This window comes from Molothrus ater, chromosome 2 (genome assembly GCF_012460135.2).
Source record: "Molothrus ater isolate BHLD 08-10-18 breed brown headed cowbird chromosome 2, BPBGC_Mater_1.1, whole genome shotgun sequence".
NCBI classification, from domain to species: domain Eukaryota; kingdom Metazoa; phylum Chordata; class Aves; order Passeriformes; family Icteridae; genus Molothrus; species Molothrus ater.
Genome location: NC_050479.2, coordinates 72841003 through 72901073, shown reverse-complemented (window position 1 = coordinate 72901073; position 60071 = coordinate 72841003). Strand labels below are relative to the sequence as shown.

At 36.6% G+C, this 60071-nt stretch overlaps 1 protein-coding gene across 1 annotated transcript; it reads right to left on the bottom strand.

Moving 5' to 3' along the window:
* Positions 1–2986: 2986 nt before the first annotated feature.
* Positions 2987–43855, bottom strand: PSPC1 (paraspeckle component 1). Its single transcript, XM_036404052.2, is given in 10 exon segments — positions 2987–8671; positions 11808–11977; positions 16075–16132; positions 32605–32713; positions 33638–33722; positions 37668–37864; positions 38854–38949; positions 41443–41744; positions 43391–43651; positions 43653–43855. Coding segments are annotated over 10 exon segments (1584 nt in total). The 5' UTR covers positions 43773–43855; the 3' UTR covers positions 2987–8485.
* Between the last annotated feature and the right edge of the window lie 16216 nt (positions 43856–60071).

Here is a 60071-nt window from a genome sequence, read left to right as displayed (position 1 = left end):
CTGGATGAAATATGATGAATTATATTTCTTTTTAAATCTTTGTAACAAATGGGCTCAATGTAGAGAGTAAAAAAATGCATGCCCAGGAACACAACGCAACTGAAAACAAGAGTATGATTTCTCCACAAATCTGTGCTTCCTCCACCCCCACTGCACCCCCAGGGGACTGGCTAATTCAGTATTTTAAAATTATGAAACTCAAATTATTTTTCCTTATGTTTAATACAATTTCGGGAGTTAAGAGTACTTTTCAGAGCAAACATTGAGACATTTCTGTTTAATTTACTGTCTTGTAAACACAGTTAGGATTAAAACCAGACAGAAATTAAAAATTTTGTTTGCAACCTTGAATAATGATCCTTAAGTGTGCTGTAAGCAGGGAAAAGTCTAGAATAGTCATGCAGAAAGTATACCAAGTGATTTTATTCTCCTGAGTCAGCTGTCATTTTAGAAACAGTAAGAAGCATCAGAACTTCCATTTACTTTCCTAATAACCACTTTTTCATTACTTGTTGCTTTTTCCCCACATAAAGTAGAAAAAGTGTATTTTGCTCAGAACATCCAGAGTAAACACAAGACAGAAAACACGCTTATCAATGAAAAACACTCCTAAACAAGTTACATAATACTAAACAAATGCTTTGGTACCCCCCACCTACAGACAGTTGTATTAATCAGTGTGAATAATATATGAAACTATGCAAGTGTGATGCAAGAAAAATGTCAAACATGCATTAAGTGGTATTACAAAAACTACACAATGTATAACATGGCAATAATAAACTGACACATAGCCTAAAATCATGTTAGAAGTAAAGCCACCCCTGCTGTCAAGTTGACAATTTTCACCTTTAAACCAGCAATTCAATAGATGACAATTCTTCCATACATTTTCTTTCAAAACTCTTGAACATTCAGTTTTTGAACTGCAGTAATTGCACTGTTCACACCTAAGGCAAAAACTTTATTTGTATGATTTGGCACAGCTCTGGTTCCAAAAATGTCAGATGTGGAACTGGAACTGATAAAATGCTAAGTTCTAGAAACACAATATTCCACACTGAAACAAAACTGAAGATTAACTACTGTTTCATTATTACAGGTGTGTCTTCTGGGAAAAGCTTTTTATTTGAAGTTAATTAAAACTGCAGCTGTGGCTTACCTTGCACATGCTCTCTCCCTTAAAAGCAGAACATAATATATGGAACAACACAAGGCTATCATGTCAAAGAATGAAGAATGTTAGCATTTTAAAAGACTGTTTTTCCCATCTTTGTAATGGCAGTTTTTTATATTTTCTTCCAAGAAAATTACATGTGAATAGTCTTGCTTCTTTTTAAAGCAACTGTGTATATCATCTCTCCTGGAGAAATCACGAAGAACACTATTTTCCATTTTTTTACTGGCTTGCAAGTAACCTTCTTGGTAACTGCAGAAAGTGAACAGATAGATCAAGCTCACATAAAATTTGGCTCAACATTTTAGTGGAATTTTTTTTTTCACTGCTTGAAATACTTGCCCTCTTGGCCCAACTATCACTAAGAATGTAAACCATAACCAGGTTATTCAGACATCTAAAGCCCTCAACATACTTCTTATCCATTTGTTCTAGGCTATGTATTTCTTCCAAACACACTTAATGAGAACATTTATTGAACTATATTCTCTGTCTGCAGCACAAATTACCCTACGTATGCACAGGTAAGAAGAGTCTTGCTCTACTGCCCCTTCTTGCTCTTCTTTCCTTCCACACTGAAATAAGCAGAATCAATAGTTCTCACAGTCTCCCTTACCTGCCTTTACCTGTGTCTCCTGCCTGGGGACACAGAGGGAGCAGGACCAAGCAGCAAGGAGGGCAAAAGGCTATTCATATCTGCAGCAAGGCATGTATTGGATTATGTTTAATATGCACACAAATATTTCAAATTTCCATTAGCATACAAATATTTAAAACATTTGTAAGCAGCCTGGAAGACCAATTCAGCTAGCAGTTCAAAGACTGCATTCTACAGTACTGCAATAGCTGGTTTATGCAGTGTTTTTTCATGCAATTTTACACTATATAAAATATTGAAAACTTAGTAACAATAAATAAATTTAGTAGAATAAATCCTTTTATAACAAATAATGAACAGTAATGGAATTAATTTTTTTAAAAAAGTAACACTTTAAAATGACCAGAACATCAAGAGCTAACAGATGCAAAAAGAATTACAGTAAACCCTTTTGTTTTTTACATATTTTTAGATTTATTTTCTCTTCTACCTTGCTTAAGTATACATATTTATTTAAAGTGGGAAAACACATTTTGCTTGGGATTGGGTTGTACACTGAGGATTTTAGGGTTTGGGGATTCTTTGGGAGAGATATTTTGTTGGGGATTTTTTTCTTTCTTTCCTTCTTTAACTTATAATAAAATTAGTTTCCCTGTCACACACAAAAAAATTGATTACAGTGAATTAAGGCAAAAAATTAATGAAAATACCTTAATCTCATCCCATTACTACTAATAGATATGTACTATTTCATTTTCCTTTACCATGGTCTTCTGTTTGGTGCTTCTCTGTCTATGATGCACTCAGGTTTAAGACTGGATTCTCACTAGTTTGATGAGAGGCTAATAACCTTAAAATCAGCTGTTACATACTTACATGGCATATGTACGCTGTATACGGTTGCTGTATTCAGCCACAAAATGAAGTCCTACACATCAACTTCATAAAAGCAACACAAAGAGATATAACCAACTGCAGTGATCCCACCATATAACCCAAGAATTTCAAAATATTTTTAAAACATTAATTCTTTTCAGTTTTTCTTTGGCCATCTGCATAAAACTAAATTCAGTTCCAAAAACCCAAGACATGAATGTAACTGGTATTTCCACCTCTTCTATTAAAAATCAGTTGCATTGTGGTTTTCATGTAGAACAAGACTTAAAGTTATTTCTGTGAATCTGCTGTAGATATAAAATCAAACCACACTCTTCTCACTTTTGTTATGTTACTTTATTCCCTCTCTCCCATTTTTTTTTGTTCAATTTACATACAGGACCCTCCACACTTATTCCTGTTCAAGCATCTACGCAGTTTTTACTTAAAGTCAAGAACAGCATCTTTATTCTCACTGCAATTCTTTCAAGTCAAGCACTTAACGTCCCACATACAGTCAGCATGTAAATTCAATCAAATTATACAGCTATGCTTTACTCTACAGAAATTGAGACATAAAAGCACACTAGTAAATCTAGGAACAATGGAAGCTCTAGACAAATCACTTATGCAAACAAATGGAAAAACCTTATCCACATGTGTATGTAGTAACGCACTCCAGTTCCTTTTGAATCTCATACCTCTTATTATGAGCATTTTATTCTCCACCCACAGGACCACATACAAATCACTTGAGTTTTTACCCACATTTACAAAGTTGCTTTTTTTCTTTCAATGTGATCTGTGTGTACAATAATCTTTACATTAGAGCAGAGGGGTTTTTTAATAGTTTTACCTGTAAGTATGTTATGTTTATCTCTGAATGGTTTTCTGAATAGCTCCTTCAATTAGGAAAAAAGGGCTGCTGTTCCAAACAGAAGAAACTTCTCACACTGCTTTTAAGAGTCAGGCTGAGGTCATTAATAAGGATGCCTTCCAAATTTCAATTATATTAACTTTCAGAGTATCTTAAGGAAGTTCAAGATGGAAAAGACCTATTAAAATCTATCCCACTGAAAATTAACACAATGAGGATTTGCTTCCATGCATTTAAAATCATAAAAAAGTTTTCATGAAAATTTCATGTTCAGTTTATTTATTCTACAAGTAATATTTTAGACAATTTTATAACTAGCTTCAGTATTTCATGGATTACCGTGAAAACATACCTGAAATGCCTACAGCTACGATTTTTTAAAATACTTTATGGGAAAGCACATGAAACCATCAACAAAGCGCACTAAACTGGTGAGATGGCTAAAACTACTTTACAGTATATCTGGAAAGGTAACAAAAGGTAACATAAAAACAATCAAATGGGAAAAATTATATCTGACATTTGGTGTTCAAAGTTTTTAGTCAATCCTCTTATTGTTACTAAGTTCTTACATTTCAGTAAGTGAATTTTTAAGAAAGCAAATGCCTTCATGTTACTACAGTTCAACATTTGCCACCAAACTAGCACTGAATATCCAATAATCTAAAGTATTGGATTTGCATTTCTCATAGGTCACACTCACTCCCTCCTTACCACTGATGAGTCAGAAAAGTTTGGTCCAATATTCCCTCATGCTAGGAGTGAGCTAACAGCCCATGGAAAGCACCAAACTCCAAGATGAGCATCTTAATAACAGCACAGTGTCCATATTAATAATTTGAGGGCTCCTGAGAAGACAATTAGATTGCATTGGAAGTATGTGCTCTCTGGAGTCCCCCACTCCTGCCCACAAGCACAAGCTAAGAAAAGATGCTGCATGCAGACTCTAAAATGACCCATGGATATGCAACACTTCAAGTCTCAGGAATGGGATTTAGAACCCCATTCACATCTGTGGTCCAACATTAACTGACTCTAGTTGCTACCCTGCATTCTGTGCTAATTTAGTGGTTCAATTATACTGTAGTTTGACTTCAGAAGGCAAAAATCATGATCCAACTTCTTGTAAAAAATAGATAAATCAGGAAGTACCAAAAAATTTGTTTCTGCAACATACTAAAGTAAAATGAACTTCATGCCACCTGAGCACACCAGATAACTGCTGAACATCTCACCTCCAATCATATTTTCTCCCTTCAAAAAGGCCTACGGGGTTTTGGTTTTCATTTGAGAATCTGCCTTTAGATTGCTTATTTCAGCATTTTTGAGCCAAGTTATCTCAAGGGAGATTGAAACTGTTTAGCAAGACATAGTTCATAAATGTCACTGTGTTTGTAGTACCTTACAAAGTATTTGTAATGACAAATTATTCTATATCTGAAATCAAGAGGTGAAAAGAGGGAAATTAATTTGGTGAATGTGGTGACATACTTTATATCAGAATGCTCCTGAAAAAATGCATACTATAAAATCCTATTGGCTTATGTTTAAAATTTAATTATTTAGTTCATACTGTCTTCTTGCCATCTATTTCAAATTTTATTCTAGTAAGAATCTCCAGCTTATTATATCTTTATGTACAACTGCATAAAAAAACCATGGACAACAAATAAAAGAACTGCATGTCAGGAATTTTCTTTCCAGGTAATCCACAGTAGTTTGTGATTTTCTTAGGAAATTAATACAGTAAAGTGTATTAGCATCACCAGAAAGTTTCCCAAGATATCAACGTGCTTTATCTAATGAGCACATTGGTCAGAACAGTGTGTAACTTAAATGGAATAGCAAAGCTTTGTTATCTTTAAGTACCAAAATTGTATCTCACTGGAAAATTTGGTAGTTTAGGAAAATGAAACTTCAGGAATAATGTAAAAGCTCAGTAAGTACATTATAAAAGTAAGTGCACTGTAGTTGGCAGATTCACATATATTCCAAGCCTACTTGTTTTAGCATACCATATAGCAGAGTGTCAGGACTTCACTGTACGTTCCAGTCAAACAATGCAAATGTAGTTAAAAACTTGAGTACCTGTGTACACAGAAAAAATTATAAACTGCTCCACCAGACGAGAATCAAGAAAAATTAATCACTTTAGGAGAAGGGCAGAACCTTCACACAAAAATACTGGTTGGCCACATCTACACATTTTAAAGAAACAATTTGTGACCATTCATTTTTCAATAAAATTACGTGTTTATTTTATAGCTAGGATCAGTTTCTACCACATTTGGCAAAATGAGAAGCACTGCCTTTAGAGTTAAGCCAAGCAGCCCAACGAAAACTTTTAAGAGCTTAACATAGCAGCATGTCATCAGCTACAAAAGGCATTCTTCATTAACTCCTTAAAATCTGCCCAAAAATATATTTCAATATTGATTTGTTAGGACTTGGTTCACAGACATTTAAAAATAGATTAAATTATTTTCTGCAGTAAGGACAGCTGACAAATCCACTGCTACCATGCAGCAGAGCCATCCAAGTCAGAGGTTTACAGGAGGGGCAGGTCACAACTGTGGAATGACAATCACTAATGTTAAATAAAATCTAAAATAACTTTCAAATACATGCATATCTCTACTTGCTACCAAAACCACAGTGCAACAAACATGCACTTAAAATAGCATGAAGCTGGCACAGAAAGTATTAACAACTTCTGAGGATTCAGTGTACTTAATGTTCTTCTGAAACATACTCAGATATTATAGGGAGGAGGGTTTACCTAGCTTATCAAATATACAGGAGCTAGCTAAAAGCCTGAATAACAGCCTTTTCCTTTGAGGAAGATGAAACAACCTTTTGAATGCAGTTTAATTTGTACTTAAAACATATTCCCTGTACAGCTTTACAGTTGAGAACTACCAATTCACCAATACTTCCTTAATCCCCTAAAAAAGGTCACGTACAAGGGCAGGAAATATTAGAAAAAAGTCATCTCATATTTAGACACCTTACTAGATACCAATGTAAACTGCATTTTCAAGTGCATAAAGGACACTAGAGCAGAGAGCTTAACTAGTTGCCATATGCAAGCATTAGTTTATAGCAGTGAAAAAACAGTAATTTTCCCAAATCTTGATGGTTAGGACCTTTTAGTGTGTAAAGGAAAACCATTTACAGTTTGGTTGAGGTTTACTTTAAGAATGAGTGCTATAATGTGATACATATACCAAGGAGAAAGAGTATTCCAGACTAAAAAAAAAGTCTTACATTTTGCATTACAAAGTGCAGCATGTGTTAAGTCAAGCAAAAAATGGCAACATTAAAGACAATATAAAGGAAAATGCTTTGCAGGTACAGATGTCATAAGTGAGGACCTACATACTTAGTTACACTAAGGTAACTCCTGAATTGTATGAAAACAGTATCTTAAGCCCTATACACGGGCAATTTAAGTAACAGTGTAATTTCAAAATGCCAGCAATATTGCAATTTTCTTTGCTCAAAATTCAATCCACCAAGCCAATCTCACATTAACAAGTAACACACAAGCCCTCTCTGCTGCCTGCATCCCTTACTGAGGTATGTATATACCATCTGGATGTTATTAGGGCACCAGGTTATTTCAAATCAGTTTTTAACCAATATAGCACCACAATTCATGCAGATAAAATTTAGTTATGTATACCTCTGAAAATGTACGTGAACTGATAAAAAAGATCACTACTATTTTACAACTATTTTGCCCAGGAAAAAGAGTAATAGTAACCAACCAATATCCCTACTTATTTGCCATTACAGGAATAGAACCAATAGGTCTTTTCCATCATCTTCCAAGACTGACAAAACAAAATCATAATAAGCTTCCTAATAGCTTTACTACCAGTTTTATCTTAATCAGCAAACCTACCCCAAGTTATGCTGTAAATGGGATTTTCCAAATTCCTTGTTCTGTAAAACCTTTCTGAAGAATACTCATGTGCAATCCTTCCAAATGCGTATTACTCAACTATAAGTGAACACTTATTTTCACTGGAAAACATGTATTTGCTTCCTAATTAAACAGTTACTCACTGATAACAGACATGTTTTTATTCAAACCAACCACTAGGGAAAATGTACACTTATTAATAATGATGTGCAAACACAGAGGAAAGCTTTTGACCACCGTGCAGAAATGTCTCCTTCCTTGCAATGGGAGATACTTTAACCATCAGCAGAACACACAGATGTCACAACCAATTTTCTCCTCTATAAATATGGTTTAGGTAAATTCACTCACACTGTTATGAATAAAGCATACATAGAGATTCCTTTCCAAAGTTGTTTTTTTCCCTCCCCAACTTAAATTTTCTAATAATTTGTCTGACAGATAACCTCTGTTGATAAGCCTACTGTGACTAAGTTTGCAATGGTGGATTGAGATGCAAGGACACACCATCTTTAAGAAGACTTTGTATAAAATTTTATGCTCTTTGAAAGTCAAGACAAAAGCAGGTGTATTTTAAGTTTTCCATAGGATGTACTGCACCATGCAGTTCACCTAAACACTATTAAGAATGGAACTTTCTTGACACATAGTAGAAACTACATAAAAATGAAAATGATGCCACTTATAATAAAGCATAAAATTATTCTTACTCAGTATTAGTAATAACATTCCCAAAATCCTTTCCAGTGATTTTTGTTTTATTGTAATCAGATAACCGCATGTTTTACAGCATAGTCACACATTGCATTTTGCTAGAGTCACAAACACATTGCCTTACATAATGATCCGCATCGTTTCTGCTCTATACTACAAAGCCTATGACTGAATACAAAAAAAGTTTTACAAAAGAAACTGTTTTAAAGACTACAATAACAATAGAACCGTTTCCAGATAACAGCTAAAATTATAAAGGCATATCACTGTATAATTTTACTGGAATTTCTAAAACAGTAAGGAATGAATTAAGGTTTAGTATCTGCGACGCTTGTTAGGTCCTTCAAAGTTGCCCCCTGGGTTTCCTCTACCAAAGCCACCAGGTCCACCACTCACGGCACCTACACCACTCATTGGCGGCTGAGGAGTTTCAGAGCCCGTTCTACTAACCAGAGGTGAACCCATCTGGGATGGGCCTCCTTGAGGGAATCTCTCATTATGCTAGCACAAGTCCATTTGGAACATGTCAAATGTGAGTTACAACAAAAATCACAAGTGATGTTGTCATGGAGTTCAGCAGATAGTCCAGCAGAATCAGGATCACACATAGAAGGAAGAAAGGAGCAATTCAATTAGTTATTATGGAAAAAGAGCTGGAAATTAAAGAGTGCTAATGTTATGCTCCAACTTTGTAAAGTAAATTTAAAATTAAAAAACAATATTTAAGACTGACTCTGGTGCTGAATGTAACTTCATCCTTACAGGCACATCTGAAGCAATACATATTCTCTATGTAACAGAAGAGACAGAGGAGACAGGAAACCGTTTTATATCTAAGCCCTACTGTGCCTTATACCAACTACAAAGCTTCTCCCTTAAATAAATTAGACAGAGAAACATTGTCAAACTAGGAGGGGAGGAAATCAGCTTTTGTATTTCTAGACACTGCATTTATTCTTTTAATAGCCTTAAGACCTCTATACCCACATACATATGGATATTTCAAGTCCATGCCACCTGGAGTTAGCCTTTTGTATGGCACTTAAGAGATCTTTAGTTAAGGCTTTTAAAATTCTGAAATTCTGTCCAAACAAAACTACATTAGTGGCAAAATGCATAATTTTTGACTATTCCTAGTTTATAAAAATTTATTTAACTAAGGTTCATTCTGAAATATCAGTGTGAGATAAAAATCCAACTAATATTCCATATTTACTTTCCTTGGCTCTATGATTAATATTAATAAGGGTATATACCCTTACACAGATTTATTTGCTTAATTTCCAAGTAAAAAAAAAAATCCATCTGAGCAATTACAGTTCAGTATATAAGTGTTTAAAAATAGAACCCCACATGGAGAAATTTAAACTCAACATAAACCGTTAAAAGCACAGATACATGGTACAATCAGATGTGGAAATAACTCATCATTTACCAGTTAAGGACAGTTATGCTTTCAGAATAAATTCCTTCTGTACAGACATTACATCAACTCCCCAGGTGTTCAGAGTTCAATGAGGACATTAAAACCAGCACTTTATTTATATGCCTGAATCAGAAAAGAATTCCTCTGAAAGCCTAACACCAGTGACAGTAGTAGAGCTCAGCAGCTCTGGAGTCTGCTAATTTATACATATATATGCATACATAACTAAAAGCCCAGCATTTTATCTATATAGATAAAAGTACATGCAACCCCGATCACAGTTGTATATATGTGCATTATTTCAAGTGTAACATTGTGTATGAGAATGGTTACTTCAAAGAGCTGCATCAAGACCTACTACTGAGCTAAAGCGCCTTTAAATCTGTAGCACTGGGTAAAAACTGTTTTAAAATTATCTTAATGCATGCCAGCTTGTTAGCAATAGATATGAAATTCAACAAGTAAGTTATTACCCCTGATCCCTTTTACCATTTGACTTTTGGACAAAAAGTCAAGTCCTCTTTCCAATAAGGACCCCTCTTCCCAGCCAACAAGAAAACTGCTGTAATTAACTACCTACATTAGTAAGTGGGGGAAGCTACTTTTAAAATGTTATGTTCCAAGACAATCCATGTTTCAAAAGACTGCAGTGAAACAAATGGAAGAATGCTACAACTTTCCCTTCAAGGCTTCACAAAAATATCCAATCAAAAACATTAAATCTGTAATTTATAAAGCATATTATTCGTTCCCCTCGGTGGCAAATAACTGTTACAGTGTTTTAGTAGATAGCCCTAAAAAGGTCTTTCTAACAACAGCAATAATACAATAGGGCTATGCCTTTCTGTAGGGGCCCGACCTCCCAAGTTAAAAACTTTCAACGACCAAAATGAAGAAAACACTAAAATCTAATTTATCCTTCAGAAGCATGCATAAGAAAATGAAAGGAAAAAGATTTTTTTTTAAACATGCATTTTGAAGTGTCAGTTTATTTCCTACATTTCCATACCTGGAATGACTTTTTGTAGAAAAACAACAGTTTAAGTTAGATACTGTGATTATAATACCACGTTCTTTTCCATACACCTCTTTTTCAGTGTCCATATAATCACAAGAGATGGTTCTCAAGGTGACCAGTAACACAGCGGTCTCCAGCAAAAGCATTTCCAAATTCAGTATTTTGTGAACAGCATGCTCTTCATTTTGTGAGTAATGGCACAACTGATAAAATGAGTTGGCTCATATGATGTGAAATAAGACCCTCTCCTTTTTATCTGATAAAGACCAAAGCCACAATGTATTTTGTGCAAAATCCAAATCTCATTTTCTTCTATGGAACAAAGGATTTTGTTCTAACTTCCTTATACAGATTGCTCAATCACAGACAGATACTGTTGAGAAGGTATATCTAAAAAAACACAGCTACAAAATGCTTCTGTGTTCCAACAAAATTATAACAGACTGTTAATATTATGTATTCCATTATATCACACCACCACCAATCTAGTATCAGAACAGTACTGAAAAATATGTAAAAGTCAGATTTCAAATTATATAGTTGTTTCTCTACATAAGACATTACAGCTAGGAAAAGTGACTGGCTATGAGAATAAAGTAAGAATGGCTAGTGCTTTAACTGCATCCAATGGCCTATCTGCTCTTGATAATAAATCCCAGACATATAAAAGACATTCCCTATTACCAGACGCAATTGGGCAATATTATTTTTCCTGTATTGACATAAGAGTTACCAACAGCTGTTGGCTACCGATTTTCTAAGTGGCACAATTACTGTCAATCTCATGCATTTAACAGTGTTAGAAAAGAAATACAAAGAACACTAAAGTCTCTTTAAAAAATTAAATAGTTTACACAAAGATATCTTCACACTTTGCACCTTCCAACATTTAACTGTTCATCAAAAACCCCAACAGGCTAATTCACAGAATTTAGTTTTACTAAAGAAAAGAACAGCAAAACTCTAAACTTAGAGATTTTTGCTCCCTAAGGGAAGCAGGATTTTCACAGTAATATAAAAAAAAAATTCTCTTTCTGGTTGTAAACTACTTGCATGAAAAGCTTTTATCAATTACTTTTAACAGATCCAAAACGTGTAACAAATTCTTACTCAGCGTGAAAATACCTTTGGTAAGAAAAATGGGCCATGAGACATGACAGCTATTCAAAGGAATTAAATTTGTGATACATTACCACTGTTCCATTATCTGGCATCATTGGTGTTCCCATATTTGCAGCTCCTTCTGGTCCCATGGAAGGACCAGGACCCATTGCAGGGCCAGGTAAAGTTCCTCTGTTGTTCATATTCATACCCATCATTGGAGGAGGGCCTTGGTTACCAGCAGGTGCTGGGCTAAACGCATCTATGCAAAACAATCTATACTTAGAGCTGTCCTATCTTAATTTTAAAAAAACAAACAAACAATTTACAATATTTAAAAAGCCAAATGTACAAGACTTCAAATACTTGGAAAAAAATACATTCTTTGAGACTGTACATTTATCTCAATCATCTGCTTTTAAACAGATTTTAAATAATCTCTATTATTCTGCATTACGTAATTTGCCTCATGTATTTGAAAATCCCAACCTTTACAGCTAAATATAGCTGTACAGTTTCTGTGCAGGAATCAAAATGTTCATATTGCATCTACATGGAGTATGCACACCACAAATCTGCAAAAATCTAAAGTGATTTTACAGATATTGGCAGCTATAAGGCAACTTGGCTCTTTAGGGATCTTAACAGATGAAATGTACATTTGCAAGAAGTCTTCCACCAGTAGTATGTTAATTGATATAGTGTACAGTAGATTAGACTAAAGGTCTAACAGCAATAACAGAGATGGCACTCAACTTCATAATAAATTTGCAATATAGAATAAATAACATCTTGCATTTAGTTGTAATTTCTTACAGTATAAGTACCAGAAAACTAAGTAGTTTTGTTAGAACTTGAAAAGACAGAACAATCTCCTCCCAAAGTCTGAATCAAAGAGGTAGAAGGAAATCTTGAAAACATATTCTGAGGAGATCATTTAGCTGTAATATTTCACTAAGAAGTATCACTCTGCCAGTACTCACTAACCTACTGTATGCCTTCATTGTATTTTCATGTGTCGCTATAAGAAAACTACCTACCTCACACTTTACTATTATGAAATATCAACTTCAAGGCTGGTGTTGATGCATTCCTCCCATTCCCCACAAAAATCCATCCTCTTCAGCCCAAAGTATGCGTCCAAAATTTGGTAATGGAAGAAAGCATACCTTCGGCATTTAGTACACACTTTAAGTATACATTTCATAATATAAAGAAATCTGACATGTTGCTAGACTAATAAGCCTGTTGTTTATATCTTAAAAATAAACCCTCTCACCACAGCTGCACTTTTTTAATAATGCATCTATAAATACCCATCATTCAAAGGAGGCCACTTCACACAGATACAGTACTGTGACCATCTGCAGGCATGCACAATTATATCTCAATTATTTGCCTTGAGAACATCATGTCACAGCAGCCAGTGAAACCATGGCATTCAAGATATTGCTGCTAAAATTGAAGACCTGGGTTTGATCATATATACGTTAGGCCAATCACAAACTCCTTAGCAAAAACAATGCATGCTACACAGCAGCACATGAGAAGTGCTAAACAAGTTTACTACAAGTGAAAGAAATCCCGTAATTTTGAAAAGCAGAAGCCTTTGAGCTTAGTAATGAAATAACTCGTAGACTCCTCCCTGTAACATTGAGTCAAAGCAAAGGTACACTCATGTTGGATGCTTCTTACCTATCCATACACATGGTCAGTTCATGTAGCAGGCAGAACACTGGGCTACAATTCAAGAAAATTACAGGGGCATATGCTGTAATGTAAATGTTTTTTTACTGTCACCCATAGAGTTAGATACAGAAGAAAAGAAATCTAGACTGCCAATATAAGGAGAAACCTTTATTCTCAGAGGCACTCTGCAGGACTATCATGATGGTAGCAGCACTCAGTGCATGCAGTAGTGCCATTAACTAAATTCTTAATTACTTGCTATTGGTTTGCTTATCAGCCTAATTAAACTGAGCCAGGTGGCCACTCACAGATACTGTCACTTATCTGTCAACTGTCACAAAGTTCTCATGCTCCATGTCATACAAATGTACCCAGGGTGGCAGATAGCAACTCATACTATCAAACCTCTAGAATTCTGATCCTGTTTCAGGCAGAGTCAGATGTGAAAGGAGCAAAACTACAGAGTATAATGCAAGGAGAGACTGGGGGCCTGCATACTTTCAGCAAGAGGCCACCACAATAGATCAGCTGTAACTCAAAGGTTCTCCAAAATCCTCCTATCTGCAAAGCAGACCCTAAGAGCTAACCACATAATTGTCCTTTCTTTTTGGTGGGACACTGATGTGAGGAATTCATTTACAGGACCGTGCTCAGCAACAGATGGAAAGCAGTTATTAGCATTCATGCCACAATGCAGACACTAAAAAAGAGTCATTTCTGCAAACTGAAGGGCTGAAAAAGTCCACTCTAAATGTCTGAAATGCACCCAACAAGAAAGTCCATCAATGCAGAGGTGGTTCCCCAAAAAAGTCCCTTTTTTACATATTTAAGTTTATAATCTGCACTTAGCACTACAGATCCAATTAAATGCTTTGATGAGGTATACATATTCTCTCAGAAACTGTCACAGAAAGTTGTAAAAATGAGCAGCTCTGCACAAATCAGCACTCATTAAATCTGTCATAGAGGTACTCTGCTTTCTCAGAAAATTATCATTCAGGTATTTCAGTTATTAGAGGTATTCCAGCTCACTCCGCCCCACATTATAAAAAGTCGCAAATGGCACAGGTAAAGGTAAGTTAAAAATAAAATTACAATTCCAATAGAAATATTAAGAAATGATGCTACTGTCAACAACTAAAGTTCTACTATTTAAAGGTCTACTGTAAGGTTTTGTGGTCAATTATTTTAGTTGTACTAATTGAGTTAATTGCTGGGAAAAAAAACAAAATCTCTATGATGAGTGAACTTAAAATCCAGCCTCTGCAGAAATAAATGCTACACTTATTTGCTATGGATATTTTAAAGTAGCAGTTCGGTGTTACTATAACTTTTTTTAGGATTATACAATTTATTTCTAAAAGTATTAAGTTTAAAATCAAGTTGTAACACAAAACTTAGAAAGCAAGACCAATAATCACACTTTAGAACTGCAGTAAATACACACTTTAAATCTGCACATAGAAAGTGCATCTTGTGGATCTGGACAACCAGCATAGTATCAATATTTTAGAAGTCTTCTAATTGAAGAAAATGAAATTTTCAAGTATGATGCAATCATATGCATAAGTACAACTATAAAAAAAAGAAATTAAGTCTCAATTTATGCTTCAGTTTAATATTTGTAGATAACTTCACTATGTCCTTCTTCAGAATTATTTGTAAATAATTTTCATCATCCCTGAAAGCACAAGCCTCTTTCTATATTTCAGCTATAAATGTGTCTCAATAAATGCAAGGAAATCATGAATAATGTGTCTCAAAATTTGAAGCAGATTTCTTACTCTAAAAATTCACATTACTCAAAATGTCAACTGAAATTATTGAGTTTTGTATGCACTTTCAATTTTAAAATATATGGGATTAGTAAAATACAGTTTTATTACTTTTCTTTTAATTACCACCTTAATTTATTTTAAACTACCATTAGGACACTTCCAATAGATTAACAGTTCACACAGTTTAGTTAGATTTGGTGGTTTTGAAGAAATATTTTAAGTTTCAGTCTTGTTTAAAAGCAGATATTCTGGGTAAGTAAGATTCCAAACTGTTTCAGTCTGCATACATGGAGCAAGCACTAATTATTATACTTTTCTATTACACAATACTAGCTTTTAGTAGTATATTACACAGTAATAGATTTTAGCAGTGACAGTATTTTAAGCTGCAAGAGCTAACAGAGAATATTTGCAAATAACAGACTCAGAGGAAATTGGTAGAACACCATGCACATTATTCATTTACCACACCAAGACAACATCAAGAGGAACTTGCAAATTTTAACCTCTACATCATTTCACTACATGCAATTACAGTCATAATTTCTTTGAATAGATAGTCCCTCCAAAATAATGCCAAATATTTTTTTAACATAAGATTCCTTTTTTGTATCAGATAACTCCCAGAGCATCACTTGTCCCTGATTTTTGTTTCTCCTAACTCGCACATCATTTTTTTGCCATGTATAGTCAAAGCAGTAAAAGAAAGATACACCAGGGGTGGGGGGGGAAAGCTGCTTGAAAGCAATATATATGTTGGGGTTTTGTTACTTCCTGATGTTGCTTACTCCTTTTTTACCAGTTGTCAATAATTAATAGTGCTTGAGTAATATGTACAGTCCCAAAGAAAAAAAAATTACATTACAGAAGCCTTTTTCCTTCAGATCCCTACCTCCCATGTTTATTGCTCCACGAGGACCCATATCACCCATTCTCATTTCCTGTTCTCTCTGAAAGTAAACATAGTTTTCATGGTCAACCTATCATTCTTAGAACTTAAAACATTCCCATTTACTCCATGAAAATAAAAATGTTAAAAGTTTAAAAGTTTCCATTGATCAAAAACAGTGCAAGGAAAGACAATAATTACAAAAACCATTACAATAATGGTTTTTATAACATCAAAGGGATAAATAAGTTCAAGGTAACAATGCTGTACATTTTTGCATAATAAAGATTAAACATCCCAAGTTTCACTTATCAAATGCAGCAGTCTAAAGCTCCCAAATAGTTATGTGATCAACCACAATGAATCCATCTTTATGGTGTGTTTTTAATTAATAAATATTTCTGTTTTACCTGTAAACAAACAGGTCTTATTACAATACTCGCCTAAAGGTTCAATAATACTCAAACTAATTTAATGACTCAAAAATACTTGTGTTGATTGAAAACCAAGTTCTGATGTATTATATTATGGTATATAAATTCAACCTACCAATTCATCATTGTTGAAATAGTTTTGACTTAACTTGCTGGTGGTGTATTTTTTAATGAATTATACTTTGCTATTGATGTTAGTTCAGATACTGACCATCCTTTTAAAACCAGCATAAAACTGTAGTGTCACCAGAAACTGTAACATGCATTTACACTAAACACACAAATAACACATCAAATTGATCAAGATTCAATTGATGGTCAGTCACCCAACAGCAAAAGTTTTCTGACATTACTAAACACGAACCCCAGCCTGCTGTGAAACAATACTCAAAGGATAGTACCCAGAGTGGCAAAAAAATCATCACCTATGGGAAAACAAAATAGTCTAGCAGAGACAATCCAAGGGATTTTAGAATTACTGTTTACATCAAAAAGAACAAATTCACAGTTCAAAACAAAACCAAATGAAATTTATAAAAAAAAATTCTCCTCAATTTTCTACAGGAATATTAACAAGTATTCTTCTCTTGAGTAAACAAACACACACATGCTGAGAATAAGAAAATTCAAAAAAATTTACCTCATTCTGAAAAACCATTCCACTTATGATGTAAGAGCCTAAGATCAGATACACTTTGAAAGGAAATCCGCATACTAGGCAACTAAATCTGTCTATAAGTGACTTTTACATGGAAATACTAATAAATCAAAATACATTCATTGTATTTGTACAGGTTCACAAAGTCTGGTTTGGTCAATCATATTTGGGATGCCAAACGTGAGTCTTCTATCTTCAGCCACTTGAAGCAGCAGACACCACTATTTGACAGAACAGAACCAACAGTTTTATAAAAATATCCTGCTATAGGAAAATGCCATGAGATATATGATGAAGAGCTCTCAAGTCAACAACTTTGTTTGTAGTAACTCATTTTAACCTAGAAAAAGTACTTAACATAAGAAGAGTATACAGTCTTTTCAAAAGAATATGGCTTAATGTGGAGTGGAAAAATAAGGTCTGGTAACTAAAAGACACAGGCAGGTTTTAAAGTCCAGCTAAAAAAGGCCATTGATGGAACACTGAGGAGGATGTCTTCTTCTGACCCTAGAACCCACATTAAAAATTTATCAGAGAACATGCAGCTAACTCTGACAGACCTTTGACAGTAACATCAATTGACATTTTAAGTCAAATCAGCAGCCCCATCGGGATAAATATATCCATAAACTGACATGAGTTAGTTACAAATCAGCATACAACCACGTTGATTATTAGTCTGCTTGTCCACCTCTGTCTTGACATCATGAAGCAGAAGGGAAAGTGGTGTATCATCCCTGGCCCAAAAGGATAGGGAAACACCATGGCTATCAGTTACACTAGTCAGACTGTGTGCACACGTGTATGCCTATATGCTTGTGTGAAAAGCTGACACACCATGAACAGTTGTGACAAACTTCACTGCAAAGCAAAGCACCAGACTTTACAGTAGGCACAAGCCTTCCTTAATTCATCTCAGGTTAAACTGCAAGTTGGTTGGCTTGTTTTTTTAATGTGACAAGTGCCATAATGCAAGGCTAAGTACATTACTGTCTAGATAAGGATGTTAAGTACAGATATGTAAAGCTGCACTAGTTACTAGAACTTGTTTTCTCTGTAAAGGACAGAAGCATGTGCAAGCTCTGATGTACACTTTCTTTAAAAAATACACTAGTCTTCCTCCTAGCAATTCACCATTTTTTTCCCTGTCTTGAAATGCTACCAGTCTTTGGTTAACTGAAGTACAGCAAAGATGGGTAGAACCTACTTTTGTTTAGTCTAGTTTAACATTTGTAAGAAAAACCATGAAGTAATTATTTGCCATTTTTCAAGCTTTAACTTCAGTGTTGAATTATTACAGTATAAACAACATTGCAGGTATAGAATCAAGACCCTGATAATAAATAAATGTGCCTTAAGGTCTCTGCTGCCTATTACTTTATCAACACGTCTTCAAGATTAAGATGCTGCTGCTGCTGCTTATAATTATTCCTACTGTTGCACGTACAAAACATACTATGTTCCCTTGACTTTTCAGCATGGGAAAAATTCTTCCATACTTGTAACACAGAATTGGCAACTTTACACTTCCTGTCAGAGAAAATACTCAATTTCAAACGTTAGCAAGCAGTATATATCATTTATACCATGAGATGCTTGATGTATTTAAAAATTCTATCTGGAGGAGTCCTGGATGGTAACAAAAATTCAGTCCTGTCACACACAAATCAGGTCCTAGACAGCTCTTTACAATGTGAGCATAAACATGTTACTACAGGTAGGTTAAGTCAACTAGTCCATGGGTTTTGCCCAAAATATAACAGAAAGGAAGGAGTTTGACACAAGAGCTGAACCACTGCTGGTTGGTAATTCGAGCCCATCTGAGAGGTTCATTTTCAGATACTCAAGCCTTTTGAAGAGCTTAACAATGATAGTGTTACATTCTCAAAGCTTCTTTTCCTCACTAAATGATTTCCCATTCTTCTGCTCAGTAGCAGCCTGCTTCAGACCCTTCCCCAAAGCCACCGACAACTGGGAGTTAAAACTGAGCAGCACGAGAATAGGGCTAAACCCTTAAGAGAGAAATATGTGGGGTGATTAAGAACCTCTGAAGTCACCCATACTTGGGAAATCGATCTTAACAGGAAGAGAATAAAAAAATGGATGACATGCTGTTACAGGGAGAAAAGAAAGCCATAAGACAAAGAATGTGCAGGAAAGCAAAAGTTCAACTTTGTGAAAATCAGAAAAAGCCATTATCAAAAAGACTAAGTCAGCAAACAAAAAATGTCCTATTGTGAAGCACTGTTTACACAACCCAAACTTTTCCAAATTATTTGTTGCCAGGATATTTTTAAAATACTTCAGAACTCACTAATGCAGAAAACCCTCAAAAAGGTCCAATTCATCTGATTAATCTTTTAGAAAAATTGCTATGATGGCAACTATAGGACTATACTTACTAATTACTTTAGACAGAAGCATTAAAAATTGTATTTCTCACAATGCCAACTAATGTTAACATCAAATGTAAAAAGTAGATCTACACCAAAATATTGAATACACTCAGTTTTCAAAATATGTATTTAACATTTAATATAGTATGGATTCTCCCCTTTTTACCAAATACTTGAAACCAGTTTTCCAAAGTATTTGAGGTGTATCATGTGCTATGTTCTTACACCTCTTACCACACTGATAACAGCAGTCTAAATATATAAAGAACAGCCAAGATGATTCTTCTGAGTTTGTTAAATATATTACACTATTTTTAAATGCTCTACAAAACCATGAAACTAAATCTTTTGAAAAACACCTAAGAATTGATACAGGTCACACTGCAAGTAAAAATACTAACAGTCATAAACCTGACTTTTTTAACTGACAAACCAGTGCTACTTTTTTTCCTTAAAAATAGGCCTTGCAATTGCAGCAACCCAGCAAAAATTAATCTTGTCTCCAAGTGATGCATTATTCATGGTAACAAAACTGTCAAAAATTATGGTATGAACAAAATATGGCATGGAAAATTTTAGAACAGCAAAAAAGCACAACATCTCAGAAATGTTATGATGGCAGACCATACAGTTTTCAATGGTTTGTGACCAGAAGAACGTGCAACTATTTACTTACCTTTCATAGTACAGTACCCACAATAATGCTAAGACATGGCATCCATAAAATGCTTTAGTAAGAAAAGAACACTTTTCCCATAAGCTTGAAAATTATTAGTTTAATTAGTACTTTATCTAGGCTGTGCATGTAGAACAAAATGTAATTAACAGTGCTGCTTATTCTTACTTTTTTCATTAACATGAAAACTGAATTTTATTCTCCAGCAGACTAAATATTTGTCAAAACAGGTATGACATTTCTGTGCCTCTTACTAGAATTCATTACTCCCTTCTAGTCTGGTTTATTTCATTAAGTTCACTCTGGAAAAGAAAAATTATTTTCAAAGACCTCTTAATGAGGCATAAACCTTACTTAAATTGTAACTTACTGAAAGACACCTATATTTTAATGGCATAAATCATACAAGTTATTAAAGCTGCTAGTTAGCAATTAAAACTAGAATCTGGGGTATACTTTTGATTTTGCATTATTTGTCTTTTCCTCAGAATAGTCCACTATTTCACTCCAATGACAAGTGCACTGAAGTTAAGTGGCAGTAGGAAGTTAAAGTAATAAAAGGTTTCTCTTCCATCTTCTTGTCATCCTTCCCTCTTCAGTTTCCCTCAATTAAGATCTCTATGTAAGATCCAAAAGTTACAATATCCCCACAGAGTTCATATACAATATCAGTAAGTAATTTTACATGAAAAATATTGATCTTTCAAAATCCAAGATTTGTATGTGTTCTTGAGCACTGAAATCTAAATTTAGAGCTGATCCCTACTCTGAGCTGGGCATCATACCAGATGATTCCAAAAGTGCCTTCCAGCCTAAACTACTCCAACTTCTAGGAACTGAGTGATAGTGCTCACCCAACAGTCTAAAAAAATATAAACTCTCTTACTTCACACAAATCTACACAAATACATCAAACAAGATAACAACTACAGTAAATGTAGCTATAAAACATACAGCATGCAGTGAACTATAGAGTCCTGTTTTTAAATAGGAATCCTAATGAAAAGAATTTTCATTAGGTTTAATACCTGTCACCAGGACTCAATCTTTGAAAAAACATACTAAGAAGGCTAGAGGAGATAAAGGCAATTTACTGCTTTCTGACTCGAGTCATGAATAAAGCTGATGGAGATGACTCATTAAATTCCAACACTAAAAACCCTCAACTTAAAGATGCTTAAAGAAGCATCACACAGGTAAAATCAGGAATACACATTGCATGAAATACAATCACACAGACATATTCCAGTAAATGCTACAAATTGGAAAAACACTCCTAATGGTATTAAATCTACAATTACAAAAGAAATTATTACTAGTTTAGCATATTTCTTAAGTATTCCTGTCCTTTCAGTAAGATTGGAAAGGAAGTATCAATTTTATTTGAAGACGGGAATTTCTTTCAAAACTAGCAGCAAAAGTATAGGGATGTATTTGTGAAAAACCTCTATGCACTACATCTTTGTTCTCTTCTTTTAGTTCTGAGAACAAAAAGTCTTCAACTCCTATGGGATCTCATTTTCCTTCTGCATCAGCTGCTAAGGATAGTCCTCGACAGCTAAAGCCCACAGAGAAAAAACACCCAATTAAACAAATGCAATTAAAACTCCTCAAAAGTATTCAGCATTGTAAATTAAAGTTATTATTTAAAAATACTTTTACTGTAAACTGTTAAGCAGCTGTGAACTTCCCAGAATGTTTTGATTTCGCCGTTCTCTTACAGCTGGGTGCAAAACCCAATATGAACTACAGTTAGCTTCCTTTCAATTCTCACACGATGTTTAAGTCAAGTCTAAACTGACAGTACTGGAAAAGAAAGCAGTTTAATTACACTAACATGACTCTCAATACAAAGACCTTTAGGGGATACATCACTAACCAGCAACATTTAATAGTCCTAAAGATTAAAGCTTAATTCTTAGTCCTAAAGAAAAGGTTAATTCTAAAGGTTAAAGACAATACTGTTTAATGCACAGCAAAGTAACAGCTTTGTTTAACACAAGAATTCATACTTTCAGAATGTATTACAGCTCAAAATTCAAATTACAGTCTAACTTGTTAACAAGAAAGAAAATAGTCTAAAAGAAGCCAAGATATACCACAGAACCTATTCTGTTGATTATAGAGCTTGGTTCCATATTGCAATTTATATCTTTTCTGCTTCATTATTTTGTCTTGTAGTTACTTGCTCCTTCACTGAATTTTAATATTGCATCTAAGCCATTGCTTTAATGTAATTTGTGAGCTTTTCTCCCACCTCTCTTATTTCCATTTGTTAAAATACAGCACAACATTGTATATACAAGATCTACGAAACTGACAAAAAACTTACTTCATTTTCTCATAACTTGAGATCAAAGTTATTCATCATCTAAAAAAAAAAGGTACACAGAGGGCAAAATCAGGCCCTAAACAAACTGCATATATATACAGTAGCTAGGACCAAAATCAAAATATCTTAATTCCATGCCTCAAATCATTATTACATCATCTGTTCACGTAAAGAAAAATCCTACCTTATCCCTTCACTGTATATGAAGCACCCTCTGAGGACGTAAGTGCAAAGAAGGATACTTTTTCCAAATGCCTTTGCTGTTGATGATTTGAGAGAAAACAAGCACAGAGGTATTCTGGCAAATTTCCCCTTGATTTAACAACTAAGACTCACAAGAGTGGTAAAAATCTGCTTCTCAAATATTTTAAGCTAAAATTCAGAAATCATTTTCACAAGACAAAGGTGCTTAGAGAAGGTAACCACCTTTAACAGATTTGGAAATCCTTTGAAAAATGAGATCACATTTTATCAATTCCCTTAATAGCAACTTTTTCAATTCTGCCACTTAATCTGGTTCTGCTGGAGTTTGGAGCCACCTTAGATTCATGGAACCAAAATATTAAAAAATTTCTCCCATTTCTGTTAGCTTCTTTTTTTCAGTAACAGTAGAAAAATTCAAAATATAAAATAAATACAGATCAACATAATACAAATATTTTTCCAAGGCACTTTACTGTTTACTTACCCACAAAAGTACTTTCTAGGAGAAATATACAGCATATCACCAAGTTCATGACTGAGATATGTAATGATTACACTATATTCACAATATATTCACATCCTCAGAGGCATATTAGAGAATTTAATCTTAGAATTATTCTGGTTTTATATGAGCTGAAGAAATGTCAAAAGAGTGGATAAGTATCAAAACAGACAACCTGGCAGGCTGCAAATGATTTAAGATACACACCACTATTTACCATGGTAGGGGTGGACTTGAAAGACTGCTTAACTGGTAACAAAGACTGGGCTAACTCTACCCTCATGCAGAAATGCACTAAAATACTAAACTGAAAATCAGGTGTTAAAGAACAATGCTGCATTATAGATTTCCCAAATTGTTACATTTTCTTTGCACAAATCCCAAATCTATACAAATATTTTAAAGAGTGAACACTGGATGGAGTCAAGAAAAGAGTTTTCCCCAAATGCAAGATTCAATGGTAAGTAGTAGAATGTAGTGAAAGTCATCAATGTTTACTTAGAAGAGAAATTAATCAGCCAAGAATACCCTTTATCAGGGAATGTTTATGTGAAAATCTGCTTCTTAGTTGAAGTGCCAACTATAAGACTGCAAAATCAACTTAAGAGCACCACTAGTTATAGCCACAGTGCACTAAATATAGCTCTTTGCCAGACTTCTCTAATATCAATTTTTCCTCACCAAGTAGATATGATATATGCGAAATAAATTATAACATAAAAGCCAGTCCAATTGTAGTTGTTAACTCATAATTAATTTGAGTTACCAAGTAAATAGAATATGTAAGTATTTGTTAAAAGGAAGCTGAAAGCCAAAGTCTTTCAATCCTACAAAGAGGTCCTGTAGGAGAAACTTCTAGCACCCATAATGTCTTTTATAGATGCTATGCATGTTGCTTACAATCAGAATAGTTCAACGTTTAAGATTTCTCCAATTAACTTATGGCCTGTCCGCACATACAGCACACTAAAACATAAGAAAATAAAAACAGAGAAGCATCAGTGAAACTTTCTGCAGAAAGCCAACTCCACAGTTATTTTACACAACTTGTTGGCCATTTCCTGTAAAATTGGTGCAACATGAGGCAGACTTGAATGAGGAAGATGCTTGTCATGTGCACAAAGTTCTGTCTGATGAAAATAATACATTATACCAGGCAATTCTAGTATTTCCATCAAAAGTGTAAAACACTGGTCATCTGAATAAATCTAAACAGATTGAGAAACATTGCTTTCTAGCTAAGTACCCTAACCAAAGCTCACACACTCTTAAGCTACACTGTCTGGTTTCATCAAAAATATCCAGCAAAAACTACTATTTTATTTACATACAATAGACCCAAAGGTCAGAATTATGATAGGGACTCAGTGGGGACCACCCAATCAACAGGGACAACATGAATAGCTGGTTCTTACCTAAACTCAGGAGTTCCCCTATAGTTAAAACAAATGCTTAATGATTCAGAAATGGTGGGGAAAACAAACAGGAAGACTCCATAAGTAAATAACGTTTTAAAAGTATTATAAAACCCAGAAGCATGGAGGAAGATAAACAAAGCCTAATTTCAACATTATACTGTCTTATTCTTAGAACAGACAGCTACTAGCTATCCTGTCATAAGCAGATAACCCAAGCTGCATTTGAGACCTACAGTAAGGGCTTCATGTCATGTACAGAACAAAACTAATGTAAGCACTCTTTCATCCTACACAACTCTAGGCCTAAACTAATGAGCCATTAGCCACTGGAGGAAATCGTAACGGTGACAAATGTTTCAGTAGGGCCCGTTGTGACAGGACATGGGGTGATAACCTTAAACTAAGAGTGGGTATTCCAACTAGGTGAAAGGAACTTAAATTTTTTTTTTTACAATGAGAGCCAACAAATACTGGAACAAGTTGCCCAGACAGGTGGTGGACGCCCCATCCATGGAAACATTAAGTACTGGATGGGGCTCTGAGCAACCTAAAGTAGCTTAAGATGCTCCTGCTTATTGCAGAAGGAAATGAACTAGGGGCCTTTAATGACCCCTTCCAAACAAAACCATGCTGTGATTTTAAGATTATGTTCAGGCAGAAACATCTTTGAATAGCAAATCTCAAATATATTTAATTGACTCTTTAGGCTTCAGTTTCTACTGAACTCCCCATCTGAACAGTTACAAAATAGCTCTACTGAAACTCATCTTCTTACCAAAACCCACTATTTATTAAAAGTGCTAATTAATTGGAAAGTAATACCCAATCTTTGCACAATTAAAGTGTACTTGATGGAAGTCAGAAGTATCACATTTAAACTCCATTTTCCTCGTGGATAATTTAATAACCCAAAACAAGCACTACCTCCAGTAATAAGAAAAAATAATTTGACAAGGAGGCTTGTGAAATATTCATGAGAAAAATAATAACTATTTTAATTTTAAAAACAACATCCTGGTTTCAATACACAGGTAACAGCACTAAGTAAATTTATATTTATTTCTATCAGTTTACTGCATTACCACTATTAATATTTTCTGCTCTGTGAGAGCTACTGAAGTAAAATGCTAGAGGCTAATCAGAAGGTCACATTTAAGAAAAAAAACTATGTGGAAGGCATTGGCTTGAGAGACAGAAACCAGGTCGCTAAACAGGCTTCCTCCACACTATGCAACAGACCCATTACCAGGATTCCTTGCATGCAAAAATAGTATTTCTACAGAAATCTCACTTATTGCTTCTTGGGCATTTTATTCTTTCTTTAAACCCAGATCCCTTGAGCAAAGACAAACTGTTCTAAGCAGAGGAACATATTTTGATTGCAAGTCTCAGCGCCACCAAGCAAGATCTCAAGATTTAGAGAGGTGGATGAGTCCAAAATAGGTACCAAGCAGACAACTGAAACTGATAGTTTCTTCTTAGTCTGGGTAAATACGTGTACAAACTCCAAGTCAAACTTAACTCCAGTAGCTGAGGAAGAAAAAATGAAAATTATTAAGGCAAACATTAATTTCAGCTTCTTCAAATATATATGGCATTTATCAAACACATCAGTAATTTTTTTAAGTTATATATTTTCTAAGTACTCTTGCTTGGCCTAACATGAAAAACTGAAGAACTCTAACTTGAATAAGATGATTTCATTTATCATTTATTTATCATTCATTTCATTTATCATTTATTTCAAATTGTGAGCAGCAATAATTTTCAGAAATAATAGCAAAATATAGAATAGAGGCATATAAAATCTGCTCTTGATTAGATTTTTTCATTTTTATCCATCAAACAGAAAAAGTTAAGTACGCAAATGGAGTATTCTATAAACAAGTACAGATGCATTTGAGGTCTTTCCATCAATAATTGAATAAAAGTGGCATCTGCTACAGCTGAGGCCTCATGAAACACCGAGACTGATGACTAATGTCATTTTGCCATTACATAAGCAGCATCTGGACAGTGTTATTTTAGCATCCCAATCATCAGTCTTACTAAGAGAAATTAAGGTTATAAAGAAAACTAGATAATCTAAAGAATATGGACAGAAAATTCTCTATCAATTACCGTAGAAAAGAACAAATTTGGAAAAGCTTAAAAGCAGTAGCACAACACCTAAATTCATATTGGAGATTACTGCACATTTGACAGCAGAATAAACTATAAAAATTACTTGTGAATAGTCACTTGTTCTGTTTTTTGAGTTCATATAAAGTACATATTGGTATTTTCCAATTTAGAAGATGACTGCAACAGAGCAAAAGATTAGTCTCCTAAATATAATACAAAAATATCACACTGCCTAAAAACTGTTACTGAAAAATTACTTTAAGTAGCATCCTTGACATACATAAAAACATGGCCTAGAAAATCAATTATGAACCATCCTAAAATGGTCATGAAACACTTACAACCAAAAGAACTTATTCCACAAACACCTTCATTTAATACATATAAGCACATAATACATTACAAACAGATACCTGAAGATCTGCCTTGATTTCCATGCAATGTCTTTTCATACTAAAAGCAGATATGATACCTAAAGTTTTTTTTACCTGACAATGCAATTAAAGGCTCAAAATAATTTATTTAGTTGCTGAAAATAATACAAATTGAATATTTTAAGGCTTGTTAAGGAAGTATTATTCTTGCCCAAAGCAACTAACTTAGTATCTGAAACATCAAGGAACAGAAGAAATGCATGATTTAAGAATCTGTCTACTGAGGTACATCACTCATGAAAAAATAAATATAATTTAGTGCTACTGCCAAAACTAGGACTGCCCACAAAACCACAAACTATGTATTTATAGAATGCCTGCTTAAAGGCCTATCCTGTGTTGATTTATGCATAGGAAGAAACTTGATCACTGAAATAAAACCACTGCCAAGAAAAGCTGTATTTTGTCAGGCTGGTGTGTGGTTTTAGTTCTGCATTTAATGATTTGTCTTTTTCCAAGCTAGTTTTACCTTAAAAAGCCTTTAAGGTGTCACGCATGAACTATGTATGCTGGACTGCAGTAAGGATGCAATTCATCTCACCCAATCCCGCTCTACAGAAGAGCTTTTATAAAGCAGCAAGAAACTGAGATTTTATTCATATGAACTCACACAACTTCACCACCATTAGCTTCATTCAGTATACGAGGCTGTCAGGATAAAATAACCAACATTAATTGTTAGAAAACTTATCAAATTTGAAAAGATTCTTAGAAAGGTTTCATTATTTTATTATTGGGCATCTGCCTTAGTTTAGTTTTGAGTTAGGTAAGAAACAATTCACCATTGAGTGAAAATTCCAACTGCTTACATTATTGGAGCTTTTGAGCACAATGCTATGAGAAGATAGGATCAGAATACAGTTCTATGCTCCTAAACAGGCAAGAAGTGCAAAAATCTAGTCCTGAATTACAGAAGTTCAAGGAAATCTAACTGACAGTCTTGTTTAAAACATGCCTAATGCTTAACTCGCAAGTGAACCTAGAAGTGAGGGATAAGACATGCCTCCATAGGGCTCCAAACAGTAAGAAATGGAAAACTATATTTATAAACTGCTCCAAAGGACCAAACTCTTAGAACAAAAACTATGTTGCGATAGCATTCCTGAAGCTATAAACATCATTGTTGTTTTGCAATGTGCCTTTTTACTTTCTTGCTCTCATCTGTCTTACAGTTTTTGATCCAAGTCCACTACAATCCCTGCTGTTGAAGGATCTCCACTGCTTTAGCAGCTGACACTTTATGCTGATAATTACTCACCAAACTTGAGAGCAATGCTTCTGCAAGAAAAACTAAAGGAAAGCAAAACAACATCTAGTAACAATTCCTGAAAAGACTACGAGTTTCAAAAGAAAACTATTTAATATACGAAGTCTTACATGAAAAAACCAGCAAGAATTCAGAAATTGAAACTGAAGAAATCTCAGGAAACAGTCCCTTACACATTCAAAAAGGGGTTTTCCTTGGAGGACATCCTTTCCTTGGCAAGGATGTCCAAAAATCTCAATTCCCTCTTTAAACTACTAGTAAGAAGAGAGGTAAGTTTAAGGCTGGTATTACAGCTATTGCTTCACTAAGTACAATACCCACCCAACACTATTTCACAGTGTTACTACAGAAGTAAATCCATCCACATAAAACCAGGACTACAACTCCTACATACTTTTGGTCTCTGTTTTAGACACATAGAGACTATTTTAATACACTAAATCCAAAACACTAAGTTGGTGACACAAATAAAAGCAGGGCTTGGAACAGGAATTATTTTGTAGAACGCCTCTGATTGAGATTCAACAACGTAAATCAAAGCAAGCCATCCATAACTGGATAATAACCATTGCATATTTGAGTAATTAATGTATTACTGGCACTCAGAAGTATTTTCTATTTAAAAAATATTTGTGCTATTGCAAAATAAATCACCATCATCAAGTTCCCCTTTCAGCCAGAAGAATGTAGGCAAAATAAAAATTAGCAAAATACTACTGGAAAATTAGTTTCCCAATTAAGCTACTGTGAAATCAGAATGCATATTAATTGTTGAGCTTTATAACAGCACATTTCAACTAACTGACTTGTAGAAAGGAAGGGAAAAAACCTAACCAATATGAAAGTATTTATTCATAATTTATCTAGTAGAGATCACACAAATAGATTAATAAATTGTTTAGGCATCACCAGGCTGCCCATTATATTAACAATCAATGCAATCAAATTTCTAATGTTCATCATCACCAGCAACAAGAATGCTTCAGGAAAATAAATCCTCTCACAGATAATATTTTTATCATCTGTAATAAAATCAAATAACTGCTAGCTGCATTAAACTTGATTACAAGATGTTTCTCAAAAGTAGTTATAACTTTTAATAATCCAAGTTTAATGAGTTAGGGAAAAGACACAGATAGAAACTTTCAACAGGAAAGCCTAATACTGCAGCCTTACATGAGAGGGTCCAATTCTGGTTGCCATTGCACTTACCATTTATCTTCCTGTTTTAGACTGACCAGTAAAAAGTGATAGGATGTAAGTGAAGGAAGCTTACTTTTCAAAGCTTTTAAGAAACAAAAACAATGATTAGAAACAATTATTATTGTCCTGCTAAATACATTGTTGGCAGAAGACTTTAATATGTTTTAAGTATAATGCCAGAAGAGTTTATCAAGACTTGATATGGTAAAAAACTATCCAACAGTATCAAAAAATGCAATTCTCACCAACAGTCAACTTTTAATCTCTGAAAATAGAGAATAACTTTCTCAGTACATGTACAGTAGTAATCTGAGAGTAGAAGTAAGTGCAAGATGGAATCTGTTCACAGTAAACGAGTATTAGTAAGAACAAATAAAAACTAATTAGTTGTATAAGAAATTCTAAGTTGAAATCAGATTTCATGTGTCATTTTGCAATCTCCAGAAAAGGCTTACAGTTTTTCTCTGCTGCAAAATGCAAAGGCTTTTTCAATTCCCATTCACACTATATAACTAGTTATCTAAGTACATCTTAAAACAAGCGTCTAAAAAATGCTTAGTCACACTGCTGCCCTGATTAGAAACTGTTGCTAAAGAAAGTAAACACATCACTCGCTATTTTGTTTCAATTTTTCATGTTTAAAGAGCATTAGAAGTAAAACCTAGACATAACCAGAACACTAAAGACTAATCTTAAAAATACATTTTTTCATGTATCATTGTACATGCCACTTCAATTTCATATGATGATTAAAAAACAACACGTGTATTCTGTAGTCCTTTATATCTAACTTGAAAAGCTTTTGGTAGGGCTGTTACTGCAAAACTACATGTATATATTCTTGCAGTGTATTAATTAGGTCCAGATGAGCACACCATTTCAGTAAGGCATGAGAGTGGGAAAGCTACACTCTTCCAAAGCACTCTTCTACCTTTCACCTCAAAAAAAATTTGATGTATAAAGCCATAAAAATTATGCATAGCGACTGAAATGATTTCCATTTGAACCACTCTTCTTCCCTTTTTATCCTATATTTTTGCCAAGTCCAGCACAACGACTTTAACAGTTTCTATTCATGTAGGATTTGGAATTTAAAAATTTAGATAAGCAACAAGGATGGACAAACTGTGGTAAGCAATTTAAGCACAGAGACTAAATACTCCTATCTCCAGAGAGATGTAAGAATAAACCAGTAAAGGCTGTGGTGGCCAACATTATCTAGCTTTCCCTGCTCCAAGCTGCAGAACACAGGCCACAGCTTCCTAACAGCAATGGAATCTGAGGGAGCTACTGCCATCCCAGGGCAGTGGGTTGGCTCTCCAGCTTGCTATTACTCCAGCTCTCTGCAGCAAGAATCACGGGTCTCACAGAGGAGCCAGGAGGTTTTGACGAGTAGCTTACAGGGTCAGAAAGTCAGGCAACCCCAAAAGATGCTACATTAGGATATTAGAGTGATGTGAAATTTCACATTTGGCACTACAGAAGCCATCAGTAAGTGCTATTTCTAAATTACATGAGACAATTGTAACATGCTATTTCCCCAATTATGTTTGATAATATTTGGAAAACACTAAAGGACAGTATGAGTTCTGAATCCTTGGTCTTCATTTCCTTGAAGAAAAGATGTGCTGAAAGCAGTTTTCTTTTACAGTGAGAACATATGTAAATAAATTACCATCTACTTTGGATGTGAGTCCCTCAAAACACAGTGAGCAAAAACAAATCACACCTGTTAATAAAATCAAAGGAACTATTTTGCTTCCTCCCCATCTTTACTAAAAAACTAAGGGACAGACAAGGGGAAAAATGTCCTGCTGAAAAGAGGAAATAATTTATTTTCTAACATCTCTCAGGATGTCTCAGAACATACATAACAAATTCTTCACAACCCTACAGAAAATTTCATGGTATAGAATGTAAACCACGCTTTTCTTTCACAGGAAGCAGCTGAGAAACCAGCTCATTTCTCATTGATGTATGAAGTTGCACCTGTGAAGGGGAGCAAAATCCCCTCCTGCAAATTACAGTTGTTTTAATAATGTAAAAGAGCATTGTGTGAATTGCTTATTCATTATTTCCTCACTAGGAATAGCTGTTATAGTAAAAGGCATCCTACTCAAGAGAAATTAAAGCATTTGCAACACAGTTTGCATTCACTGAACTGATGTGGCTGGTAGAAAAAAAGTCATACCCTTTAACCAAAAAAATTTAGAATCTGACTCCTCTGATAGCACTATTTTGTTAGTCCTGCAAGATGAGTCTTCAGAGGCAGAGCATACCTAAATTACGAATATAAATAACGTACAGATTATAGCGAGGACAAATTTTCCCTCACCATTATAATCTTTCAGTCTCCTTTAGTAATGATTTGGATGTTCTCCTCATCTAGTTTTACACAGCGTCAAAAGGGAGAGTGATTTTAGGCTCCATATGAAATGAATATTGCCCTTTTTGTTTCTGAAAACTTTCTTAGTAAGTTAAGCATAAACCAAAACCAGTAATTCAAACAAGCTTAGCAGCATTAACTGGTTTAAAATTTAAACCTTCAGGCAGAGTAGGGCACATCAGATGGGTGATTCCTATCACCTCCCACTTAGAAAAACTATTTTACTGAAGCATTTCAATTCCCAAGTAAAAAAATTAGTATCTGAGCACCTTCACTTGATGGAAGTGTTATACCACTAGCTTGTTGGAAAAATAAGAGTGATGTCATCATACAAAAGAGTAATTACACAACTGAATATGTAGCAATTTGCTCAGGGGAACAGTGAAATACTGAATTGAAAACAGCCAACAAGAAGATGGCAGTTCAATAACTAGTATAAAAATAATGTAATGAAAAAATCCTTTTGCAATTTGGACTTTCACCATAGAACTGTACTTACATTGTCCATGAAATTTGGCTTAAATCCTCCCTCCTGCTGTCGTCGTAATTCCTCCTGTTCCCTCTGGCGTAGCATCTCCTCTTCCCGACGTCTGTGCTCTTCTTCATGTCTAGGGTATTTTTCAAAATTAAGTCAGCTTAGTCTCTTGACCTGTTTAGGTTTGCACTCAGCCTCAGAGGTAAGATCAAGCATATAAACAAAACTGGCCACTATTTATTTTTTTGCACAGTGCAAGGCACTATCTACTCAACTTGATGAGTTTGAGTACTTTTGAAGTTTTGGTTTGGTTTTCTTTTTTTTTTTTTTTTTTTTTTTTTTACTGGAATACAAGTAATTTCAACACCAATACATTCTATACCTACTCTTGCAGCTATGTATCAGTAAACATGTTAAAATTTTTCAGATTTTAAAGAAGCTACTATGGATTAAAACATTTCAACAGTGCCAAAAGACACAATTTTTAATTCTGAGATGTGTTTGCGCTGTTCTTTTTATCCTATTGACATTTATTGTTATATTTAACAAAAAGTATAAATCAATATGAAGAGACTATGTCTATTTTCTTAAACTTTAGAAGAGGCATTAAAACAATTATTTGCATGAGTCAAATCCTAAAAGAAAAATTGTTTTCAACATACTAGAATATCAAGTGAAAAAACTTCCAAAATCCCATATCAGACTATAAGATTGCAATGCTATGATTCTACATGCAGATCAGCTGCCCATAAAATTTAGAAGCGTGTTCCTATCTATCACAGCAATGCTTTGGTCATGTTAAAATAAATATGAAACAAAAAAATAGGCTGACATTTCTATGCCATTTAGACATCTCAGAAATTTACAACAAAATTAGCAGAGCTGAAATAAGTGAAAAGAATCAAGCAACACTCGAAAACAATCTTTTATATTGCATTACATTATCAGAAACATCACATATTATGCTTTTGGGAAGCCAGTTTAGCTAACATATCTAAATTCATGCAGGCCTACAGTGGCTGCATGCCACACTTGTGCACAGTAGAAGACAAAATACCTCAGCTGTATCTGCTTGCGTTTTTGAAGTTCTTGGTTTCGAAGCTCTTCCAAGCGCCTCAATTCTTCCTGACGACGCATGAGATCTAACAGGATTAAAAGTGCATTTAAATATAAAAGCTGTCAATCAATCATGTGGCAACACAAAATTTATTACTGTCAGATTACAGTTCTAACATTCATGGTTTTAAACCAAATTTTCAATGCATTTAACTCATCTCTTTCCATAAAGCTAAGTCTAGTACTTGAAAAAAACACTGGATCTGTGGCTTACAAACATAGAAAAGTACAAAATGGGCAAAGCCCCCAGAGAAGGTTACAGAAACAAAAGTTCTAAGTTTGCAAAGAAAAGCAAAAAAAACCTCTCTTAATCCCTTAAATCACATCCTGGTTTTACATCTAGGACAGGGCGTCAATTTTCTCACAATGTTTTATACTGCTAAAGTCACACTACCAAGAAAACCACTACAATATTTATGGACTTTTATGCTCTCCACTACCTACTGCAGACCCCTGCATGGCACACATCAGAGCAAGAGAAGTCATATGAATTTCAGGTGCATGAGGGAAGTCTGAACCTCCATGAAGCTCTATCATGGCTCTGCTTACTGCAACTTAAAAATGACTAGTAGTTTAACCCCACAAAAAAGGCACAGCCATAGCCTCCTATGAAGCACTTAAAATGGCCTTAAAAAGCAGGGCATAACTCACAGTAATTACTTTTGCTGACCAGTCACATTATTGCTTTCTACCTGGAAATCTATGCTTTCTTCAATGAATAATAATTTTAACATTTGTTAGAAAGCAGTTCTTTTTATTTTTTGACTACATAGGATATTGGCCACATGATACTATTTACAGAAACCACAAGTAACATTTTCCTGTACTGTCTATTACATGGCTTTCATGCTTTAGTTCGACCGGTCTGCACTCTTTCTCTACGCATTTCTTCACTATACTAAGTAAAATATCTTCTTAGTTATGCAAATCAGTTTCCTCAAACTTGTACACAACACTGTCAACTATGGGAAAATATGTTTCCTTTTTAGTTCTTTGTTCTTCCAAATTTACACAGCATTCCCTATTTCTTGTGCACACAGGACCAAGACTTCCTACTTTCTCTCTACCATGATCATTTACTGTCCTTTGTTCTTAAGGTGCAGCACTCTACTTTTCTCATTGTTCTCCTAATTTTTCTCCACAGCATAGTTTATTGCCTTTAATGAAATTGTTAGTATGTTAAAAGTTCAACACAGCAAATTAAGATTCAGTATCATTTGACAACTGCTGAATCGTAGCAGAAAGCCTTACTAAGCCGGATGAAAACACAGATATAGAGGTTCCAATTCTGCACAAGAGCCATTCATATTAAAGGACCTGTAATGATGGTAATTCTTGACTGACAGGCCCTTTCTCTGAGCAGAAAAAAATCTGCACTAAAGCAGCTGTGGGAAAAAAAGAAAACAAACAGAGAGCATTATTATTAGCCTCTGCATTTTCTTGTGCTTATAAAAGGACAAGGGCTTCGTTTTACCTTCAAGTTTCTAACATAGCAGACAGCAGAAGGTTAAGGTGTTCCCTCACCTCAGAAGTTAATCCTACAAGCTGGAATATCAACTCCACAGAGACTTTTAGCAATTTTAACTGCTGATTTTTCTAAAGATGGAAAATAAATGCCAAGCTTCCATATAATTGATATAAAAATTAAGCTTCTGGTTAAATTCAGTCACGTTTTCCAGTATTTTCATAATCTATTTAATCACCATTACTAGAGAATATTTACAAATATTTGATGCATACCACCAGTACATAGATCAGAAATACTGTGCAATTTACTTACACATGGAAACACGTATTCTGCTTTACAAATTACTTCTGACTCAATCTGTCAAAATATGACACTACAAAGTGAAAAATTACACTTATCAGAAGAATTAATCTACCTTCAGAATTAATACCACACCGCAAAAACCTGAGTACTCAAACCAACACGTTCTAAAGCTCCAGTCCTACTAGCTCTCGTGGAGCAGTTTGAACACAACCTCCACCTTCTAGAGTATATGGACCAGTAAGCTCATCCTTCCTGTCTTCTTTTTAACTCCTACACAACTAAAACATGACATTTTCTATTTTATTTCATATTTCATATTGACTTCAATACATCTTTAAATTTGACTTCATGCACCAGGGATACAAAATTATTAATTCTAGGTTCTGGTGCCTTAAAAACTTCATTGCATCTTTCTACACAATCCTGTGATGTGTGGATGCCATGGGACAGAGAGAGAGAAACGGCAAACGTTTCTCACAGCAGCTTGCGAGAACTTTCAGGGAGTTGTAAGGATGTGATCACTTGTTAAGTATAAACAATCTGCAGGTGGTGTTTTTCTGCTTCATCTTTCTGTTCTTCTCAAGGACGGAGTATGAGAAAGGTGTTATTGTTAACTAGCCAACCAAACAGAATGCATCGTATCACTCTATAAAAGCCCGCGCGGTTCTCTTGAATAAAGCTTTCTTTTGCTCTTTCCACAATACTGCCTCCCACCTGGTCCTGTGTCATTCTCAGTGCAAGAGTGACAGCGATGCAATCACAGGACTGCAATCCTGTCATGCAATTAATATAAGCAGTATTCTTGGCATGGCATGAACTTAGACCCATTGTTCAGAGCAACAAGAAGAAGTTATCTCTGAAAATAAATACAAGTGAAAAAAACCACCTTATTTTCATGCATACTGAAGCTGAAGAATTGAGAAGATTAAAACAGAGGGAATTCTTACTGATCTCTAGAGCTCTGAAAATTAAGTGTTGGCAGATAACCAAGAAGAAACCCAACTATCTAACAAAATTCTGAGTTATGTGGTACCAAAGAGGTACACTGCTAACCAAACTGTGAGGGGGAAAGGCCCTCCTCCTACACTAAAAGAAACATTTTCTCACTGGAATAGTAGCACCATATGCTTTCATGCTTTAGTGGCTCTCCAATGGAAGGAATAATTCTCTCTTTTTTATATAAAACTGGCATTTCACAAATATTTAAAAAGCAGAATACCTTTTCCTTCATGTTGTCCTTAAAAGAAACCCTAATATCCAAAAACACAAAGATGTTTTCCCATGTTTTACCATTTCTTCTATCTTAATGAACAGACCACCGTAATCTTGTTTCAGCTTACACATAATTAAGACATGAATTTAAGACAAAGTAATCTCTAATCTTGCCCTCAAATCCAAGCACCAGGTGAATAAATTCAAAGGAAATTAAAGAGCATGAGTTCTGGAACTGGACTATTAGCATTGTTAAATATTAACAATTAGATAAGTCAACAGTAGATTTATCCAGCCTGTAATTTAAGCACTGAACCATCTTTAAAAATGTCAGTCACGCATACACACAAAATTACAATGTGTGTCCAGCTGCCCAGGAGGACTGCACTGTGTATTGTCAGCAGCAATCTTGGATCATATTAACATGCACATTCCTCGCCTCTAATATATACACCTGTGCTTACAAGGAAACGCAATGCTTTAACAGTTTTTCTTGGAAAATGAACCAAGAAACAGTTGCCATTTCAGGTACTGCAGCAACTATCTGGCATTTCGAAACAGTTTTCCATGTTGTTACACTCTGTATAAGACCTTATGCTTTTCGTGTTATTATATAGGTAAGCTTTTATGTTATTATCTCCTGCATAAGACCTTCTGCTCTGTACAAGACCTTATAAAAACAGCATGGCTCCACACTGGGAGCACATGTGCCCGTTCAGGAAAAACAGGCTAAGTAAACTTTTTACTAAAGATAAATTTAGGAAGTGGGGAAAAGAGACAATCACAATCTCTTTATAAGATTCTTAATTAATTTCTGCAAATCATCAAGGAATATGTGCACAGAGAATTATTCCTTCCTTTTTCTCAGTTAAATGCATTTAATTAAATGGTGACCAGCAAAAGGTCTAAGTATACAGCTCAATATGCTACACAAAAAAAACCATCTGCGACAAAACAAATTCAATACTGGTAGATGATCTGGTTTTACCTTGCCTCATCAGCATTAGCTGATGCTCATGTCTAGCTGCTTCCATTTCTGCCTCAAGTTTCTCTTTGGCTTCTCTAATGTTCCTGTCAACCTGTTCCCGCTGCTGCTTTTCCATCTCATCAAGAGCCTTCCACCGCGAAGCATACTCAAACTCAAATGTTCCAGGCTGAGCAAAGCGTGGAGGCTGTTCTCTTTCCCTAATAAAAAATTTGCAGTAAAAATGTACAGAAGGACACATTTAGATCAACAGCTGTAACAGCCACAGAATGTATACACAACCACTTCAAGTGTAGATCTCACTTTTTATCAACCTGTCAGACGACTACATTCTAAACCAGACAAAGCTTAAATCAGACATTAAGATAAGTAAAAAGACACTTTTCCAAAAATTGCCCAAATAAAGATTCAATTTATTTAAGATAAAAATTTGTATTGCCATCAATACAAAATACTAAGCTGCAACACTAGATTAACAGTGCTCAGCCTTCTAAATCAAGCAGTCAATCCACTAAACCAGTTATTTAGATAAATATCAATGCTTACTAGACAGCCCAGAATATTAGCTGGAATCTGCAGCCTTTAAAATGAGCCCACTAATATCGTACCTAACAGTGACAAATTTTTAAGAAGTGGTATTCTACAGTCTCAAAATCAACATTTTAGATTCAAGCAACATGAATGGCAAATTACAATATTAAAAATTAGTATTTTCAGATTAGGGGACTTTTATCTCATGATTGAGATTCACTTTCTCATGTCATGCTCAAAGTTTTACCTCAACTGTGGAGGCTGCAAAGATTACATGCAGGAGGCTGCAACAGTTCAGGGGCTATTCAGAGAACATAAAGATCTGTGGGTATCCAAAATCTCTGTAGGATTAGACCACACCTCTAGTCCATAAAAGACTATAGTTTGCTGGCAACAAGCTCCTACTGACTGCAGTGTAGGCCAAGAATCTCTCTACTACATTAAATGCACAGCATGTTAAACTAACAAGTCAAGTCTGAATTTTACCATGATTAGGAAATTTGGGAAGGTCCTGTTTAATCCTTTGACCCAAAACAGCACAACATACAAAAGCACTACTTCCTGCTACACAAACTCAAAAGTAAAAATCAGCGTATATTTACAAAGGTAACTAAGTGTATAAATAATGTTTTATAAAAAAAGGCTAACCACAACTTACTTGTGGTACTGTTGTGTTTTTTGCATTAGCTTCTCAGGGAGTCCATCCTCATCATCAAATTGCTCCATTGGTTCTACAACAACAGGTCGAGGTGTTCTGGAAAACATTTTCAACTTATTAACTGAATCATTAAAGAAGCAGTTATAAGTTATTTTAGCATTTTGAAGAAACACTCCAGAAAGCCAACATGTAATTCCTGTGTCTTGTCTTAAATCTCAGAATTCCAATGAATCCCAATCTTAACAATTACCTTCAGAAAATAATTGTTTTTATGCCCAAATCCAGCTATTCTGCCTAGAAACCACAACTTACTTGACACAGTCCTGTTTGCTTTTTTAAAATACCAAAACCATCTACCAATAATTACAAAATATTTAGGAAGGAACTACCTTTCCGTTTTTATCAGTGAGGCACCACAGAGGCCATGATTGTACTGGGAAAGCAACAAAACCAAAACAGAACAGCACAACCTATTCATATTTCTACTGACTTCTACAACTTAGTTCTGCAAGTTACTCTAGAACTGAAAACAGCTTGATAATTTAGTATTAATATTACAACGATAATTAGAAAAACATTTCCACTTAAGTTATTTAAAATCCATTCTTTGAACAACCACACACTCACAAATTAGAATCCTGACTGAAAAGCTGAAAACAGCTTCCTTGATATTTTGGCAAGTATGAGCCAAAGAGAGCAGTGGAAAAACTCTGAATTGTGTAAAAAGCTCTTTGCATCAGTCTTGGGAGCAGAGCTTACAAATCACAGAGCACTAGAGACATGATTTTCAAAATATCAGCACTCGTTTTATTGTGTTCCATGTCTTTATTTCACTTTGCAGATCTTCCCCTACTGCCCCAGTCCCTAACCACGAAAAAAAAAAAAAACCAAAAAAAACCCAACAAACAAAACCAATGACTCCCAATATATTTAACGCTGTGCATCAAGTTCACATTAAAAAGATGAAGCCCAGAATCAAAGACCACAACTGATGCCATCTGCATGGCAATTGCTGGCAGCTCTGCTATTTAAATGCAACTGAACTGCCGTGCTAACATGTTATGATGTAAAACAATAATGTTAAGACACTAATGTTTTGAATGTCTAGTTTTGATACATTTAAACAGGAACTGAAACATGTTCTGATTAGGCAAAGAGTTTTAAGTTTAAAAAGGAAAATTTTAGACTCTGAAGCAAAACATCAAAGTACATTAGCAGCATTTTAGATTCACGCTAATTATCTTTCAACTGTGCATTAGGGAACACGTCAACTAAGCAAGAAAATGATCAAGTGCTTTTTATTCACTCAGGACACGGTTAGATGGTCATTTCAATCCAACTGATCTATCCAGCTGGCAAAACAAGAATACCCTCCCCTCATATCCCAGCTTCTTTTTCCCTGCCACATCTCTCACGCCAAGAATAGCACTAATGTGAACTACATTACTTCCCTTGTTTAGCTCACCACACTTCCATTCAGTCACTACTGCCAAGAAGACCCAGGGAACAAGCACAAATTGCTGTCTCCTCTCGGTAACAGTAAAGATGTATTCAGATTAAATTTACTATGTAACCATCAAGTCAGTTCAGTAGCACACAAGATTTGGGAGTCCCAGACCCCTTATTCACCTGCCAACTCCTCCTGGCAACATTTTCTCCTGCCTAATTCTCTGCTGGACCTGACATCAGCAAGCACTTTCCTGTGCTTGAGCAGACTGCAACGGACCCCCATACAAATGAATGCTTTTCTGTTGTTTTAGCAAGCACAAGTGGCTTATGGAAGTGTCACGAAGTTCAAGAATAGCACAGCCAGGGCAGGAAAAGAACTCCAAACCCAATTAATGGCAGCAAGTTTTCATGCTGTGAAACCACAGCCTTATTTTCCCAATGAGAATCACAGAAATAAAAAGAAATCATAAATATGTATCATTTCACACCGTTTTTAAGAAAGCATTTGAAAATGTCACTTGTGACTGTGTAAAGTGCAGCAATTAACAGCTCTCTTTGGCAAGTATAGAAATAGGAGATGCAGGAGAAGTGCTGCTATTTGCAAGCTTGCTTGTCCTTGAAATAGATTGTTTTCCAAGTATCACTAGTACATATATCAACCCTTCAGAATCTCAGTCTTCATTTTAAAACAGCGAGAAAATCCTGGCCTTACAAGCCACAGATAATTTTTGGGGTATAAACACTTTCTTTAGTCTACAGAAATGAAGATATCAGCAATGTCGTGCACTGATTTGTTAAGAAACAAAGGAATATTATTTTGTCACTGTTACTGGGATCAGGAAGACTGCAACCAATGAAAAGAAAGTCTCAACAGAAAATGCCTTATTATATAGAGAAGGAAAAGAAAAAATACGAGAATTTTGCTCTCAGACTCTAATATGGTAACAAGAAATCTTATAAACAGGAAGCAGAGAAAGATGGTTTTCTTTAAAAAAAAAAACAAGAGTATTTGTGGTGTTCATGCAAAACACTTTTCTAACCTCATGGCTTTGAGAGAATTTGAAAACAAAGTAAGAATGCAATTTTTGCTCACATCGGGAAGATATACTCACAACTTTAAACAAAAACCTGTGAACTTACGTTGTAAGCAAGAATGCCCCATCACTGCATCTTTCTAGAGCTTTCCGTGCCGGAGGTTTTGCTGCAAACTCTACAAAACCTTTCCCTGTAGCTCTGCCGCGATCATCTACTACAACAACCGCTCTTTCCACTGGCCCGAATTGCGAGAATGCTTGTTCCAGCAGCTCATTGGAAACCACAGGCGACAGATTCTTCACAGTTAAGGCAGCTCCATGGGTAGCAAATCGAATTCGAAGTGGTCTGCTCTTCAAAATAGTACCATCAAGTTCTGCCTTTGCTATTTCAGCCAAGGTTCTAGATTCCTTTATAGAGATAGAAAATATTTTATATCTTTTCTTTTCAAAGACAGCAAGTATCACTTATGTGTGCCCCCCCCCCCCCCGAAAGGCGATGTTTTCCTTCACTTGAGCATATTGGCAACAGGACCATTCAACTTGTTTCCTCCAATCAAAACATCAAGCCAACAACAAAAAACCCAACAAACAAATCAACAAAGTCTCTGTCCTCTGACTGAAAAAAATGCATTCATTACCCCTTATTTATTTTTACATATAAAATAGATATAAATATAATATTTATTTATATTATTATTTAGAATAAACCCCTGGTTTATTCTAAAAACAACACAGACGCAAATTTTTTCTTGCCTATTAGAGGATTTAATAGATTCTCATTATGATGCTACTGCTCTAAAGAGTTGGAAAGTTGGTACTTCTCACGTTTACCTACTCAAATGTTTATATTCTGCATCTCTGGCTCCCCACAGCAGGAAACGGTATCAAACATTACAGGATCTAAGGTATTTTGGGTTGGGTTTTTGTTTTGTTTTTAAATAAGTGAAAATATCGCACTTGCCCTCAATGGATGTCCAATTCAAATTTCATCAACAAATGGTGAAATTACCTTCTTTGCTCTTCTATTCATTCGTCTCACATTAATGGGCTTTCTGCACCCACATCCGTGAGACTGTGTAAATCAACTACCTTTTTCTCACTTCAAAAATCTTCACCAGGTTGGATACCTGCAATCCCTGACATTTATAAATTCTTTATATATTTCTTCACAGTTCAACAGGCTAGGCAAGTTGTTAAAATATATATATATATTCCCTAAACGTAATGGAAAATTGAAGTTCACATAAAAACTCTATCTAATTTGTATTACGCACAAAAATGAGTAACGAGATGTAAGTATATCCCACTTCCTCCATAAAATTGCTATTTCAGGCCGGGGAATTCTCAGGGTAAAAGATGCGTGGCAGAATGCCACAAGTATTTTAAGATGACAACCAAAAAGTAAAAAAACTCTAACCAGTAAAATATATGGAAAAATCATGACTAGACACCTAAAGCACTCTAAAGCTATTCCCAGAATGATACAAATCTGTGCATTTTAAACAGAGCAATCGTGAAAACTAATCTCGCATACTAAATTACCATTTAAATACAATATCATAAACTTTTCGAATGATTCGGTTTTTTGCATGCTTAACTCGAGCATGTTTAATCAAATACTGTATTATCCCTATAAATCTTGTCTTATCCGGGCACAAGTAATTCAAACAACCCGCGGTCCGCAACCTTTTCAATTCCGTGATTTTATGTTCCGTGCTCACGATGTGCGAGCACGGATGTTGTGTATTTCCAAACAATCCTGTCCGTTCTTTAAAATTAACCGTAGTAAGTGCCATGGCGTGAGGCGGGGACCGAAACGCCAGGGGCTGGGAAGACTCCTCTAAATGCAAGGGTCTGGCTTGGATGTGTAGAGGCGAACGGGGAGGGGAAAGAAGGAAGAAGAGGCGGGGGGACCTGCGCTAGCAGTGAGGAGGAAGAGAGGCAGATGCTGCCTTTTTTTACACCCGCCGAAATGGAGGGGAAGGGGGCGGGGGGCAAGGGACCGAAGCCTCTCGCTTTCAGAGACAGCCCCAGGGGCCCGCTCGGATCCTCACCAGGCGGATGAAGCCGAAGCCACGGTCCCGATTGATGAAGACCTCGCTGGGCTCCCCGTAGCGCTCGAAAAGGCGCTTGAAATCCTCCTCGGTGATATCAGTAGGCAGATTCCCCACGAACAGCCGGCAACGCTGCGTGTAGCTCTTCTCGCCAGGTTTGAGAAAGCTCTTGATATCGATGGTGAACCCAACCTCCTGCTCCTCATCTCCGCCGCCTTCTTTGCTCGGCACCAGAGCCATGGCCGCCGCCGCCTCACTCTCCGGCTTCTAGGCCGCGCAATCCTTTCAGGTTGCCGCCGCCGCCGCCCCCCACCATGCCCAGCGGCACCGCCGGGGAGCTGTTTTCGATCCGCACTTGCTTCAAGTTCCTATTCGCGGCCATATCCGCTCCTTCCTCGCGGGTTCTCCCTCGGGGAACGCGGAACCCTGCTCGGCAGCCGCCGCCTCCGACCCTCAGCCAATTCAAAATGGCGCCGCCGCCAGCCCCGGCGAGTTGTGCCGTCCCCGCGGGAAGCCCCGCCCCGGCCCCGCTCCCCCTCACGGCCGCGCCGCCGCCGCCGCTCCCGCTCCGCTCCCGCTCACGGCAGAACCTGCCCCGGGCCCGCGGAGAGCCGTCTGTCCGCCTCTAGAGACAGATGTGATTCCGCGGCTGCGCTGCCGTGTTGTGTTAGAGCAGCGGTCTCCTCAGCCAGTCCCCAGGCAGAGGAGCCCCTCGCTGGGGTCTCTCCCAAGGGAAAGGCAGCCGGGCGTGATGCCCTGAGGTGTTTGGTCCCTGCGGGAGAGGGAGGCAGGCGTGACACAAGAGACGCTGAGGCGGCGGCGGCGGGAACAGCTGAGGGAATCACAAAAACCACAGAATCAGTCAGGTTGGAAAACACCTCTTGAGGTCATCGAATCCAGCCTGCGGCTGAATGTGGCCATGTCAACAAGACCACGGCACTGAGTGCCACGTCCAGTCTTTCCTTAAACACCTCCAGGGAAAGTAATTCCACCGCCACGCTGGGCAGCCCATTCCAATGTCTAATCACCCTTTCTGTGAAGAGATGATGTCCAACCTAAACCTGCCCTGAGGCAGCTCGAGGCTATGTCCTCCCGTCCTATGACCTGTTGCCTGGGAGAAGAGGCCAATCCCAACCTGGCTGTACCCTCCTGTCAGGCAGTTGCAGAGAGTGATGAGGTCTCCCACGAGATTCCTTTTCTCCAGGTTAAACACCCCCAGCTCCCTCAGCCACACCTCACAGGACTTGTTCTGCAAACCTTTCTCCAGCTCCATTGCCCTTCTCTGGACTAGTTCCAGCTTCTCAGTGTCATTCCTGAATTAAGAGGCCCAAAACTTGACACAGCCCTTGAGGTGTGGCCTCACCAGTGCTGAGCACAGGGGGACGGTCACTGCCCTGCTCCTGCCGGCCACACCCTGGCTGACCCAGGCCAGGAAGGGCTGTCCGGGCACTGCTGTGTCGCATGGGAGGACCTGCAGACTGACAGGGCAAAAAAAGCATTCACCGAAGCAGATGTGTGAGACAAATCTGAGTGAAGAAAGGCCTTGTCACACTCCTTCCAGGACAACTTCTTACAGAGCGACAGCTTTCATTATAAAGGGGGCAACTTTCTTCTGAGAATGTGAAGTCAAACGTTTCCTCCCTCGGGCATGCCTTCTTCTAGCAAAGACTGCGGATGTCCCCCATCTGCAGCACCAGACTGTGGTTTGCTCTCCTGCCAGATTTGTAGCTGCTTGGCTTGGTTCATGTGTTTCAACCAGTAGTACAACTAGTGCATGGTTTCTCAGAATTGTTTCACTAATAGAACTCTAGCACTGAAAAAGTCCAGACCATTTTATGAGGTCAGTAGTTACTTCAGCTACTGTGTGGCATACACTGTTGTTTGGAACAAGCAATATCAAGCATGATATTCAAGAACAAATTAACTCTACAACAGGCATGAATGTGGTGCTTGGGGGTTACTTTGTCTATTGTGGAATATTTGAAGTTCCTCTGTCTTGTTGTACCATTTGAGGTACAACAAAGATCTGTCCCTTTCTTCCTATCTCTCTGTAGGGCATCAAGCTAAATGCAGATTTTAACCTCTGAAATTCAGAAAATACATGATAGGAGAAGGATATCTACTCATAGAAAAGGCAGGAAGTCAGGCAGTGTAGGAACATGATGGAGGCATTAGAGTAGCAGTATGGGAGCCTTAAAGCCTAATCATCTTGACTGTCCAAAGAACAATGCTTTGAAGTATATTTAGGATTCAATAACAAGTGTTAAGACACAAGTGTTTAAAAAAGGAACCAACTTACACCAAACCAATAACTTTGTAAATAAAGCATGAAAAGGGGTAAAATACATGTTAGAAATTATGTGACTATACACTGTAGATGGAAAAAAGGAGATGCCAGGTAGTCTGGCTGTTTTTACCAATGTGGTATAATAAAACTGTCATGGTTTTCAAACAGAGATTTCCAAATCAGGTTAGTAGTAAAAGCTGCAACCATTTAAATTGCAACCACGATTTCCTGTGTACTATAAAAATGTCAATAGGAAGAGAAAGGAGTGTTACAAATTCCATATTATTCTTACTTTCCCTTAACTATAGCAATGCCTCAATAAAAAAAAAAATATAGTTCAGTAAAATAGAGCAATAAAATTCCACCTTCCAGAAACAAGGAAATATATCTGAAAAAATATATACTTAATGTGCTCATGGATCCATACACTATCTTAATTAGTCAGATTCACAGTATAACCATAATGCTTGCACTTTTTTGAGAAGGAGCTATTTGCACATGCCCTATGGTCAAGCATTTAAAGTTAACACACAGAAAGAATCTTATATCTGCTGTGTTCAGTCACTTCCTCACTGTCATTAACACATCATTTCACAATAATTTACTCATTCATCAGAAGAGCCCCAGACAGCTAATCTCCCCAAGTGCCCAGAGTCTTGGTGGCTTGGTGACATGTACACCTTGGCACTGACACCAGTTAACCAAAAATTATTTTCAAAGGAGAAAAAAGGGTCCCTCAAAGTTCTTGTCCCAATGTTTTCCTTTAGCTATAAACATCCACTGAAATCTTTATGGCTTACTAAATCAAATTCATATCATTGAAAGCGATATCCTAGGCTATTTCAGCCACTCTCCATTAGTCTGGTATTGTTATATTTAATGTTTTTAATGTAGCTGAACTACATGAAAGTGATTTCAGAAGAATGGGGGAGAAACGTTTATAATCACATGATAATTTACATTCATTGTCATTCTTGAGGGGTTTTATGGAAGCCTGAATTTACTCAACTTGGCATTCAAAAGGCCACAACAGACAGCCCTGATTTTGCCTGACAAAATTTAGTTTGACTTGGAATTTATTTTAAGACCTTAAAACAGTCATGACTTCTTCACTTCATGGAAGGAAATGCAATCTTGAGATTTCAATGAAAATAATTTCACCAAGTTTCAGCCCATTTCATTGCTCTTCCTTTCTTTCCATTCCATTTAATTGTTTGCACCTAATTTCAGATTTTTTTTTCCAATTTAATTTCATGTCATTATATTTCCTTTCCTGTCTTTTCATTTCCCTTCATTCCTTGATATCTCATTTAATTTCTTTTCATGAAATGAAAATCCTTCTTTTCATGAAAGGAAATAAAATCTCAAGATTTCAATGACAAACCTTTCTGTGAAGTTTCAGCTCATTCCTGTAATTCCAATTCCATTTAATTGTTTTCACTTCATTTAGGAATTTTGGGGTTTTGCAATTTCATTTAATTTCATTTCTGTCTTTACATGTACTGCCAGACTCTCTTTTCTTACTCATGTATTGTTTTGGATTATCATCTCACAGATGGTTTTGTATTTAAATTTACTAGCATATATACATTATTCTGCATATGCATGAGTATCTATAGTACAATCACTATTGCCCTATTGAGAAGAACATTCATTAGCAAAAAAAAAAAAAAGAAAAAAAGAAAAAAAAGAAAGGGGGTGAAAATCAGCAGTACTTTTCATTTTGTCTGCTACAGAGACAGGTTATGTCATATTGTCATATTAGACTGTCAGAAGGAACTGTCCTAGCCTTTAATTTTCTGTATCATAGCATTACTTTCCTACCAAATATCAGCATCCTGCTGAATACAAGGAATGCATCAGACCTCTGAAAGGAAGCTCAAGAGCTTTTTATGCTGTGAACTTGAAAATGCTTGATCTGCACATGAAGATCTGACACACCTTGATCTGCAAATGAAGATCTGACGCTACATGTAGTTACCTTTGCACAACTTCAATGTGATTGCTCAGGTGCCAGCACTCCAGTGATGACAGCTGTGATAGGGCTGAAACTGACTTCTCAATAGGCAACTGTAGCTTAGTGCTCAATACATCTCTGGACTTCCAGGTTTATTTCCTTTTACTTCCTAAAATCTGTGTAGAGTCACAGGATCAGTACTTGTAATTCAAGCTGCAGTGGCAGGCCATGACAGAATGTGTCAGAGAGCACTAGAACTGAGTGCTCTCAAATTGGAACAGGATGCTCTGTTTGAGAGGAGAAAGGAAACAAGGGAAAACACAACATTCTGCACTGAAAAAGCAGGGAATGAGATAGGCAGATAGGCTGACAGCCTGAGGCTGGGATCCTGCTCAGAATTGCAAGGCCATGGAACTGAAGCAAACTTCTGTGCATGACCTGACACAGGTGAGACCTTCATCTCTTGCCATTAGAGACAGCATTTGCCTTCAGTATTGCTCATGGCAATATCTGGGCTAATTAACTTTAGGCAGGTTTTGGTCTCCACTGTCAAGCTTTTCTTACCAAGTCCAGTTGGCTAGGAATATTAAAAACTGTCATAGCTGTGCCAGCAGGCCTGATGGGGTAAACATAAGGGAGTGGAGGAGGAGAGGCTTAATGCAATCCGAAAGAGCATTCTTTGTGATGGCGGGGGATGACCTCATGGCGCCACTAATGGAGTATGAGGAGAGGTTACGGGATCACGTCCTTGCAGTGCCATCTGGTGACAAATACTGGAATTATCGCTCTAATGGAATAATTCAAGTGGAAATAAACATGACAAACCTACAGTAATACCATCTCTCTGGTCCCAGATGGACAGCACGAGCTGGATTTTCTATTTTTAAACTTGGTGGGAAGGCTGCCTTTCTCTATTTTCTTTTCTTAACACTAGCAGAATTCAGCAACGTTCTTTCATTGTTTTTACATGGATTGAAATGTATATGAATTGCATTTATAAAATCTGTACAACCTAACCTAATATGGTTAGTAGTCACCTAAATTCATGCCATATCAATAGCTATTTTAATGTGAATGAAGACCTGTATTTTAGAATTATCCGTGTTTGAATAGTCAGTATGATTCTTTGAAACAGCATTGGTCTCAAGGACTGAAAATACATTAAAATATAGGTGTCTGTGAAGACACTTGTCAGATGGACATATAGGCCCAACAAACGTTACCTGAGTTTTCCAAAGTTACTTTCTCCACTAATATAATCAATGCATACAATGCACTCCTTTTTGAATATTTTTCAGCATATTGTCTTTACCTTTTTTGTAGATGAGTGACAGTAAAGTACTAAGGCAAGCAGGAACTTGGAGATTTAAGGAAACATTTCCCAAATACATTCAGCTCTTGATTTATATCTAAACAATCATTTGGTATCCTGTCAGCACATCAGGCAGTAGAGCTTCACTTGGGGATCCAGTAGAATATGGTAGATGGCCAGTGGTTGGGGGTTTTGTTCTCTTTTACTCCAAATCATCTCTTTTACAATCTGTAGCAAAATGCATCTCTTGCATTTGATTATTTGTATCCTCTGCAATTAAGCTAATGTATTGCATAAATTTTCTTACATGATTCTTATTGGTTCACTATTTTTTTCTTTTGGTTTTCCTTTCAAATTGGGGCATAAGACTATTCCTCTGTGAATTTACTTTTTCCACAGGGCCACCGGGACTGAAAATCTTCTGTAATCTGAACAGTGACTGTGATCTGAAAAGGTATAAGACATTTCTCTGTGGTCTTTACTTTTGCTCTCCAGTTCCAGGATTTAATTTTGTATTTGTCAAGGGAAGAAATTTAAACTGAATTATGAATTTGTGAATTCAATTTTCAGGAGTTTATCTAATACTTTTACCTAAACCTTATTGATTTCACTCATATCTGTCAATCACTCATATCTAGAGAAGAAATAGTATTTATAATCTTTGAGCATGTTTTACAGGTCAAAATATTTTACTATCCTGAAAACTCAAAAACTTGAAAAATTTACCTAACAAAAAATTAGGAAATAATGAAAAAATAAATCGGAATATTGTTTTGACACTTTTTTGAGTAGTTAACTTTGCTTTTTTTTTAAGGTGGAATGTGGTTTGTCTGTAGTGTAGCGCACATAAATTCAGGAACTGCCATATTAGAGAAACCTCAAGGCCTGTCTTATTAATCATACTATTTTTGACAGGTAGTCAATGCCAAATGTTTAAGAGAAAACTGTTGATCTGTCTAGGACGTAAATGTAGGAAGCATGTTTAAAAAAATCAACAAAAAATAATGCAAGATCTATAATCTCTAAACTGGTAAATTAAAATTGATACCAGAAAATTAAGTCTAATTTCATGTTATGTAACAATGCATTTAGCTGCTTTTAACTTGCTAATTGTTGCTATTCAGTATTTGTAAGTTCAGGTGCATGTGTAAAATTATACCACACATAGATCAGATTTTAAACATTTTTACTTTTTTTTTCTTTCCCCCCACAAAACTCTGGGAATCTAATTTTTGTGAGTGTGGCAATGCCCAGCAGCACTACTTAACTGCTCTTTAGAGTCTCTGCTCCATTCTTTCACCTGACATTTCTGATTGTCCCTGTCTTGTTTCTTACTGCAGGGGTTTTTTTTGACACATTACTCTGATGCTTATACAGCCACATGTAAATGGGATGGGGGAACTAATCCAGCTGAAAGAATAAAGGGAGAGGGAGAAGAGGAGCAAGTGAAAAGTTGTTTAAGCAAGCATTGGTGGTTAATAAATGTGGTATTACCATTCCAGCCTCATCTCAAACAGCACCTGATAGAGGCTTCCTGTTACCTGTTAGGAAAGAAGCACCCCTTAAAGTACTAGCACCTTCCACTTCTGGAATTTGGAGGTATCCACCTTCATGAACATGACAGAGTGTCTGTCCCTGTAAAAACCTCACCTAAGGCATTTGAGAAGATCCTGCTACAGCTTGAAGTTTTTCTATCCCTATGCCAGCCATCTTTCAGGTAAGTGTTACCAGCTATCCAGTACACTGTTCATTAAGGTGGACTTGAGCTGAAATTGTAGGCTGGAGTAAATGAGACCTGAGCATGTATTTCTTGCTCCAAGCTCGTCTTTGGATTAAGGTAAAGTTACCTTGTCAAGGAAATAGCTCAGCTACCAAGCAGGTAGTTGATGAATGTAACACACTGAATCATGATAGTAAAATTAACAAAAAACTTTGAATATAGACTCACTTTTTTGCCCAAAGTTGTAGTCCAAAGTCGTGTAATATACTCCATTTTATCTCTTTTCAGACCAGAAAAAAGAAGGCCGCAGCTCCCCAGTTAATCTCTCAAGGAAGATCTAATCCCAAAGTAAATGCAAGGTCAGTTTATCTCATTCAGCAAGCAAATACAGTAAACTGCTGTACATGCCTGAAGGTCAGGCAGCCTTTCAGTAATAGTGTGAACTCAGAGAAAACCTCTTGCACTTAAAAACAGCTCTCCTGCAGCCAGCCAGCTTCTATTCCTGTTGGAATCCTGTTTAAACACAGTAGCAGGGAGTGCTTCCCAGAACCAGTGACTGATTAGTTACAGGCTGGAATAAGTTGCTCCCACAGGTCCTGGTGGTGCTTCTCACACTGTGACAGTTCCTGCAAGTCATTGGTTAAATCTGTAGCACAGGAAGATTGCTTTGTTGCCCAGCAATAAAGAAATCTTTTAGAAGTTGTACTGTCCCATAGAGAAATTAAGGACAAACATACATCTTATCAGCTTCTAGATGAGACACATATATGAGATCCTTTTTGGTTTGGGTTGTAGTGGTCTGTTATCTGTTTTCACGTTTTTGGTTTTTTTTCCTGGTATATTTTTTCCTAATATTAAGGACTGTAAAAGGAATTTAAGAAGGATTTCTCTTTGAATATCAGACCAAAGGCAGATTCTTGATGTGAACACATTTAACACATCATTCTGTGATGCAGTGCAATTTATTTAAGTCAGTATTTTCCAAAGCAGGTGACAAAAGCTAGAGGCTAAAGTCAGTAGAAACCTTAAGTACTTACTACCTTCAAAAATAAGGCCATTTTTTATACAGGTGTCTATGAGATATACAGCCTACAAAGTCTTGATCTTCATAACATCTCAGTTTCTGCACTGGGGAAAATGTTTACTTACTTCACATGGGTAATGTAATGTAATATGAATTAAATTTTAAGCACTGTGAATTCTCAAACGAAGGAAACTCTTCAAGTATAAATTCCCAGGATTCCTTGTGCATTATCACGCAGAATCCCAGTTATCCTATGGCAGAAATGTGAGCAGGATGAATTCCCAAAGCAAGTGATATTCATTAGATGTTCCAATTCTGAGAAAAATTGGGACACTGTGGTCATTTTTTTTATAAGGAAAAGGACCAAATGCACTGCTTGTAAGGACAGGACTAGAAAGTCCAACCCAACCTTAAAGCCAGATACCCATACAAATACTCTGCAAATCTGCTCACATGATCACCTGGTGCTCACAGAGGCATCCTGCATGCAACCTACTTTGCCATCTACAATGTACAAAGCAGACCACGAGCAAACCCAGCAGCCTACAGTGTTTGCACAGTGGGACCCATGTGTCTGAGCCTAGCTAGGCTGGGGATGAATGCCTCTGATAGTATATATGTGGGAAACGGCATGACATTTGAAAAAAACTATGGTGATACAGAAGCACCTAGAACTCAGGGTCCTGGGATGTTCGAAGTCCTGTGTCCAGTTCCTCTGGACATAATCAAACCTGGAACTGTAAGGTCACAAAACCTCACTAATTCAGCTTTTGCAGATGAACTTACTTGGTGGATACCCGGTGGAGAACGGCAACCCTAACACTTGAGATACTTTTTCTCAAATTAGGCCAATCATGACACATTATGCTGAGTGTGATGAATGCAGAACACAGTGAGGAGAGCATCCTCAGACATGTGCACACACTTTCTAAGACATGTCAGGTTTCACTGAAGCCCTAAAATAGAGAGGCCAGTTTGGGGAAGAGAGAATAGACTGGCCAGGGTCCAAGCATGAAGGGATCTCTGAGCTATCTCTGAGCCTGTGTACAGAAAATAGGCCTGGTAAGAGAAGTTTGCTTATAATATCTCAACAAACTGATAACTTTTGCCTGAGCTCTCTGTGTCAAAAATGTATTATTTCTCAGTATTTCTCATGTCTCAAAAAAAAAAAAAAAGAAATAATAATCACTTCCTCATCTTTATTTTTACTTTTGCTTTCTTATTTAACCAAGTGGGATCTTTATATGATTTGGTCCTGAACTAAGTCACCTAAACTTGTCTGGTGGCCACACTTACACAAGGTACTACCATGCATGGCAGTGGAATGTAAATGGTTTTGCACTGGAAAGAATTTGAGCACAGGTAAAATTTGCCATACAGACAGCTGCAAGACTGAGTATCAAAAGTGAGACCTGGAGTGCTGTTAATCAATTTTGAGCTATCAAGGTATATTGTTTCAGGGACTAAACTGATTAGCTTTGATTATCTTTGGTTTGGTAACCAGTTGACTGACTAGAGAACAGATTCCCTGTTTTCAATTAAGAACAGAAAAAGAACAACAAAGGTTATGTTTAAATTAAGATAAGATAATACAAAGGAGATTTTCTGCTATAGTAGGAGAAAAGACCTGATATTAGGGACACACAATTAAGCTTGTGGGGAGTACAACCATCACTTTATTACACTGAAGAATAGCAACCTTTCCAAGCTCCATTGTCATATGGGTGATGTAAGGAAGCTACAGATACAGGTGAATAATAGGAACAAAAAGGAAAATAACTGGAGAATGGTGACATCCAGCCCACCCATCAGACAAATAAGGCCAAATCTGTGGTAATCACATATCCTCTGAACAGAGAGAGACACATCTCTGCCAGGACTTTCCTGAGGAGCTGTGAGAAAGCTCAGAGAAAGAATTCAAACAATTATTATCTCAATCTCTACACTTGGCAGGCAATCTCTGTTTGTCAAAGATGTTTACAAGGAGTTGTTCCTTCTTGTCCAATAGGTGAGAGAAGATTCCTAAAGGCCAATCAGGTCTTAGGTCCACCATTGTTTCTATAAGAACTGTGAATTTCTAATAATAAAATGCTTTTTCATGCCTTCTGATGATGGGGTCTCTGTATCACCTTTGTCTTTCCCCAGTACCCCTTCAGTGATACAAATCTAGAACACAGGTGATAGAAAACCAAATGCAACATAATCTGTGAGGAACTAGGATGTGCCAGCCTGCAGAGCAAGTGCACTGGTAAGATGAAAGCCTTCATTCAACAACAGGGCAATATCACCATCACTGCTTCATGCTTCTGCTGTTTGTGAGAGATGCCTGAGACAGAGTGCTTGGATGATGGGGAGATGGCTGGTCAAAATACACTGAGGGCTGAAGCTATTATCTCTGGCATGGGTTGTACACTAGTATTCTCCACACCATTCACTTCAGTGTATATTCTCATGAAAGACAGAAGGATGAACAGTGTTAAAAGGAAAAATTGCTTCCATCAGCACAAAAAATTGGCTGTATTTGAGTGAGCAGCAGATCCAGTTGGGAGAAGGAGCTGGGTTACACAAACAGAAAGAGATCTAGCTGCACTTGCAGTAAATGGCCAGGTTGAAGTGGAAAATCCTTTCCTGTGTGAAAAACACACACTTTTTATTATGTATATGGAAATTCCCTCATTTACTCTACATCCCTATAGCCTCACACATCATTGCATCTCTCTTATCCTAATCTCAAATCTTTTAGCAAATATGTTGCCATAGGTTGCCTTTTAAAATGCTTATTTAGCACCAATAGTCAAACTCCTTGCTTAATTACTTGTTTTTCCAATATAACTAGAGGCTTAGCAGAGGCAGTACATAAAGTCACCGGTGAGGAACCTAATGAATAATTGATCTCTTCCACAATGCCAGCATGTCCTGCTCTTCCTGAGAGTGCAGGCTGATTTGTTTTGATCTGCCATTTCCCAGGTGCTCTTTTTCCCAATGAACTGAGCTCAACCCCTGCCACAGGGGCAGGTCCAGCCGAGCCAAGGGCCACAAAACTGTCAAAATAGAGGCTGGGGGCTTCATTCCCTCTGAGAACTATGGGAATTTGGACCTTATTTTTAAGGAGAGTGCTGGTGCACTGTGGCTTTGCCCTCTGCAGAGGGCGCGTCTTTGCCTCTGGGAGTACTGGGAAATGGTCATTGATGGAGCACAGTCCTGTATGTGAAAGAATGCAATGCTGGAGGTCCCAGTGGTTTTCAACAGCGCATGAGTCTGAACGATCCACCTCATTTCCATATTACGAAAAAAGTTAGGAGTCTGAGGCTACACAATCAACATAATCAGTTTTAACTTGTTGGCTAAGTAATTGATTTACACCATCCTGTAACTGATTTGTACTCAGGAAGGGAGCATTTAAATACTCAGAAGTATATTATCTTTTTGATATATATACAGTAGAGAGGTTCAGTCTACACTGATGCATCTGTTCTCACCTGCAAATGTCAGGGCTGAGAACGGTCTCCCAAGACAGAATCCCTTCTGCCAACAGGACTAAGCATCACTTACCTTAATGGCAACTTGACCAGGATTCCCCCAGATGTATTTACTCTTACAGACACTTCTCCAATGGGCAATATATTTGAAAGACAATAATGTCATTTTACTTCTTCTTTTTCAATTTATTCTTTCTTCTGGGTCACATTCACCAAATCTTCCATAGAGGTGATGTAGTCATCCCTGCCCATCCTTGTTGCCTTGTGATACGTGGTACCTCAGAAGCTGTATGTTGCTCTGAAAAGTTGGTGGTGGACATGGCACATAATTCTGGCTAGAAACTGATACTGTTTAGTAAGATAGCAGTTGTCAGAATGTAGGCTGAAAAATGTTTGGTTTAATTTAAAACTTTATTGCCAGATTTCACACTTTATACTTAGCAAAAACTGTTTCTTGCCAAGTGAACTTTCAGAAGACCATACTGTGCAAAATGGGTGAAAAATACACATAAATCTGTGAACATAGACTGCTGTCCATCCAGACAGTGTGAATGTTTAACCTAGAGAAGAGTTGCCTGTGAGAAGCACCGTATTTACTGTTATAAAACATTCTTTGTGTATTTCAGAATCACTCCAGGGAAACCTATCCCAGCATCCTCAGATGCAAATCATTTTGAGAGCATGATAAAAGTTTTGGTTAATCAAGAATTAAAAATATATATTCCATATTCTTGTATGAATCTGCTACTTCTTCCAGCATATGTTTGAGGATCAGAGGAATAAATAGAAAAGAGAGGAAAACAGCACATTGTAGAATTGTGGAAAAAAGCTTATATTATACAAAGAAATGCAGTAAGGTCATCAAAGACAATTCTTATTCTTTCTCCGAACTTGTGGAAAGCAATAGAAACTTGCTCTCTGAGGTAGCTTTAATGAATGGGTGAATGGCATAGAGAGATCAAGCTTGAATGAAGTCTTAGTGAAAAAATGCCTTCAAAAATTACAGAGACTTCTTAACATCCAAATTTATTTGATGTAGAATGAGAGGAATTACAGTAAAAAGTGGTTTGGAGATCATCATTTCACAGTCAGATAGTTGTGCTACACAGTGAAACAATGATGAAGGAAGAACCTTCATCAGCCTGTTTTTTCTTGGAGACTGGAGCTGCTGCTTTTGTAGGAGTATATGTCCTGCCTTTGCATTTGTCCCAGTTTGGCAGGGTCAAAGATCCGTATGGAACTGGTCACAAAACTATCTACCTATCTAGGAAGACACCCTGGTACATGTACCTAGTATCCCAAATACCAGGTGTTCTAGACAATGTATTTTTTTAAAGTTACACATTTCTTCATAGTTACACAATTACAAATCTATTTATACTCACCTTCCAGATACTGACTGGAAGTAACTGTAAAGTAAAAAGTAACTGTGGTCACTTACTTGATTAAGTGGCAAAATATTGCATCTTCATTTACTCAGCTGAAGCTGGGGCATGTCTTTTAATATTGTGATTATTTCATAGAATACAGTGTTTTTTACTGTACTTGAATAATCAATCTCCTACTGTTGTATAACAACAACATTGATTTGTTTTGTTTTCAAAACAATCAAGCTTTTATCGAAATTCCTGGTATTTTTTATTTTAGTTAATTTGTTTGACTCAAAAAGTTGGGCAGACTAGTTCTAATTCCAGATGATGGAGAAGAACCCCTAATGTTGTGCAGAATTGACATATTGTTTAAAATTGCTACAACACAATATTCAAGTTATATAGCCACAATAATGTGATAGCCAAATGCCTTGTAGTATCTAGATCCACTAGTTCAGAAGGATCTTTTCTTATCTTATCTTCTACCCTTAAAAGTCCTGGGAAAAATAATGAAAGGGATGTTTTACCTAAACAGAGCTGAAATTAAGTAAAACTATATATAATTATAACAAGTGCAATAAGCATACTGGTCATTCATTAGAGTATTTCCCTTGACCAGTAGAAGACTCAGACCTGGTTCCAAATTTGTGCATGGTGGATCACTTTCAGTTCAGATTAAATATAGATCAAGCATGAACAAAACACTTCATTTCCATCACACTACCCTAGCACTTGATACAGCCTCTTTTATAATGGCTATAATTTTTCATACCATCTGTAGGAGGCCAAAGTATTATTGATTCAGCAAGAAGTCAAAAGTAGCTTGATAATGCCTGATCCAATATCAAATCCTCTAGGACACAGTCCACCTTCACATTTTTAACACACACTTGAAGTTTCGGAGTAGTTTTGTGTGAGCTCAGGACTTTGCATCATCTGTATTGTGATACAATACTGTGGTCCTCCTCAAAGTGGAGAATCAGATACAAGAATGACAAGGGTGTGTTAATGCCAAAGATGGATCACCTCCTGTCTAGGGAGACTGGAGAGAAGAGAGCAAGGTTGTCTGAAGATAACTAAAGATTAATTACCTTGATAAAAATTACTCCCCTGAGAGGAACCTGACATGCTAATATCAGATTGCCTCTATGCAGTGAGCAGCTGGAACATGTGCAGAAATGCATTGGTCAAGGTGACCAATGAACAAGTTTTGTGCAACTTCTTCTTTGCTGTCACTTGTATAAAAGCCTGCAAACACTCCAAAGAGAGGTGCTAACTTCAGGAAGCCTTGCACCTCCTCCTGTGCAGAATGTCTTTAAAGATCAGAAGCTGGGTCTGGGCTCTCTGCATCCATTGACAAACAAGCAGAGAAAGCTTGTCTTCAGAAATCACCTAATGGATTTAATTTGCATGGTTTGGTTTGGTTTGGTTTTAATTAAAGCACCTGAGTAACAATTCCAGCTGCACCGTATAAACACTAAGAAAGATTAAAGAAACCAGAATATTTCTGAGCTAGTGCACTATGAAAATTACTTAAATAGGGACAGTTTCAAGTGAATTTTCCTTCTCATAATAGAATGCGGTACATCGAAAGTTCATTATGTAATCTTAGGGTGCAAGAAAAAGGCTTTGGTATGTGGTAACTGATTGTTACTTGCATTATAGCTCCTTAAAAACTGTTGGTTTTCTAATGGAAATATAAATTAGTATCTTCTATCCATATTTATTTTTCTAAATGCATGGTTTGATTTTTGGTAACAGTAATTAGGAGCTGCCAGTAAGTTCATTAGGAACTACCATGTGTCATGTTTGAAAATCAGTTGATTATTCAATGTCTATCTTAGAATCTCATTTTTAGCCTAACAACATGAGTGAAAATCTACCTGATTTGAATAAAACATTTCAGAATTTTTCTGGGATATTGAGAGCTAACTTTATCTAAGGTAGGAGTAAAGTATAGATATTATATCTTAGGGACTGCTGTACAACTTCTGCAAAAATGTTCTTAAAAATCCCTCGGACTTGTATTTAAAACTTAAAAAGCAAATGTCCAGTCATGTGGCTCTGAAGGAAATACTGCAATCATAAATTAGGTGTGACTGACTGAGGGTGTGTTATCTATACGCCTAAAGAAGAAATGTGAGCTGTGAGTGGAAACAACCACTTAGTGAAAGAACTATGTGAACAAAAGAATTCACAGATGACTTCTTCCAGACTAAGGCACATCAACAGCTTGGCTACAGAGGAGTACTATCTATGCATATCTCTTCCTGCTCCTGCTTCTGCTCAGAAGGGAAATGGGGATTCCTGTAGTCACTTCTTTGTTCCTGAGTGGAGTAATCCCCTGAAGCATGTCTGGGAGTAGATAACAGAGGGCCTCAGGCACGTGTGTAATTCTTGGGTGTGACCTGTTGGGGCCAGCAGTTAGACTTCAATGATCCTTGTGTGGGCCTTCCAATTCAGGACATTCGATGGTTCTATGATACTGCTCTTGCCAGGATAGTGGAGAAGGCAGCTCCTGCCACCACTACTCCAGCAGAGAACCCACATCAAAGCTGGAATCCCCTGTCATTATATACCTGAGTCCATAGACTGCTTTGAGGGCTAGGAGATGATGCTGCACAAATTCATGGATGGTGCACTGGGATTAATCAGACAGGTCTTCTAAACTGGGAACTTGCTGACCCCCACTATAGCATTGGAAGGATTAGGGAATTCTCGGAGTCTTTGCAGGATAAAAATTTATAGGATGATGAGAATATCTTAAAATAAACAGAACACCTGACAGTTCATGTTAGTATAAGCAGTCATGAATCTTAAGTCTTCACCTGATATTTAGAAGATGAACATCCCCCTTTCTCACTTCTCCGCTTAAACTGTGTCTAAAGATCTTTAAATCCTATCACCTTATACAAATGATCATAAAATTGGAGCAACAGATCGTATTATTTTTCAGGGAACTAGAATGGTGTAAAACCTGTTGTTATATTACATACATAATGTGAGAAACAACTGCTCACTTAGAAAAATTAAAAAGGTTTATTAAACCTTGACAAAAATACAACAAAGGACTAAACAAGGGAAAAGCTGCAGCGCTGGGAACTGCCCCTCGTACATACCACATGGCCAATTCATCTTCAAGATGGATGCTCAGTCCTTTATACCCCTGGGGGGGGGTTGCATCAGCCAGCCCTGGCCCCTCCCAAAGTCTGTCAGTCAGCTCTTCTTTGCCATTTATTGGTGGAAGCCATTTTCTTGTAACTTGGTTGGAGGTCAGGTGTTGCCATGCCGCACCCCCTAAGCACCAAGCTTTTCCCATTCCCAACTTCCCCGTGCAAGGGGCACATGTGCAGCCTTCTCTCTACCTGTCCTAGACAACCCTGGCTGTCTGATGGTCACAATACAGGGGGGGAAAGGAACTATGGGGAGAACAGAGGACATCTAAACTACAATAACTTAATTATACGTCTCTAAAGCTTTTCTTAATATTCACACAATAGTTATCTTTTAATTGTGAGAGCCAATCATCTCA